At 44.1% G+C, this 72,089-nt stretch overlaps 2 protein-coding genes and 1 pseudogene across 2 annotated transcripts; all 3 read left to right on the top strand.

Annotated features, from left to right (window-relative positions):
• The first annotated feature begins 28,203 nt into the window (after positions 1 to 28,203).
• On the top strand, positions 28,204 to 29,975 carry LOC147433507 (F-box protein SKIP1-like; annotated as a pseudogene).
• Positions 29,976 to 32,049: 2,074 nt separating this feature from the next.
• On the top strand, positions 32,050 to 32,517 carry LOC147433506 (uncharacterized). The gene has a single exon (XM_086491311.1). The coding sequence runs from the start codon at positions 32,050 to 32,052 to the stop codon at positions 32,515 to 32,517; it is 468 nt and encodes a 155-aa protein (XP_086347437.1).
• A 1,625-nt stretch (positions 32,518 to 34,142) lies between these two features.
• LOC147433505 (uncharacterized) lies at positions 34,143 to 64,312 on the top strand. The gene is made up of 7 exons (XM_086489730.1): positions 34,143 to 34,562; positions 34,676 to 34,792; positions 34,925 to 35,189; positions 35,345 to 35,499; positions 62,800 to 62,966; positions 63,068 to 63,152; positions 63,852 to 64,312. Exons 1-7 carry the CDS (start codon positions 34,353 to 34,355, stop codon positions 63,963 to 63,965), a joined length of 1,113 nt encoding a protein of 370 aa, XP_086345856.1. The 5' UTR covers positions 34,143 to 34,352; the 3' UTR covers positions 63,966 to 64,312.
• Positions 64,313 to 72,089: the final 7,777 nt, after the last annotated feature.

Here is a 72,089-nt window from a genome sequence, read left to right as displayed (position 1 = left end):
ATGGTCAAAATAGGGGTGCATAGAAGAAGAGAGAGGGGGCAGGCCAACCAGGTTTGCAAGACAAAGATAGTGAGAGAGGAAGGGTTGTGTGCATGAAGATGTAGATAGGAAGGCAAAAGGGGGGTTGGGTCCGCACATTTAAGGGAGGCAAAGGGCAGCAATGGCCACCAATGAATGCTCAGTAAAGGGGATAATGGCGACATGAGGACCATTTTTTGTTTCAAATTTTGAGACTTTGAAAGAATCTTGGAAGGAAATTAATGGGATTGTAGTAACGTAGACCGAGTAGGATGGAGTAGGATGGTAGGTCGTGCCAATCTGTGAAAATGTGTTGATTAAGTAGAATCTAAGAAGATGCTATCATGGGTTTTGCGATGAAAAAAGGGAGAGAGCCATGTGGAGAGAGAGAGAGAGAGAGTGAGTGAGTCATACTTTTGCTAGTACTTCGAGACTTATGACCCAAGGAAATCCAGATGTTGCAAAGTTTGATGCATTATGCACATTGTTGTTGCAGGAGTCACTTTCAAGAAAAAACGGGGCTAAATGTGCAGTTGAACAAGCTGTTATCACTACTCAAAGAAAAGGTGATAACAATGATGTAGCCACTTCTCATGGTTCTTCAACGAGTGGACAATCACCTATTCCTAATGCTTGTCATTTTTTAACTTGTCATTATTTTCTATGGTTGAATCATTCCTGCAAAAGATTTTCAAAACACTACAAATTTTGGATGTTGTCAATTTTTGGACATAGTGGATTCAAAATTTCATCGTTTTTCTTTTGGTGGGCCTTTGAAGACCTTCCACAAATAGGCTTGGTAAGTTGGTGGGGGACCTTGGGCCATGTGGCTTAAAGGCTTAGTTTCCTATGGCTTTGAAGCTTTGGGTGGCCGACGAAGGATTTGTGGTCTACTTTGTTAAAATTAGAGTGTTAAAGAAGCAATTTGTGGATGTTGAGCATTGTTGACAGTGTGCTGCCAAGCAAAGTAACAACAAGAGAGATAAAGTGAGTCATAACGAGTGGTACTTGGGCTCTCAACCTGAGGCCGCGAAGTCAAAAGTGTAGGACAGGAGAAGGTCGTTTTCACCTTGTGTTGTATGCATGGGCAGGTTCCCACACAAATTGCCAGCCAAGCTCTTTTGTTGAAGGAAGATCTCCCCAAGTGTGATCAATTGGCCATCCCAACTCCCTCTTGAAAAAGATGTCTTGAATACAAGACTTGGAGGTGAAACTTTGAGGTCTCTCAAGATTGATTTGTTGGTTCTTCAAAGTCTCTCAAGATTGATTTGTTGGTTCTTACTCTGGGTGCAAGAGATTGCGAGTTCATTTTTTGCCATATTAGATCTTTGAGGTCTCTTGAAATTGTTTAGATCTTCTCTTCTGTTCTTAAGTCACAATCAACTAGACCACTTTGAAGCTTCAAACCTTGACAAGCTTGAAGAATTTGTTCTCTTCCTCTTGCTTTCTCTCAAACACATCTTCTTCCCCTTTCTCTCTTTAAAACACATCTTCTTCAATTTCTGCCGCTTCTTTCTCTTCTTCAATTTTTGTCGCTTCTCTTCTTCTTCACAAGTTCAACAAATATTAGTAGATATGACAAACAAATTGCCATACCAATTTCAATAAGTGCAATTTGAAGAAAATTTCATCGATTGTAGATTCGATTAGTGCTAATCTGAATGCAATTTTTCAAAATCCAAAATTGTAATTAAGTTTTGCCTTCCATAATCTGTATTTATAATTGTTGATTGCTTAACCTGATTGGTCTTATAAGCTTTGATACCATTTTTGCCATATTGGAGGAAAGAAACACCACTAAACTGGAACCAAGAAGACTCTACATGCAAACAAGCATCAACTTCAAGCTTACCAAATTAGATGTAGACATGCCATAAGCAAACTTACACACACACACACGATCAATCAACTATGATAGTATACTAGGATAGTTATTATGTGCAAGATGCTAACAAGGTGCATAGCTTAGACACATATAAATAGAGTGAGAAGAAGAATTTATTAGGATTAGGGTTGCAAGGATGCACGCACAGCTTGGAGAAGATGAAGAAATTTGACACACAACAAAGAATATATTGCTTAGTGTGCAAATAGAAAGATAAAATAGTCCTAGAGTGATGGGCGTATATACAATGCATGGGGGGAAAAACCTTCGAGTGAGGGAAAAAGTGCCTTGGTTGTCCTAAGTGTGTTCACACACATCACTACCACATATATGGTAATAAATCCCCCCTAGCAATGATGCAATGAACAAGAGCAAGCGAATAGAGTATAGGGAAGTGCCACACCCTAAGGACGTGATCAATCCACAAAGGAAAACAAGTCCAAAGCTTTGCAAAAAGATTTGAACTTCTCACAAGGCAATACCTTCGTGAATATATCTGCGAGATTGTCCTATGTCGACACACAAGCCAAGCCGATCTCTCCTATTGTGAGTCTTTCATTGGCATAGTGATAATGCACCTCAATGTTCTTTGTGCAAGCATGAAAAAGTGGGATCCTCACAACTACAAATGCACTGTGACTATCGATGTAGATGATGTTGGTCATGTCGTGTCCAACATCCAAATGAGTCATAAGACATTTGAGCCATACACACTCAACTATAGTTGTGAAGACTTCCTTATACATAGCCTCACAATTTGAAGTGGCCCTAATAGTTTGTTTCTTGCTCAAACATGATATACATGAACTGCCAAGCACAAAATAGAAACCACTTGTGGACACTCGTGTCATGACAATCAGCCCAATTTCAATCTGACAGAACATGCAAATGTGGTGGCAATGATCCCAACAAAAATCAAGATGTACATTGCCACTCAAGTAGTGGAAGATCCTATTGATAGCTTGCCAATGCTTAGACCCTAAGTTATGCATAAATTTGCTACCCTGTGAGACTGCAAATTGATTATCCTATTTAGTATTGCATACATGAATAAGACATCCACTAATAAAAAGTGACATCCTCCAGCTATCTAGGATCATGAAGACACAATTTCAAACCTATTTCCATTAGAGTAGCGATAGGTTTGTATTCCTCAAGTCAAAACTTACATAGTAATGTCTCTATATATCTTGCTTGATACAAAGCAATACCTCCATCACACTGCTTAAATTGTAAGTTGAAGTAATGATGCAAAATACCCAATTCTTTCTTATTGAAAGTAGCATGCAATTAAACTTGAATTCAACAATGTGTTTCTCCTTCAGATCAGTAATCAATAAATCATGTACACATAAAATGACAATGAGACATGCATCACCTTCACATTTGACAAACAAAGTGCTTTTGGTTGGATTGTTATGAAAGCCTTGTTTAACCAAATGAGTGACAACTTTCTCATTCCAAGCACGAGGAGATTGCTTCAACCCATATAAAGATTTATCGCATTTGCACGCTTTCATTTTTTGTCTTTCTTGGTAAAATCGTGAGGCCTCGTTATATATACTTCTGCAAACATATCACCATTCATAAAAGCAGTAACAATGTTTGATTGATATGCATTCCATCCAACCAGGTTGCACATAGATGGATGTATGTACAATGCACGGGGGGAAAACCTCTTAGTGAGGGAAAGAGTGCCCTGATGGTCCTAAGTGTGTTCACACATCTCACTACCACATACATGGTAACAAAATTTCCACAAGAATGGCTTCATACTATCCCCCAAAGTGCACGCCACAAGTCTCTATGCACTTGGGTATTTGAGGGGATGGCAAAAAAGTGAGTTCTTTGGAGCGAGTTTGGAGCTCCAAATCTACCACCAAATACACACCGGCTTCTAGCTCCTCCTGTGCGTCTCCACCAAATTCTAGCCCCTCCCTCCTCTTGCCATCAATACTAGCCAAACTTCTTTGCAACCACCCTAACCACCACTACAAGACAAACCACCACCACCATTTGTGCAACACCCCCACCCTGGCCTCCTTTGCAATCACTCCATCTCATCCCACCCACCCTTTTTCATCCAACCAAGTGAACATGAGATTCTTGCACCCCCTCTTTATCGATGACTCTTTGCACCACCATTTGTACCACACCCCACCCTCACCTTCTTTGCCATCACTCCACCTTATCCCCCCATATTTTTCCCTTTAATCAACATAACAAAAATTGCCTCCATTCCCTCCTTACGTATCACTATCTACACCATTATTTGCATTGCAACCCCACAAGAAGCCCACCCTTGCCTCCTTTTCCATCACTCCACCTTATCCCACCACCACCCTTACCTTCTTGCCATCATTCCACCTTATTCCCCCACCCTTTGTCATCAAGTCAAGTTAATGTAATCTGCATCCATCCATTTCTATATATCACTATTTGCATCTCCATCTTCCAAGCCACTCATGGTCTAGCTTGGTTCCAGCTATCCTTCACCAACACATAGTGTACTATCTCTTGATCTCTCGCCCCTCCTTCTCTCTCACACTTTATTGTCTCTCTGTAAATAGTAGGTGATGTGCAAATTAGAGCACCAAATTCACTAGCACACCTTCAAACATACGATAGACTTCATAAATTAACCTTTGTTTTATAGCACAATTGACTATTGAAAAGGAGAATTTGATTTTGGTCACAAATAACGATAGACTATAATAAAGGGAAAATTGATTTGGTCAATTTACTTGAGCATAGAGGTGTAAGGTTGCATTAAAATGGCTTTACTAAATAGTGAATATGGCTAAGAGGAGACAACAAATGCCTTTCTGACAAAGGGGACTTATATGGCCCGCACACATATGTGCTTGGCTCGACCATTCTAGGTATTCCATTGTGCACATGGTGGTGAGTAGTAGGCCCAACTCTTCACTCGAGAGGTTAGGCTAGTGAATGAACATGTTGTGGTTTATGTCCATCCCAAGCATCCTTAAATAGATGTAGTACGTATGTTTGAAGGGCACAAAAGTCGTACCTTCCCCTACCCTATTCTAGCACTCCATGTATGTGCAGGTAGGATTCCTTGTTATGGAGACTCTATACTTCTCATTGTGTAGCTTTGAGTCCCCTGTATCCAGTATGAATGATTCATGCATGCCCTTCTTTACCACATCCACTTCCAATACCTCCATTTGCATTGGAATTGCAAAGTCGATATGCTTATTTACTTTGATGGAGACTTGTGTGTATTTTGCCTTGCCTAAGTGCTCCCTCCATGCTTTCTTCCTTCAATAACAAGTGCAAGCCTGACAGTTTTAATGTGCACACCTCCTCATAGTCGAGTTTGTCCTTTTAGCAATGGGCCACTCCAAGGGTGGGTGTGAAGGATGCATCACAAATTGTTTAAAGATAGACCAAACATGGCCCACGTTGAATTGCAAAACCAAAGCCCAATAAACTTGGTGTTGGTACTCGTACTTTTTTGTTGGCAATTTTTTTTTGTATCTTTCCTTTGGACCAATCATCCCATGACAGGTTACCCTCAATGAAGGCATTGTGCATCCAATTGCCCACATGGCATCTGCTATCTCCACCTCCTCAACTTTTTGCGATGCTCCGTCTTCTTGCTCTTTCAAAGCATCCTCATCTATATCCCCAAAGTTGAATCTCCTTGCTCGATGTTTTTGAGAAGCATTTGTGATGACAAATTATGGCTTGTGTGAGTTGTTAGCGTCAACCTCCACTACATGTGTGTCCTTCCTTGTTTTGTTGACTATAATGTTATCACCAAAGAAAGCATGCTCCCGGTGTATATTGGTGCCAATCAATGCTTCATCTACCTCCTTGCTATGTGTTGGACTAGAGCATGATCGGGATGATACTCTCTCCTTTAGCCTACTCAAGCTTGAACTTGAGCTAATGTATTTTCCTTCTATGAATGCCATTTTCTTCAAATGTTGGAGCAAGTTTTGCTCACATCGGAGATCATGGCTTCATAAAACAAGTTTTCTGGGCATTGCCCTTCCTCCCCTTGCAAGCCAGGATGCATTCTTGCATTTAGCAATATTAGTCCTAGGGAATTTGAAACGATCATCTACTTTTTGTAGATATGAATGAGCAATGAATGAGTGCTATACAAAGCATAAGTTGATGCTATAATGTGGCAACATTCAACCTTTCTTGACTATCTATCTTCGTCAATGGGGGTGTCGTAGATGTCACCAACTTAACCCCCCAAAAATTCATTAAAGATAAGATTGCACCATGCACTTCACCATTTTTCCATCATGCTAGTATAAATTGATAGACCTTAAACTTTATTCGATGTTTCCACACATTTTTTTGGTGCTCATCTTGGAGGGTTGCGATCACATACCTTTGGGTGTGGATTTGAAGACTTTGCTCCTAGTGAAAGAGGCACAATCGCTTTTGGCCCTCTAGGATATTGTCAGGACAACCATTGTATTTTGTATTACCCTTTAGTTTGCCTATACCTCATCTACCGTGAATCCTATGAACTTGAGTTTGCCATTGCTACAATAATCATTTTACAATTTCTTCAAAATAATGTTTGCATTGTGGTGTCCTCCTCTTTCATTTCACATATGGCAGTTGTCATCAAGTCTTTCACACTGGAACATGTTGTTGGAATTTGGGCAGTATCATCACATTGACTTCAAGCCAACAACCTCTGTGTTTAGTAGGACATACATTAGGTCATGGATCATGTGGGCTACCATTGTGGTCCACCCCTTAGTTCTATCGATGTGGCCAAAATAGACCCAAGAATGGTGAAAGGTCACCTGCACCTATCCTCGTTATTTTGTTGATTAAATCTAGACTAGAACCCAATCCTATAGTAGGCATCTTAAATAGAAAATGCCATTTTGCCTACCCAAGAAACCCGCTAGCATGAATGAAGGGGAAAGTGAATCTTCACTTGATATCAATCACCAAAGATTCCTCCCTTGAAGTTCTTGAGCCAAGTCTTTAACTCGCAGGAGTAAACAAACATGCAATGGGGCTACATTCTCCATGCCAACAAAAACGTCAAAGAATTCATTACAAAAATACCTTCCCCTTCGAAGAAGGGGATACAATCTGTTGCTGAAGAACTACCAAGTACACCTCCCCTAATGGACTAGAACTTGAGCCTTAAATTGTTTGATTGTTGTTGAGGTTAGTTGTTTCACAACTTCTATTTGGATCTTCTGTGGTCCACCTCTTCCACTTGCAACCTCCATAGTTGGTCCTTGAAACGATCCCAAGTGACCTCAAGTGCTAATCTCAAAACCTTTGCATGTAATTGGGCAAACCAATATACCATGCCTCGAGGTCTCAAGGAAACCTTGGAGAAGGGTAGAGCAAGGAGAGGGCTATGACGGAGAGTAGGAGGCGGTGAGGGTAAGGGGAAATAGGAAGGGCAACAAAAGAGGGGGAGGGGAAGGGGGGGTGAGGTTGCCGAGGGGGAGGCTCCCATAGGAGAAAGGGAGAGGGACGCAAAGGTGAGCGAGTAAGGGGGGCATTATGTATAGGAGGGGGTGTGGGGGAGGGGGGATGGGCAACCTGGGTGGATTTATTTATTTTTTTAAAAAAAAATCTTTTTCTATTTGATATATAAACAATGAGCCTTTTTTTCAATGAGAGAGAGAGAGAGAGATGGTTTTTTTTTTCTGTTTTGCAACACAAAACGAGGGGGGATTTTGGAGGGGTGGGAGTGAGGAGAGGGAGCGAGGGAGAGCGAGAGACTAAAGGGTAGCGGCAAGTTTGTCTAGGCCATGTGGTTGGGGCGGGGGGGGTGGGTCGGTTTGAGAGCCCCCCCCCCCCCCCTTGTGTGCGAGGTATGTGAGCTCCCTTAGATGAGGGGAAGGGGTAAACTTTTGTTTCCAAAAAAAAAATAAAAAAATTTCCTTGATGGTTAGGAGAGGGCGAAGAGTAGACGGTGAGAGGGTGAGCCAGGGTACAGCACATGTGTGTGTGTTTTTTTAATAGCAACAGTTTGAAATGAAATGTTCACTTCTTTTTTCCCCTGTTGTGAAGATGTGAATGTACATTAAAAAAAAGTTGAAGCTATGTACATGAGGAAGAGAATGAATTTTTTTGTTGTTGCTCCTAAACTAGGGTTATGTAAGTCAACGACAAGGTTAGTAATGAGGAATTTTTTGGTCTCCTAATTTTAAATCGTCTCGTTGTGTTCTAGCTCGAATTTACTTAAGTGCGCTAGAAATGGCCTCAAAATTTGCACGTGGAAACCCAGTCAAACTATCCCTAAAGGGCAAAGTCATAGGAAATGGGGAAGATATCGTCATTGGAACTAAAGAAGTGTTGCATGGATCACCAATGTCCCATGGAACTGTTGGGTGGTCTGTGATTGAGGTCTTGTTCAACAATGCTAGCATTTTGCACCCTCCATCGATAGATGACGACTTGATCACTCTAAAAGATGCAATTGGCACTGTTATTGCCTGGCCCTTCAAAGCTTTGGTAAGCATATATGTAGGGGGTTGTTGATATAATGCAAATATTATATGTATGGCCTTAATAGCTCCTTGTTTGACCATTTTTTGGTATACATGAAGCTGTCAACAGACACATGAAGAAGCAAGAGGAAGCTTGGAAGCAAGTCTATAGCCACACATGGTAGGGAAGCTGCTAAGAGGAAATCTTCCACAATGACATTGTTTTGTGATAGCTTGTGTGCATGGTTACTATAATCATTAAATCAGCATCTCCCAATGTTAGTAGAGTGAGTGAGGAGGCAAATCAACTATGGACACCACGAATGCTGCATTCGTGAGCAAGAAAGGCAATATCACAACCACCCCCACACAAAAACAAACTGTTGAGCACGTTGTTGAGGTGAAAGAGCGAAAACAATCCTCGGAGAAAATCAAGTAGGTAATCTTGCTTTGTGATACCCATGCTTTTTTCTAAGAGTGCGATGCCCTCTGAAACACCATCCAAGGTTGTACATATGATACACTTACCATCTCAAAAATGGAAGAGTGACCCTGTGAAGAGTGAAGTGTTTGAGAGCAAGCAATAGGGACACGGCAAGGCAAAGGAAAACATCTTAGATTAAATTCCAAAAGCTCCAAAGTAGAGCACACACTCAACCAGATGCAAAAGGAAAGGAAGAAGTGAAGGAGATGAAAGCTCCACACTCTAAGGGTACCATCACTACTTGTGAGGATGTGGAGCTAGAGTGGAATACTACTACAAGTCAGATCGAGGGTAAGGGAGATGAATTCAAGGAGGAGACAAAAGAAAACGATGAAATGACAAACCTTGAGCTCCATAGCAACTCTGAGAAAACCATGGTCAAGATTGATTTGTTTGAAGAATCGATGAAAAGAGTTAGAGTAAGTGCCTCTCCCTTGATTCAAATGCAGTCTAATCAAATCACGGCATGTTGTGTTGTATTTTAGGACTGTAGTGCATCACCTATGCCAAATGATCCCTCACCAATGAATTAAACCCGTCACTAATCGTTTCAACATTCCAAAGGACGTGCTCGATCAACATGGGTATGTGACTTTGAAGTCTTCTTGTGCCCGAACACACCCACACAAGACAAGGATGTAGAAAAGAGTTAGAGTATGTGCCTCTCCTTTGATTCAAATGCAGTCTAATCAAATCATGGCATGTTGTGTTGTATTTTAGGATCGTAGTGCACGGGGGGGGGGGGTTTGCACTATGTAGTCATGCTAATGTATGACGTGAGTTCAAAAGGAGGGGTTTTAAAATGCAAAAATTTTAAGAAATGTAACAGAGATACATTAAAATAAGGGGTTTTTATATTCATTTTTTGGAGAAAAATCCTAAAATAAAGAGTCATTTTATTCATTCAGACATGTTAAAAGAGGGATTTTTTTAATACCCCACGAACGCACTTTATATAGGGGGTACTGAACGATGAACCCCCTGAGGTAGTGCATCACCTATGACCGCATTGCCCCTACGCCAAATGATTCCTCACCCAGGAATTAGATCCGTCACTAATCGTTTCAACATTCTAAAGGACGTGCTCGATCAACATGGGTACGTGACTTGGAAGTCTTCTTGTGCCCGAACACACCCACACAAGACAAGGATGTAGAAACAATTTCAAAGTGGGACCCAATTTGGGCTCGCATCAATGAAGAGTTTGAAGAGGGAGTTTGTTGAGTCATGTTGGGACAACCTTTTAGGGGAGATATTTTTCACTTGGGATGGCAACCACTAGCTTTGTGCTTGGATGGAGAAAACTTCTGAAGGTATATGTAGTTTCAAACGTAATCAACTTTAGATTGATGTGTCACCTCTCATAATGAAACGACGCCCTACAATGCATAGCCAAGGCCCAAAATACCACTATAGGGTGCACTAGTATGTGACCCGCACGTTGTTGTGGCCAAGAAAAGCACGGCAATTGATCTCTCTCTCTCTCTCTCTCTCTCTCACACACACACACACACACACACACACACAATGGAATTGTAGTCATTGGGATGACTCTAAGAAGATGACAATGCATATGTATTCCTTCTCTCTATCTTTCTCTCTCTCATATTAGATCTTGAGATCAAGACTCATCGAGTAGATCTTTGATATATCTTTTATCACCTTCTTTCCTCCCATTTCTCAATTCTTTTGAGTCGAAGACTTGATCAACAGCTCTCTCTCTCTCTCACACACACACACACACACACACACACATAATAAACACATGGAGTGCTTTCAGCCAACCTGTTGTGATCGACTCATCCTTCACACGACTTCTAACAAACTTGACTTGTCCATATCTCCCTGCTCGTCAACCAATGACAATGTACCAGATTTCTAACAACTCGCTATTGTTGTGCCATGCTATCAAAACCATGGCTTGCCAACAGACGGGCTTCTCATGACTCTCAGTTGGTGAGAGCAAGATAGGTTTTGATGCTTCGGATTCATTTTGGTGGGCTACCAGCTTGCCAAGGAAAGGATCTCTCTCTCTCTCTCTCTCTCTCTCTCTCTCTCTCTCTCTCTCTCTCTCTCTCTCTCTCTCTCACACACACACACACACACACACACACACACACTATGATAGTGACACACACACACAGTGCGTCCATAGACGCGCAATCTATCAGGTGCACAATTTTGGCTACTACATGTAGCCTGCATGTTGTTAAAAAAGGTTGGATTTGCATAATCTATGGGGTCTCTCTCTCTCTCTCTCGCACACACACACGCACACACACACATAGATTGACAACAGCTTGTCAGGTGCAAGTCGTTGGCAAGGGTTGATTTGCGTAGAATCTGGACTACTTCATGCAATTTTTGAAGGCTGGGACTCAACGTCTCAATTTTGGCATTCATCCAATAGGTCATGCAAGTCAACCAGAAGGTGACATGTGAACGCCCTCTCCTTTCTTTATTTTTGGCCAAGAAGGCCATAGGGAAGTGGTAGAGCAAAACGTGCAATTCTTTCACCATCAAATGGTCACCCTCACATTAACTTTTCTAGGTGACATTTCAAGTCATTTCATGCCTTACTATATTCATTTGAATATTTTCATTATGAAAATGAGCATGTGTGTGTGTACGCGTGCATCTCTCTCTCTCTCTCTCTCTCTCTCTCTCTCCATTAAAGTGTTCGAGAAATATCATTTTTTCAGACATATAAAACTTTTTTTCTTGAATTTACTAAGAGAAATTTTTTAAAAATTAAATTTATTTTTTGGGTTTTTATATTATTTTTTTCTATTTTGGGACAAAAATTCTCATTTTCCCCTTACAATTCTTTCACAATCAAATGGTCACTCTCACATTAACTTTTCTAGGTGACATTTCAAGTCATTTCATGCTTTATTATATTCATTTGAATATTTTTATTATGAAAATGAGCATGTGTGCGTGTACGCGTGCATCTCTCTCTCTCTCTCTCTCTCTCTCTCTCTCTCTCTCCATTAAAGTGTTCGAGAAATATCATTTTTTCAGACATATAAAACTCCTTTTCTTGAATTTACTAAGAGGAATTTTTTAAAAATTAGATTTATTTTTCGAGTTTTTATATTATTTTTCTCTATTTTGGGGCAAAAATTCGCCTTTTCCCCTTACTCTCAATTGGCATTTTTGAAATTGAAAACGGCAGAATATTAAGCTGGGACATATTTTTCATGAACACAAGGTCCATTAACATGTCAAATGTGTTCTAATAATCATTTATTAGAGGAAAAAATGATGCCTTCTTGAGGCCATCGTGAAATCTTCACCTTGTTTTGAAGGTCCATCATAAATAGTATAGGTAATGAACTATTGAATAATAGCAAAAGACTATTGTGTACTCGAGTGCTCGGAGAAAAACCTAGGTTTATTGCAATCCCACCTACAAATTTCTCAACTATATCTAATGCACCTTGGAGGCCCCTACCACATGACATAAGGAAAGGGCTTGGGGAGGTGGAGACTAAGGCAAAGAAAGAAAGAGAACTAATTAGGTGCTAAGAGTCCTCTCATCCTCTCTCTCTCTCTCTCTCTCTCTCTCTCTCTCTCTCTCTCTCTCTCTGACATACACACTCACATGGACTGTAGTATCAAACGGTGCTCTCTCACTCACTCACACATGCATTCTGTGTGTGTGTGTGTGTGTGTGTGTGTGTGTGTGTATAAATCACATGGACCATTTTCTATTTCTCAGCACAAGTCTTGAGTTCAACTCTTCTCATCGGCTAGATCTTTAAGGTCTTGGGATAGTTTCCTATGATGTTAAAACTCTCTTCTTCTTCTTCTTCTCTCTCTCTCTCTCTCTCTCTCTCTCTCTCTCTCTCTCTCACACACACACACACACACATACACAAAGGCAAGTGTGCACACAATGTGTCCAAGACATCCACAATAACCATTTGATCCCCATGGTGGCATTTTTGAGCTCGTTGCACTTCATTAATGCAACGCAAATATGGATGGCCTCCCTGCAATGCTCCAATACCTCAGTGAATGACACGTCTACTCTATCTCTTATACACACATAGGCAACAGGTCTCTCTCTCTCTCTCTCTCTCTCTCTCTCTCTCTCACACACACACACACACACACACACACACATACAAAACACCGATGCACGCATGCACTTGGTAAGCTTTGAGCATCAAGGTCAAAGATCATTTACTGAATGGAAGGTCCGTGCAAGCCTGTTGAGAGAGGTTCATTGGGTGACACGTAGAGGGGAGTTCTATCTCTCATACACACATAGGAAATGGGTCTCTCTCTCTCTCTCTCTCTCTCTCTCACACACACACACACACACACATACAAAACACAGATACACACATGTAATTGTTGAGCTTTGAGCATCGAAGTCAAAGATCATTTATCACATGAAAGGTTCGTGCAAGCCTCTTGAGAGAGGTTCATTGGGTGACACATAGAGGGGAGTTCTTTTTGGCCTTCAAAATGCAAAGTAGAGCTATTCTTCAAAGAAAGGCTTTCAAAAACAAAAGTAGTCACCCTTAAAGAGAGGTTCATTGGGTGACACATAGAGGGGAGTTTTTTTTGCCTTCTAAATGCAAAGTAGAGCTATTCTTCAAAGAAAGGCTTTCAAAAACAAAAGTAGTCACCCTTTACATTTGGGGGATGAAGTGAAACTCCAAGAATTGTATATATTATAAGTATTGTTTTGACTTTACATTACCAAGATTGGGTCCTAGTCTTTTGACTTTATATTACCAGCATTCAATCAGAAAGTCTTATCATTTTCTATCATCTAAGTACTTACCCTTCACTTTTTCATTTCAAATGAAATGTTGCCAAAGGTTTTCTTTGAAATGAATGAGAGTGTGACACGTGGAGACCCTCTCTTTCCTTGAAAATTTTAAGCTCCATTATATATAGTATAGATGTTGAGCTATTCAAGGTCTCAAAAAGCAATGTCGTTGAGATTCTCATAGTTGAGTATTGTTTTGACTTTACATTACCAAGATTGGGTCCTAGTCTTTTGACTTTATATTACCAGCATTCAATCAGAAAGTCTTATCATTTTCTATCATCTAAGTACTTACCCTTCACTTTTTCATTTCAAATGAAATGTTGCCAAAGGTTTTCTTTGAAATGAACGAGAGTGTGACACGTGGAGACCCTCTCTTTCCTTGAAAATTTTAAGCTCCATTATATATAGTATAGATGTTGAGCTATTCAAGGTCTCAAAAAGCAATGTCGTTGAGATTCTCATAGTGGTGGCTCACATAAACATGTGACATATAATACGTTGTAGAGGACAAAGCACATTAGTTGTATGTTGTGCATATTAACTTATCATGTGGATCATTTTGTGCCAGTTAAATAAGAAATGGTTTGTGGGTTCATCGTACATTGAAATGATTTGTATGGTGTGAGCAATGAGACTTGTTGAGCCTCAACACTAAGTAACACCTATGCAAAGTAATGGGATTGACGGTCAGGGTTGGGGGCGGGATTTCGAGGCACACTAAACCTGGCAAGTGCAAAAAACGAGGCGTGCTGTCGAAAAAATGGGACACGCTAAATTTAGCCAGCGCAAAAAACGAGGCGCATCGACGTGATTTGAACCTGTGACCTCGGGGGTCCGCATTTAGGGTCAAACAGGTTAACCACCTCACTCGCACGCTCATTGTGTATCCCAAACCGTTTTGACGTTGTAATCTTGTGAGTTTGGGGTGCATTGGCCACGTTGTCCAGGTTTAGCGCATGTCCAGGTTTAGTTTTTGAGTAGTCCAGGTTTAGTTTTTGAGCAGACATCTATGACTGCGATCTTCTCGATCTCCGTGCGTGAACTTCCGCGTCATCGATCCCATTACTTGGCATCGCATTAAATATAGGTGTTACTTAGTCCTTAGGCTTGTTGAGAAAGACACACTACTACAACACTTAGAGAATGAAGTGCACGGCTGGTTGGACAAAGAGCTTGATGATGAAATGAATTAGCGAGGAAATAAATGCTAATGGAACAAAGTGCCGCTTGTTGTCCAATCTCAACCTCTCTTTTTGGTAAGTATTATTATCAATGTTGGGCCTTCTTTGCACTCAAAGAATGACATCTGAGTTCCTATATTTTCCATTGCTGAATGGAAGCAAAGTAGAGGCGAAGTGTGTGAGCAATAATGCAAAAATGAGATGAGATGACAAAAGAGTAGTTTGAGTCAAAATTCAAAAGGGCGTTCTACAATGTTGACGAAAGGCATGCAAAATGACAAAGCAAGAATCCAATATCATAGACCTTGATATTGGCGAGGAGTGTTGGAGGTGAGAGACATTCTGAAGCATGCCAAACTAGATTGATTACATTTTTAACATAATTTTGTTGCTCATAGTGTTGATGAGGGTGAATTGGGAAAAAATTTGTACAGCTTGGCTTGTGCAGATCTAGCAGCAGTCAAAGAATAAGAGTGTTGCAGACACTTAGTATCCCCAACAGTGCCCCACTGAAGCTTAAAACTATACATCCTCTTGCTCAACACATGAAGATGTGCTAGCTACTTGCTCAACCATTTCTTAGTTTGTCATTGCTATGTAGTGGACACTCAAAAGTTCTGTGCATGGCTCAAATGCGAGACACCGTGGAGCAGATTGAAACATGAGACACTGTGTGGGATTTTTTTATATAGAAAAGACCTATAAGACCTCCCTTCGAACAGAATTTGAGAGCATGCTGGTGCAATGGAATAAAGATTGTGGGGGGCAGCTTTTTGAGGCACTCGATACATTGAAGGGTGGTAGAGCCACTAGCAAGTAGCGACCAAAGGACAAAATATCAAGAGCGGCAAAGAGGTGCATATATAGGTATAACCACCTAAACTAGAATTCTAGAAGTGCACTCGCATTAACGATATATGTAATACATTATCAAAAGATGTCTTCGTTTATGGACGCAAAACCAAGGACATTGTGTATGGAGGGAGTGGAAAAACTTGAAGCACATTAACTGCATGTTCATCCCTCGAGAGTCAAATTAAGTCCATGTGGGAGCGTGAAGTCTACAACCACTACTAGTTGTTCTTAGACTCCCCCTCAAAGTCCTTTCAACTATTGGTGTTGCCTCTGCTATGGGAGCTTCAAAGTCGATGATCACTATGCAAGAATAATGTAACTGCCATGGATGGTGCTCAAACGGTAGCAACAATGTGTTGCCTCCACTATGGGAGCTTCAAAGCCGATGATCGCTATGCGAGACTGATGCAAGTGCCATGGATGGTGCTCAAATGGTAGCCGCAATGTCTTGCACGGCAACATTTGACCATCAAATTGGAGGTAAGAGTTTAAGGCCTTTGTCATCTTGGAATTGGATTTAGCTACATTTGTTAGCGACATCTAATGTACACTTTATCTACAAACAAACATTGAGTTCACCTTTGATGACATTAGAAAAGGCAACAAATGCATGGATTTTTGCTAAATAAGGTCACACCTCAATTCCATGATTACCACTCATTTTGGATTGTTGGTTATGCAATATGTATCTTGCTAATTAATATTGTTGCTATATCTTGCATAAAGGATGGTAGAGTACTTCCACATGGATACGTTCACAGCATGCTAGTGACCAAACTTGGCAAGGCTAGGCAATTGTCTTCCCCACAAGAGCTATGAGTTGAAGCATAAGCAGACAATCAAGGGTAGGCAAACTGCATTGTTTGCCGGCATGATATTTGCTTACCTCCCTTTTGGAAAACCTCTGCATGTGATGCATGCAATGAGTGTTCCCAAGTGAAACCAAGTGGAATGGGATAAAAATGTTTGGCTTGACCAATTCAACCAGACTTGCTAGACAACCTTACAGATGCCATCGCTCTAGGTCCTTTCCTTGATGCCATCCCGACATCTCTCTTGTAGTATGACCATGGGCCAAAACCCCACACGCCCCACCCAACCAGGATGGGACCATGATGCCTTGATAGCACCATTCTACTCTATTTTGCTCAAGTAGTCTATAATAAAATAAGAAATAACCATTTTTCATGCTCTAAGTATATGTTAAAATGTACAGGCAATATTGCATTATTTTGTCTTATTTGCAACATTTGGTGCCGCATTTGATGTCACACATATTTTGCATCATTTTTGTGTTTGAATCTTTTGATTATACTGGATGTCATTGGTGTTCTTCTAAATCTTTGGCTCCTAGTGAATTTGTGGGACATTGCACTATTGCCAACAACCATGCTAGGCCATGTGTTTTGATTTTTTTTTAGTGTACTTTTTGAACATTTCCATGTAGCACAATGGTCATCTATGCAACACCAAAACTTTGTGTAGTTGTCGAATTATTGGCAGGGCAATACGAGAAAGAGGGGTTTGGGCAATTGAAATTTGAGTTTGTGTTGGATTAAGAACAATACACTAGACACTTACACAGGGCGGCAAGAGGAAACAACCAACAACCATTGTTCATGAATGCTTACACACACCTACTTGTAGTGAAGCTAATTACCCAACCATCAAAGACTCTTCTAGTGGACAACAAAGAGAGCAAGATCGCACTGAATACCCCAAACACATGCATTGTGGTTCTATCATTCACTAGAGAAGAGAGCGAATCTTTGCTCATGGATTGCATGCTACCATATCGTTTGTGCCTATGAAAGTCTTCCTTGGGTTTGCAAGACTTTGTGCAAAAGTTTCCTTGCTAATGGGGGGCAGTGAATTGGAAGATAATGGTTGTAATGAGATCACGGTCCTGCAAAATTTTCTTTAAAGAAGATAAATGCTTAGATTGTGTCTCTGAATGAGAGTTTCACAACACCACTCAAAAAAATTATGTATTAACTAGTGTAGTTGTCATGAGGATTTGCAATATGAAGTAGCAGATAAACACTAAAGAGAGTGAGAAGCAATGGAGTTAGAGCAAGTGAAAGAAAAGAAAAGGGTTTCATTAGATATCATATATCTCTTGGTACTCAATGTGCACATTGAATGAGAACATGTGGAAAGGTGTAGCAAGAGCATGACATGTGCCATCTTAGAGGAGAGTGTGCATAGAGCGACATAACATCGCATCTTAGGAGGGTGACCATGACAGGAGAAAAGTGTAACAATCGAGTGAAGCTCAAAATTCATACTCAAAAGTCTATTCAATCTACAGATTCAGACTAAGCAGTCTGCAGACTTCAAACACAACAGACTGTCGAATTCAGACGCAACAGCCTGACTGTAATGCAGAATTAGATGCAAAAATGAAATGATTCACATGCACGCACAAAAGTTAGAGATGGAGAGGATAGCTTTGACACAATGTTTGTGGGTACAAAAGAGTTGTACCTCTTTTGGTTTTTTTGATAGATATAGTGTAGGATTATACAACCTCCCAATAAGGGTGCGAATATACAACCACCCAATAAGGGTGGGGATGGGCACATGACCCTTTATCCCAACAACCTCCCACCTAAAGGCAACGTTCCTGAAGTGGATAAAAGAATCAGCTATGTACAAAGTTGAAAACACCTATATCTATATAAGGCCCATCATCTTCCGGCAATGAGCAAACTTCTCAATCGGAAAACCCTTCGTGAGAAGGTCTGCAGGATTATTATCCGTATGTACCTTGACGAGATCAATGCTCTTGTTGGATAAAGTGATACTTCACATGTATGTGCTTCATCTTTGCATGAAAGAAAAGATTTTGTCACAATGGAGAATTAGAATCTCTAAAATGCCAAGCTCTCCCACCAAGGGTGAAAGCCATGAAGCCTCCTTGCATGCTTTTGTAGGTCTGCAGGATTATTATCCATATGTACCTTGACGAGATCAATACTCTTCTTGGATAAAGTGATATTTCACATGTATGTGCTTCATCTTTGCATGAAAGACAAGATTTTGTCACAATGGATAATCAAAATCTCTAAACTGCCAAGCTCTTCCACCAAGGGTGAAAGCCATGAAGCCTCCTTGCATGCTTTTGTAGCAGCAACATACTCTGCATCTGTTGTAGACAATGCAACACACTTTTGTAGCCTAGATATCCAAGACACTAATCCCCTTGTGAACGTAACAACATACCCTGAACTAGACTTCCTGCAATCTGCATGACTAGCATAGTCTGCATTCGTAAAGCCTGCCACCACAGATGCCTTCTGCTTGCCAAAGTAGATCCTTTGTGCCCTTGAGGTACCTCATAATGCCCTTCACTGATTTCCAATGCTTTTTTTTTTAGATTTTCCATGTACTTGCTAACCACTCCCACAACAAATGCAATATCGAGTCGTGTAGCCACCATAGCATACATCAAACTACCAACTGAAGCATACAGAATCTTGGCCATTTCAACATTTTCATCATCATATATAGGGCTATCCACTGCTCTAAGTTTCACATAAGAGGAAATGGTACACCAATTGCTTCCCCCCATCCATATGGAAACGCTCCAAAATCTTGGATACATCTTCCTATTGCGACAGATAAAGGAGACCTTTTGACCTGTCCCTGAATATACACATTCTAAGAATATGATTGGCCTCATGGAGATCCTTCATACCAAATCTATTGTGTAGGCTTTGCCTCAACATGTCCAATGCATGAACATTCTGGCACGTAATCATAATATCATCCACATAGAAAACCAAGACAATTAGATTGCCATCTGTTGCCCTCTTGTTGTACAAGCAGTGATCAATCTGACTCCGGTTGAACCCTTGAGATTGTAGGAATGTATCAAATTTTTTATACCATTCTCGAGGTGCCTGTTTCAGCCCATACAAACTTCTTTTGAGTGTACATACCATATTTTCCTTCCCTTTTATGACAAAACCTTCAAGTTGCTGCATATAGATTTCCTCATGCAAATCACCATGTAAACATGCGATTTTTACATCCATTTGTATGAGTTCCCAATCCCCTGATGCAACCAAGCCCAAAACAATCCACAAAGTAGTCATCATAACTACGAGAGAAAGGTCCCATCAAAATCAATTATGTGTTCCTCCTTGTACCCTTTGCCTTGTACTTTATCAAGGAACTAGAAATGAATTTCTTTTTGTAAACCCATTTGCATGGTAAAACTTTCTGTGTTTTTGGCAAATGCACCAAATCCCAAGTATTGTTCTTCTCCAGAGATTCCATTGAGAGCATGGCCCTATACCATTTCTCGCTGTCAGGACTAGCCAATGCTTCCTTGAAGCAAGACGATTCACCACAATCTGTCAACATGACATAATCAGCACCATGAACAAATCTATCTGGCTGCCTTGATGGTCGGGTTGACATTCGAACCAAAGGCTCCATATTTCCAACTTGTTGTCCACCCTGCAAACCTACATCGTGCTATCTTGACATTTCAAACTGACCAAAGTCAGATTGACCTGCTGATTTAGGTTGTCCAAAGTTTGATTGTCCTACATGCAAGTCTGCCAGTTTTGATTGTCCTAATTTGTGTTGCTCTATCTGTGGACTATGATGGGCAATTTCTGGCTGAGCATTTTCATCACCATTCCTTGCACTTTTGGGAACATCATTAGTAATTTGTTGCTGACCATTGGGCATACACTGCTGTCTAAAAGGTATATCTTCTCGAAAAACAAGTCTTCTGACTTTTTCAGTCCTTTGAGGTTGTTTGTGCATGTGATCCTCTCAGAAGATTACATTATGGCTGCGGATAATTATCCTTTTTTTGGGATCCCATAATCTAAAGCCCATTTCACCATCGTCACCGTATCCTAGGAATACGCACTTATAGGACTTTGGCTCTGACTTGTTGCGGTCTTCCTTTCGAATGTGCACAAAAGCTTTGCAACCAAACACTCTCAAATGAGCGTATGTATGTGGCTTGCCCAACCACGCTTCCCGGGGAACTCCCCCACCCAAAGACCTATGTTTCGTTTGATTAATAAATGTACGGATTTCATAACAGCCTCTGCCCAAAAACCACGGGATAACGCAGCATGCGACATCATGCATCAAACTTTTTCTTGAATAGTTCTATTCACCCGCTTTGGGATGGATTATGAAATGCAGTCAGCCCCCTCTTTATCCCATTACTGTCACAGAAGTCACGGAAAGACTTTGACACATACTCACCCCCATTGTTAAAGCCCACACACTTTACCTTACTATGATGACCTGATTTTTAGCAAGTGCCACAAATTGTTTGAACTTATCCAAGGCCTCATCCATATGTTGGATTGGAGATACCCACACCTTGCGGGTAGCATCATCCACAAAGGTAACAAAGTATTGCTTTCCCCCTAGAGATGGTCATGACATCTGACATACATCGGAATCTACCAATTCCAAGAGAGAAGCTTTCAATGAAAGAGATATCTTGTGGGGAATTTGAGCATGCTTGCCATAGATACAATGATCACAATGGTCAAAATTAGCATACGTCAAACATGGTAAATACCCCAAACGAGAAATCACCTTGATTCGGATTTGACTAATGTGTCACAACCTAGCATGCCACAAGGAAACACTTGGCTGCTCGGTTATGGCAACTACATGGTTTTGCACACTAGATGCATGAAGTGGATACAGATTGTCACTTTTAGGACCTCTAGCAATGATCTTGGATCCCTTGCTGATTTTCCACTTGATATCCCCAAAGGTACTGTGATAGCCATCAGCATCTAGCTACCATGTGCTTATCAGTCTCTTCTTGAGCTCAGGTCCATGCCTCACATGATGCAATGTAAAATTTGAAATTTCAATTGCACTTGCCGATTCCCTCAATATCACATGCATGGTTGTCCCCCAAATGAACAACACCCTGTCTGCAAGCTCTATAGCTAGAGAACCATTCTCGATGTGGTGTCACGTGGAATGAAGCACCTGAATCCAAAATCTAGGTGTGCATGTCATCATCAAAATTAGCAATTAAAGATTGTGCACTAAAAGAAGAAGCAAAGAGAATATCATTTCCATTGTCCACATGACTGACTACATTGATTTCCTCTATCTTGATCGTGATCTTCTTTTCAGGTTGACCATCCTCTTTGTCATACCTCATATCATCAGACTTTTTACCCTTGCCTTTCTCTTTCTTCCACTTAAAGCAATCATGCTTAAAGTGTCCTTTATTGCCACAATGATGGCACTCAACATATTTCCCATGAGATTTTTTGATGCCTCTGTGTTTCGATCTCACCCTTTATTGAGATCTACCTCTGGTATGCAATGCATTGGAAGACTTATTAGCTACAATTTCATTCTAGTCAGCTCTTCCATTAGCAAAGAACTCTCCACATCAAAATACATTGGCATAGCATTGGAGTCGCTCATGGTTGTCCTGAATGTATCCCAACTTTCAGGTAAGGTGCATACTAGGAAAATAGCATTGCAGTTGCTCATGGCTATCCTGATTGGTTGCTCATGGCTGTCATGAATGTACCCCAACTTTCAGGTAAAGTGCTTAGTAGGAAAATGGCTTTGAATTCATCATCAATGTTGAAATTCAGATAAATTAGCTGGATGAAAACCAAGTTGAACTCATAAAGATGTACAGTCATGGTTCTACCTTCCTTCATCCAAAGTTCCATCAACTTCTTCAACCAGTAAACCTTACTAGCAACATTTTTCTGAGCATACAACTCCTCAAGTCTAGTCCACATAGCATAGGCAAAATTCAACTTCTCTATGTTGAATAACAAAGTGTTGAAAACTGAAAGCTCTATTGTAGATCCTGCAAGCTCATCTAGATCTTCCCAATCTGATTGCTCTATGTTTGCTGGTCGTACCCCCTTTGTCTTGATAGGCTTCAACTGTTTCTTTTGCACCAAGAAATTGTAGCATTGTTTCTACCATATGGCAAAATTGTGTGGACCCTCAAGCTTCTTGATGTGCAAAAGGTTGTTGCTGTCACACTGTTGCTTGCCATGACTTCAGCCAAAAAAAGAAAATTGAAGCCTCTCTTGATCAAAATCTCCAACGCTAATAGCCACTGACAAAGAAGCAAAAGGTCGGTGCACAGACTGGTTTGAGCCACACTCTCAAAACTCAAACTGCAGATTCAAACTCAGAAGTCTATCCAATCTATAGATTCAGACTCAATAGTCTGTAGAATTTAGATTATCCAGTAATATGATTATCCAGTAATTTAGATTATCCAGTAATATGATTTAACTTTTGCAATCTCATTTAACTACAGTGATTTGTATTCAACTTCATCAATTTGGATTTAGAGTTTTTGCACTTCTGGCACACTCTGGGAAACCCTTGCTCGTTGCCTAACTCAAAACTGAGTTACCAAGACAGATCTGAGAGCTCGAAGCTCATAAGCACACTCTCTCTCTCTCTCCACATGTTTTCTCTCCACCTTGAAGACCAAGATGACCTTCCGCTGAATTTTGCACAGTGCTGCAGTGACAAACAATGTCTGCACACTTTGATGTCGAACCAAAACTTTGCTGTCAAAACACAGTTCTGATGTTGATCCACGCTCACCATACCAGCTTGTGTAACCACAGCTCTGATAACAGTTTGTAAGGATCAAGTGAAACTCAAAATGCAGATTTAGACTCAGAACTCTGTTCAATTTGCAGATTTAGACTCAACAGTCTGTAGAATTCGAACACAGTATATCGAATTCAGACACAATAGACTGTCTGTACTGCAGAATCAGGCGCAACAATGAAGTGATTCAGATGCATGCACATAAGTTAGAGATGGAGAGGATAGCTTTGACACAGTGTTTGTGGGTACAAAAGAGTTCTACCTCTTTAGGTTTTTCTGATAGATATAATATAGGATTATACAACCACCCGATAAGGGTGCGAATATACAACCGCCCAATAAGGATGCGGATGGGCACGTGGCCCTTTATCCCAACACAAAGTTAGGGAGGTGTAGAGAAAACATGGCAGAGGCATCTTAGAGGAGAGTGTGCACGCACCAACATAGGAGGGATCTCAGGAGGGTCGAGCAAAGTTAGGGATGAGTAGCTAGAGGAGAGAAAGGGGCCTCTTAGAGGTGACTGTGCATGGAGCAACAAAGCAGGGAATCTTTGGAGGGTGTTGACATTACGTAGCAGAGTTAGGGAGGGGTAGCAAAAAGACAACATGGAAGCTTAGAGGAGAGTGTGCACTGAGCAATGGAGCATGGCATCTTAGGAGCAGAGTTGGGGAGGTGTAGTGAGAGCAAGGCATCTTAGGAGGACAAAGTGGAGTTAGGGAGGGGTAGCAAGAGCAAGGTAGGGGCATCTGAGAATTCTCAGAGTGTGCATAGAGTGATAAATAAAAGCATCTTTGGAGGGTGATCGATGATAGAGTTAGGATAGGGAAGAATCTTAGAGCAGTGTGTTCATGGAGCAATGATTCAAGGCATTTTAGGCGGGTGATTGATGACACGAAGCATAGTTAGGGAGGGGTGGCACGAAGAGAAGATGAGGCCGTAGAGGAGTGTGGGCATGGATTGATAAAGTAGGGCATCTTACGAGCAAAGTTATGGAGGGCTACTAGCAAGAGCAAGGTAGGGAAATTTCTTAGAGGAGAGTGTGCATGGAGCAAGATAGCACGGCATCTTAGGACGGTCACCAATGACGCATTGTGGGGTTATGGAGAGGTTGCGTGAGCAAGATAGGGGGAATCTCTAAATAGATAGTGCATGGAGGGACATATCAAAGCATCTTAGGAGGGTGGCTGATGGCACGTAGCAAAGTTAGGAAGTGGTAATGAGAACAGGGGAGGGGGCATCTTAGAGAAGAGTGTGCAAAGAGCGACGGAGTAGGGCAAGGGGCATCTTAAAGAAGAGTTGCACAAAGCAGAGTTAGGGAGTGGTGGAGGTTGTGGTGGTTGACAGGGTAACTGGCCAGAGGGGGAGGGCAACACTGGAAGTAGGTGGCCTCTAGGTGGTGGAGTGGCAAAAATAAAAAAACTCACTCCAAACTCCATATTTGATATTAAATGATAAACTTGTGGCAATTTTAAGCACCTCTTTACAAACATGTCATTCTTATCCACATATTTACAAGAGGTACTTTCTCACGAGCATTATTTCTAACTACCTTATTCAAAGGTAGACTATTTATAAACTAAATTATTGGGTGGCACCCATGATATCAACTATTAAAAAAAGTGAGCCTGCTCAGGCAATCTTTTTTAGCTTCAATCTACAATTCAGCCATCCACACAATAGTTAAATCACTAACCACAAGAAGAACAACCAAGCTAATACAAATCTAGCTATTCCAAATTTTATGATGATGCCAAACCACGCCATCACACGATGATTTTTGAAGCGTGCCAAATCAATCACTTGCAAGGATGGACAAAATCAAAATAGGCTCAAATTAATAATTAGATTTAAATGGTGGCATATGATTTGATTATCTTTTGAAAAGAAAACAAGGAAGACATTTTTCTACAATCTTATTCAATTTCTTTTGAGATTAAGTGTTTAAAAAATTTACTTCTCTTCCATTTCATTTGGTCATGGATTGTGTGTTTCCTTTTGTGTGGGTGTGTGTAAGAGAGTGAGAGAACAAAGTTTACTTGAATTCATATTTATAGCATTTTATTCTTTTGCTTGCTTAATGTGAAAGGCAACCCATTTTAATTTGTTACAATTTAATTTTTTACCTTTTTCAATGTAAAAGGCAAGCCATTTTAAAGCCTGTCCCTTATGCATGAGTGGTATTAGTGAGATTAGTTTAATTATCCGAAGAAGTGTTATTTGTGAGTTTAGTGGTACGAAGGAGACAACCTTCCAATAAAATCGCAATGCTCTTAATATTACGAATTGGTTTGTATTAAGAGGGTCGGAAGGAAACTAACGGATGAGAAATGCCTTTTTACATTGTTTTGGCAAGTAAGCAAAAAACATTTGCCTTTTCCTCCACATGACTCCTAATGGTGAGAACACATGCAATCTTCTTTACACCTTCATACCACTTATACAATATCATAGGGGGACATATCATAGGGGGACTTGGCTCTTAGAGTTCCAAGCGAGCCTTCACTTTGTTACTCCTAAATTTTGCTTGAAACCTAGCTAGATGTTTGAATTTAAATAAGGCGTCTTGAGATAGACGATGGCACGACCTTTCAAGCCCCGGAGAGAGAGAGAGAGAGAGAGAGAGAGAGAGAGAGAGTGAGAGAGAGTAGATTAAAGAGGAAGGAAATTAAAATGTACCTTTAAAAATTTGAAAGGTATTCCATTGGAAACTCCTTCGACATACACCCTCCCTGTTTCCTCCTACATCTTCTGCTTGTTGTCGCCCTCCCTTGCTCTGCTCCTTAGTGGTGCCTTGTATCCACCACCCCTCTACTTCCCCTTGCACCCACCCTCCCTTTGCGTCATGTCGACGATTGGTAACCATCCATGCCTGCAGCGGAGAGAGAGAAGTGATATGTTATATTAACATCTTCAAAAGGCCAAAATGACCTATGAGACCAAAAAGTTACAACCCGATGAATCTGATACAATGTCTAAGTACCAAAATAAAAAAGGTACTAGAAAAAGGGGTATTATAGAATCCTAAGTTGCTAGATGTGAACTAAGCAGCTAGCTTGAACGATGTAGGATATGAGTAGGGGGGTGAAAGTAGTGAATGAGGGCTAATACAACACAATGTGGGAGCTGATACAAAGGTTGGTACAAGATGAGCAAGGTGTACAATCCTCAAAAGAGCTAAATCACAGGAGATCCATCTTCAGTCGTTGGCGGATCTCATCAATCTCCTCCATGGTCAGTAGCCGCACGTGGTACAAAGGTTGGTACAAGATGAGCAAGGTGTACAATCCTCAAAAGAGCTAAATCACAGGAGATCCATCTTCAGTCGTTGGCGGATCTCATCAATCTCCTCCATGGTCAGTAGCCGCACGTGGTGCATGTCGGGCCAAAGTGATCCAAATCATCTGATGTAGCCTCCGTTGATGCTGTGTAGTCCTCTGCACTCATGGGCATTCTCCGAATCCTTTGATGCAGCCTCCACCGCATGGGCGTCTCGATCTTCCTAGCTCGGTCGCTCGATCGATTAGCATGCCTCTAGTGTGCGGAGAATGTGAGCTTTGCTGTGGTAGCTGCTCCTCCGGCTGCCCAATGTCCGCTCTAAAGATGTGTGTGTATGTGTGTGTGTGTGTGTGTGTGTGTGTGTGTGAGAGAGAGAGAGAGAGAGAGAGAGAGAGAGAGAGAGAGAGCACCCCACCCCATTGTTGCCTGCACCCTTGCCTCATGTCGTGTCCTTGCATGCTCCACCAGTTGCTTGCACCCTTGCCGCCCTTCGTGCCCTTGCATGCTCCACCCGTTGCTTGCACCCTTGCCGCCCTTCGTGTCCTTGCATGCTCCACCCGTTGCTTGCACCCTTGCCTCCCTTCGTGTCCATGCAGGAGCTTGAGCGAGAGGACGGGCGAGCATAGGTATCTATACTACAATAAAAGGGGGAGGGATTCAGGCCCCTCCCTTGAAAACGTGACAATCACTCCTTCATTCGGCTTCCCCTCACGCGGTGTGCTCTGTAGCCATTGGCAGTTCATGTGAGAGTCTTCGACTCTTCATGCAACTCTGTGTGTGTGTGTGTGAGAGAGAGAGAGAGAGAGAGTGAGAGAGTGCACGAAGAGACAAACAATCCCCTCACAAGGCCTTGCCAGCTACCGTCGTCTGATTGCGACCCCACATTCACTACTTCAATTTATTTTCTTTTAAAAGCCAAGCATTGGAGCGGTGGACACGACACTAAGTGACACATAGCATTAAAGGGGGGGGGGGGGGTAAGGGGATCGACGGCGCGGAAGTGGATGCGGGGAGCCCGAGGCAGATTAAACCCGGACGCACAGCAAGTCAACGCGAAAAATAACCCGGGCAGCGACTCGATTTGAACCCAGGGCCTCGTCGCCCAGATTGTGACGCATGGGGTAACCATCCCACCCGCGTGCACATGTTGTACCCATGGCCCAGGTTTTTGGGGTTTTATATTTAAAACATAGGCGTTGCCCGGGTTTAATCTGTGGCCGGGTTTAGTTTTTAAGTGCCCATCTACGACTACAACCTCTCCGATTTTCGTGCGCACACTTCTCTGCCCTCGATCCCCTTACCCACCCCCACCCCCCCTCATTAATACTATGTGTTATTTAGTCCTGAGGGGTGGATACTGCAGGGTAGGTATACGAGCAGCTCTGCCTGTGTGCTTTGAGCATTGGCTGCCCATCTCAACCAGGTCGCCTAGGTGTGCCCATCAGCCTTAATGGCCTCAATGGATCCCTTCGGAGTCCCGATGTCTGTCAAAGGCTTAGGTATAGCCAACGGTTCTCTCCCCCTCACACTCTAGGTCTGCCATGCTTGGTGCTTACTGAAGTTCCCGATCCCATTCCCACACATGGACATTGTTGGGCTTACACAAGGAAGGCTTACATGGAGAGAGATCTAGGAGAACCTCTTCAACTATGAGTGTGCGCAGAGGTGCAACTGGAAGTAGAGCAGTAGAATTGGAAAAAGTGACAAGAACATCAAACTCAGGTGATGAAGCAAATGTCTTGAGTGAAGCTATGAGGAAAGGCTGGGAGAGGTTTTATACGCACGAGCTTGCTTGCAAATGCAGTGAGGGGGAGTCGAGTTGAGGGCGTAATTTGTGCAGCTCTGAGGTGCAAAATACCAGCATCAGCCCGCCCTCTCTCTCTCTCTCTCTGCGCATGCCCATGAGCACATTCTTGGCGATTCCCAACCTGTCAACCCTCAACCCTCTCGGCATGTCCCTACTCCAACAATACCGTGCATAAGCAATTTCTCTCTCTCTCTCTCTCTCTCTCTCTCTCTCCCCCCCCCCCCCCCCCCCCACATGCCTGTGAGCAGTTGGAGGCTGGAGAGTCCCATGGCTGGCGGCGACTGCCCATGAATGTGCATGCCATGCCTCTTTTTTTTAGAGTTGAGAAGGCGGAGCATGCGCACGCCGTTCCTGCATGCTGTAAATCAAGTACCTGCTTTCACAGGTTTTTCGGCTGGAGGTTTTATGGCCGTTTTTGCTGCAGACCAAGTGCTAGGCTGGAGGCTGGAGAGTCCCATGGCTGGCGGGACTGCCCATGAATGTGCATGCCACGCCTCTTTTTTTTTATATAGTTGAGAAGGCGGAGCATGCGCACGCCGTTCCTGCATGCTGTAAACCAGGTACCTGCTTTCACAGGTTTTTCGGCTGGAGGTTTTATGGCCGTTGTTGCTGCAGACTAGGTGCCGGGGAGGCTGGAGAGTCCCATGGTTGGCGGCGACTACCCATGAATGTGCATGCCACGCCTCTTTTTTTTTTTGAGTTGAGAAGGCAGAGCATGTGCACGCCGTTCCTGCATGCTGTAAACCAAGTACCTGCTTTCACAGGTTTTTCGGCTGGAGGTTTTATGGCCGTTGTTGCTGCAGACCAGGTCCCGGGCTGAGGGCAGGAGAGAGAGAGAGAGAGAGAGAGATTATGGCGGGCAGCTTCGCTGGATCCGGGTCGCTGGGAGCGTGTTCACATCATGGAGCCGAGCTTTTGCAATTGCTTTGAGACCACCAGCCGGTCTTCGAGGCTAAAGTAGACTATAGGCTCATCTTGCTGTTAGTGGAGGCTCTCTGCTCAAGCTCTCAACCAAGCACTTCTCCAATTTGGCTCTCTCCTACCTTGCCTCATGTAGTCTATCGACTGGACTCATATTAGTTTCATCTTCTCACGGGGTCGTAGATCTATCTATTTGTCAGCTTGCAAAGTCTTGCCCTCAGATTGAGCACCTTGACGTTAGTGAAGGCCAAAGTCACTTCATTAATGGAGCTGCAAGTAGGTCAAAATTGCAAGTCCTTGACAATTTTGAAAAGAAACAGGTTAATCGGCAATAATCCTGCGAGAAAAAGTCGGTTACCGCTAGAGTACTCCAGAACGTCTTTGCCAGCAAATGCAAACACAGTAGCTCAAGTGATCTCTGCATTGATGACAAACTTGAAGCACTTGGAGCTAAGGCATTCAAAGATCTCGAACCAAGATCTGTTTTCTTTGCTTGATGGTTGCAGTAACTTGGAGTGCCTCGACATTACAAAATGCCTGAATTTGACAAGGAGGGCCAAAGAGGAAGCCGAAGCAAGGTTACCTAATGAAATGTTCCATTATGACAAGACGCCGACTTTAAGAAATGTGGATGTAGATAGGTATGGTCATTGGCAATTATACAACGAGCGCTTTCAGAGTGGCTTTTTCTAGTTTTGACAAATAGGTTTAGATAGATATATACAATAATGATGCAAGAAGGAATGGAGGAGCTTGAAGGTAGCATGTTTCCATCTTTAACTATAGCATGTGGAGTATACATTGATTTATTAGGAGCATCTTTTCGCCATATACGTGACATAACTAGCATCAAAGTACCGTTTTACAATTTTTGGTAACAATTTAGGCTGATTGGGTGAACTATTAGTGTTTTCTTTGTAAAAAGAGAGAGAGAGAGAGAGAGAGAGAGAGAGAGAGGGGCTGTGATGAAACATTGCGCTAAGGTTTGAGCATCTCTGTGACATAGCACCTGGAAGCTGAGCTCACCATTGAGAGAGAGAGAGAGAGAGAGAGAGAGAGAGAGAGAGAGGTGGGCTATGATGAAACGTTGCGCTAAGGTTTGAGCGTCTTTGCAACATAGCACCTGGAAGTTGAGCTCACCATTGAGAGAGAGAGAGAGAGAGAGAGGTTTCGCACAGGCATCGTTCCATCTCCGCTTGCACACGTCAGCAAACGAAGCTCCCCAAGACCCAACTCTACCGAAATCGATAGAGTGGACAAACCCTGACTTCTACCCCCGCCTCCCGGTTCGTGAAGAGTTCATGTGTGTTGGCAATTAATAACTACGCGTCAAATCTGCTTATGAGCAGTTGGGGTTCTACCCCAGCCGTGCGAACGCGCCCTTAAAAGCGCTACATTGCCTTTTAGCTTCATGTGACTTTTTTTGGCCTGCCCAAAGGGCAAAGGCTATAGAGATCACTTCTCTTTTTGCTTACTAAAATATAGAAAAAGTTGAGTTCTATTTTCAAGCATTTTTTCGTGGGCCAAAAATGCTTATTGGTTGAAATAAGATAGTGGGCACTCATTTAAATGAAGAGTTTATAAATGTAATGATCATGTCTTGAGTTTTGAAATATGAAGTGAAAAGGATTTTGGACTCATTTGATTTATAATGCATAGTTTTATTTTTAAAATAAACAGTTTTTTGACTGGTTGGGGCCTTGGAGTCACGAGGGGAGAGCCCTAAAAAGAATTGAGTATTTAATAAAGCCATTTGGGATAATGAGTGCAAATTCAAAAAGTTGATTTCATTCAGCATTGAAGTGAGAAGCTTCCATCACGCCCAAACCTCTGCATCCCTCCCCGGCCTCATCGTCTTCCTGCGTGGAGTTTTAACTCACTAAATACTGCATCACACCTCCTGTGTTGAGTACACGCTCGAGCTTAGCTTCGCCATCCCTGTTTTCTCACTGCCTATTGTGGACTGTCTCCTTCTACTTCTCCTCATCCAGGAACTGCAAAATGAGGAAGACAAGCTCCCGACTCAATGAAAACATGGCTTCTGCAGAGTTGGTTGATCAGAAGAAAACGAGGATAAATGTCCACAACAAACAGAGCTTCCCTCTTCTGCTCAAGATCCCTCCACCTTGTCTTTGCTTCCCTCTTCTGCTCGAGATCCCTCCACATCGTCGTCCTTGCACCTGATCAGAGATAGAGAGAGAGAGAGAGTCAAGTCGTTCTTAGCCGCCAGTGAGGAGAGAGATAGAGAGAGAGAGAGAGAGAGAGAGAGAGAGAGAGAGAGAGAGAGAGAGAGAGAGAGAGTCTCTCCCTATATCTCAGTCTGCGTACTGCCCTGCGTGATAGTGCCTTGTTGCTGCATCACGTACAGCTGGACTAGGTTGGGCCAGGTAGAGCTGCCCTGCTTTGTGAGGGATTTGAAGAGAACTATGAGGGCGATGGGGCAACAGTGAGAAGGAATAGCACCCAGCGATGGGGAAGGAGATGACACCATGTTGAAAGTGTGTGTGAGCGCATGTGTGTGTGGCGGGCGTCCCACGGGTGGCCTTCTGGACGTCCTCTGCGGATGTCTATCATGTGATCTGGCATATGTATGGGCTGATCTCTCAAGGAATGCCAACCTTGAAAGGTAAAGCAAGATTTTATTACACTGGGTATATTCTGCATAATTAATTCTGATTAAAATTGTCATATATAACCTGCAGCTGCCAACGCTGTATTTGAGGACAATAATACTGAAATGGTTTCCTGCATCCCGGGCCTGCCACCAATGGATCTCAACGACCTGCCCATTATCGTGAGAAGCGACCCTGTTGATTTCATCTATCATTTCTTATCCCGCCAGCTACAACCCATGCTATGGGCGGCCGCTGTCCTCCTCAATACTTTCTCTGAGCTAGAGCCCGACTGCCTTCACGCCCTTGTCGCCAACTTCCCCGTCCGCACTTACGCCATCGGCCCCCTGCTCCCCCCCTCAGCCACTGCCGTCAACGGAATTAGCCCCCGGTCGGACGGCCCCGCTATCGGCGCTCTCCTCAATAACGACAAGCCAGTGATTGTACAGGACAAACCACCCCTCTGTACTACCGTAACTGCAACCAAAAACCATGTTCCAGCAAGGAGCAGTACTGCTCTTAAAGCTAAAGAAAAAGCTAGCTTCACTGCCGCTAAAAAGGCTGCTACATTTAGCATCTTCAGTGAGGACGTCAGCTGCCTCCAGTGGTTGGATATTAATTAGTGGCGCTATGCAATACCAGTGGGCAGGATGTCCGGAGTAGCAGGAGAGACGGTGGGAGCACATACATATACATGCAGTTTGGAAGGGATAAGTGACGATGGTGCCTGGTCGTTCTTGATTCTATGGCAACCTCCTGTTGTGCAAGTGTGGAGATTCCCTCTTTCTTGCTGGGATTCTAGCCAGCTCAATGGATATGTCTCAAACTATTGCTACTCTGACTGCAGTGCCATACACAATCTTCGCCCCACCGAGAGAGAGAGAGAGAGAGAGAGAGAGAGAGAGAGAGAGAGAGAGAGAGAGAGAGAGAGAGAGAGAGAGAGAGAGAGGCGGCCCGAGTGGTGGTCGTTGACTGTCGGCGGCGTCAACGGAGCTCGTCGACAGTGGTGGACAAACGTAAGCGAGAGAGAGAGAGAGAGAGAGAGAGAGAGAGAGAGAGAGAGAGAGAGAGAGAGAGAGAGAAGGCATGGCAAAAGGGACAGAGAACCGTTAGATAGAGATTGCAAGTGGGAGTGAGGGCAAAGTTGGTGAGAGAAAGTGAAGGGAAAGAATAAAGCAGTTTGCCTATTTAATATGCTAACTTTTTTCCAAAAATTTATGTAACCTATGTATCTATGTATGAGAAACTTTAGAGTAATTCTTTAAATTTTGAAGTTTTTTAGTTTTCAAAGATAAATAACAAAATTTGTAGTGCTCTTCACGTGCCAACCCCTCTAACAACTACCACTATCCCTTCCTACTCTTTTTTTTCCTGCTAGGTCACTCTCTTCGTCGCTTTTCGTCTCCCACATTCACATAACATGCCTTCCTACTCTTTAGAGATGAAAATATTCCAATTTTGAGATGTAAATGCATTTTTGAAATGTTAATTTCTTGATTTTGAGATGTAAAGGTATTTTTGAGATTTAATTAGCCCAAACTTGGCAATAAAGCCATTGTTATTGCAATTTTTGTAACGTTTGTTCCTTTTTTTATTTTTTAAAGATTGCAATGGTCCCCTTCTCTTCTCAAGGGAGGGCCTTGTGATTTTATCACTTGTTATTTTTTTGAATTCCAAAGTTCAATGATAGATTACTTTAGCGATTTCAATAATTAATAGACTTGGTTTTGATCTCTCTCTCTCTCTCTCTCACACACTCACACACACACACAAACACAGAGTGGTTTCATGTGATGCATTGCAGGGAGTGGTGCCAACACGGTGGAGGTGTAGCGTGCACGCACACACACACACACACACACAAATTCACATTGCACTCTTCTATGACCAAGACTCTGAAGCTTATTGCTCCCTTATTGCTTTTAAAGCTTACATTACTCCACATGCAGTTTTCTTAACGGGTATGGTGCTCTCTCTCTCTCTCTCTCTCTCTCTCTCACACACACACACACACACACACACACACAATGTTTACATAAATAGTTTTGGCATGGCTATGCTAAAAAAATTCACATAGCATCGTTGGAGGCGGGGCCGCCGTCGAAGGTGGCGCCGTTGTACTAGTGTACATAAGAGGGAGAGGTCGGCAAGCCACCGCCCGCGAGAGAGAGAGAGAGAGAGAGAGAGAGAGAGAGAGAGAGAGATAACCACGTGCCAAAACTTTGCTTCGCCGCCACTTGCTACCCCTCCTTTCAATTTTACAAAATCATCGCCTGCACATTTCCCATTTTCAGCACTTTTCGAAAATCGTCCAGACCGAACTGGCTCATAGAAAAACGATTCAAGTAAACTTTTGACGATCATGTTGAGGCGCGCTGGGACTAGGGTAGAAGTGGCGGGTTGTAAACACAGAACGAAAGAGAAGAGGATGATGATGCCCTGGTAGGCGTATTTCAGTATGGATACCACCCACATTGCCGATGAAGGATCCTCTGTACAACTTACGGCCCCCTCTCTCAATGATCATCCGCTCCTCAATTCTGAAGCCATGGCACGCATGCAGGCTCCTCCCAACAGCAATGAAGCAGATATATGTGCATTGCAACAAATTGACGATGTTGATAGTCAAGGACTGATTCGCTTGTATAAGCTTCAAGGACTGGCTAAAGTATCCTTTGCAAGTTTGCCATCTGAAGATCTGCTGTGAATTTTTGTTTTGTTACAGAAATTTATGACCTCTTTTTGGGTCTCCTGTTGCTTGTTGTACTTTACTCATAGCAGAAACCTTCCTTGTCCAGCTCCAAAAAAAGGAGGAGATGGTTATGTGAACAGCTTGGCCTCATCGCTAGGTGCCAGCGTGAAAGCAATTTCCTTAATTTGTCCAAAGAAGAAATGCAGGTTAAGTTGTTTGCATTTTGGACAGTGTATGCCAATTCCCACAGCCTGCTTGCAGTTTCGTAATTCAGTATTTGAATCTCAATCCTCATCTTAAGTTGTTCACACACTGAGTTGAATATTACGATCTCCTAGGCTATCAAAAGGCATAATGAGATTTTAGCCATGAAGAAAGAAGCTCACTTTAGAAACATGTTCAGCTCTTACATTACGGGCATTATTGGAGATGAGGGGATTATGAAAGAGATGAATGAGCTGGTTGCGAAACATGATCACATGCTCGCTAACAAGAGGATGAGCCTACATCACCGCTGGCATGAACAAGTATTTAGAAACGTAAATGAGCAGGTGGAGAGCAAATTGAAATTGCTTACACCAGACCAAATTAAGGACAAAATAAGTAAGTCATTTCGGGTCATAGGAGCAGTTTGCTTGCAAACTTGTTGTATGAAGGCAGCTAGAGCATTACATTTTAGAGAAGCCATCTTTCAGATCAGACATAATTTATCTACATGACAATGTCAAAGGTGAGGTGATGCTTTTTCTTGTGAGCAGGGTATTTCCATTATCAGTATATCAATGCCTCAAATCAGAGACTTTTATTCCTTGACGTCATTGACAACACTTTTTACAATCCCTTTGAGAGCTTGAGATATTCGATCAAGTACAATTCAAATTTCTGTGATCCTCTCAAACATGATTTAGAAAAGGTGCGTTTTTTTGTCTATTGTACACTCAATTTGAAGTGCATCATGCCATGGTCAAAATCTTAGATTTTTGGATGCTAGGGCATCAGAAAGTCTTGGATTTTCTATTCTTTCTGCACATTTTGTGGACATTGCCTCTCTATTTTGTTAAGAGTTCTCATATGTTTTGTTCGAATCTTTAGATGTAATTGTCAACCCTTTGAAGCCATACCTGTTCAGCATTGAGTTGCTCCGTGTTTTTTGAGTGTTGGTGAATATGAGGACCCCTCTTGGAGCGTGCTTTGGCAAAGTTAACTCTTACTCATTCGGAAATGCTGTTCATTCCAGGCACTTCCTACATCTCTTGTAGACCCGTCCTTACATATTGAGGGATGTTGTCTTGTAGCATTGACATTCTCCTCTCTATTTAACCAACAGAAGGTGATGTTGAGTTTTCTCCATGTAGTTCAATTGTGCATTGGAACATGGTCATCAATACTGTGCACAACAAGGATTAGGGAGAGATCTATGATAGACAAATTATGGATGGGCAGAATGAGCCCACTCACAAGCTCTAGGTGCTTTTCAATGCAAGCTTTTGTATCTGATGCTTTTCAGGGCTTGCCTTTAAATAAGTGCCTTGGGGGAGCCCTCTAGCAGATCTAGCGTTTGCACATTGCAGAGCAGGCTCTCCCCCTGATAGTTGTACCTTTGTCAGAGCAAGATAATAGAAAGACCAAAAGGGGCACCAGAGTTTTGAGACCAGTGCATTTGGGAGTGGAACTTCGTCACTCCGTGTCTACGGTGTGGATTCTCTCTCTCTCTCTCTCTCTCTCTCTCTCTCTCTCTCCCCCTCCAGTTGTATTTGAAGTGCTAAATTCTGTTCTAGTTCTGTTCTTTTAGTTGGCACATGGTGCCTGTTGGTTACAAACATCGAGTCAACTGCTAGGTGGCCAGTAAAAAGCACCACCGAAAAAGAGTCCAATGAAGTTGGTGTCAAAAGCTCGCAGGGCAATCACCAGCAAATCGGGGGCAGCAAAGAAATAGGGAAAACAAAAAGAAGAGAAAAAACAGGATGCATCCAGGCACTCATGTACACACCCATAACTACGATCATACTCACACACACGCCCACCCCGGAAGCAGAAGCAAACAAAAGACAAGGAGAGAACAACCTCACATCATCACATGAAGCACTCACACTCACGCACACACCCACAGACAGCCACACATGGACCCAACCCTGAAGTACGGAGAAGTCGACCAACTAAGCAAAAACAAACAACCAAGTATGTCTGCACGATTTCGAAAAAATCGTGAATTATATAGAGTCTCTCAAGATGCGAGCTGAAAGGGGCTGTGTGCCGTCAAGGAAAGGGGCGCAGGCAGGAGGCGCCAGCTAAAGGCGAGCATCAAACAAAGGCGAGGCAGAACATGAAGAGCTCGACCAGATGTGAAGGGGCAAGACAGACGCAGTTTTTTAATATACATAAGGCTTCAAATTTGGAACACCGAGCAGCTCCAGTTGGGATGGCTAGAGCAATGATTAGTTTACTCCGTCGCCGCCCGAGCTCAACTCCTTATAATGATAGGAGCTTTTGCTCCAAATTGGATCTGCAGAAGATACTGGGCAATATAATAACGATGCCACCAATAAAAAACAGTAGCAAAAAAAAAGGGGGGGCGTGGTTTGAAGAAGGCATAAGCAAAGAGCACCAACAGTGGCAGCAGCAAGAGAAGCATCACACCTAGGGGTGAGGGCAAGGCCGTGACCCCTAAAGCGGCAACTGAGCACTGCAAGCAGCGCTGAACATCAGCATCGTTGTCGGCAAGCTGGAACAGCGGCGAGGGTTAGGGGCAGAATTGCGAGGACAGTAAGTCATGCTGTGGCAAGACGTCGCGCAACAGATCAGGTGTCGTGCGTGTTAGTAATCTAGGGATTATAGACTAGAGATGTCATTCATCACTAATCATTAATCACATTAAAAGGTACTATGTACACAATAGAGAAGTAAATGTTTTTTTTTTTTTTTCGAGAAAAAGATCCTTCTATTAGTTAATGAAAACTGCCCATAGGGCTACATCCACCTCTGCAGGAGAGGGCTACAACAAGCATGATGGGGAGACTCTCCCAATGAAAAAACCATAGTTACAGGGGACGGGGGGGGGACGGGCCCTAGGGCCGGGGGACGGCCGTAACCGGGCCGGTAACGGCTGGGAACGCCGAGGGACGGACAGAAAACGGGCCGGACGGGCGGGTCGCAGGGGGGACGGACCGGACGGGGACGGCAGGGGTCGGATTCAAAAAAATGGCCGTTTTTGACCGTTTGCAACGGCTCTGTGCAGCCCCAACTACCATATTTTTTAAGCCTTGGCCCTTGGGAGGCTATAAAAGGCTCCCTTGGGCCTCTTAATACTCATAGTCTCAATGCTCAATGCTCATTCCATTTCCCTCAAGCTCAAGGCTCAAGCTCAAGGCTCAAGCTCATTCCATTTCCCTCAAGCTCAAGGCTCAAGTTTGAACTTTGAAGCTCTCCTCTCCCTCTTCTACCCACTTTGAAGCTCTCCTTTACTCTCTCTCCACACAAGCTCTCCTCTAATCCTTCTAACTTCTAAGCTCTACTCTCTCGAGTCTCTCCACCATCATGTCATCTCAAGCCAACTCCACTTCTCAAGCTCCTTCTTCTCGAAGGAGGCCCGCCGTGCAAACGTGGTCGTGGTGGGATGAAGTCGACTTTAGCTCGCGTGGCAAAGGTGGCGGTGCAAGACCATGGACGTGCAAGCTATGTCCATACAAGAGATCGGGTGGTTCAAACAAAGTGCGAGCCCATCTTCTTCATGAACCCGGTCACGAGGTGAAGTTTTGCCCTCATGTAGCTCCCGAGAAGAGGTTGGATCTTCTTGAGAAACTCACGGTGTATGAGGTTGCGGAAGCGGCCAAGAGGGGCCGTTTTGTTGCCGTTGATCCCTCCGCCACGGCGACACCGCGAGAGCAAAGGGAAGCCAACCTTGACGACATCTCTCGAACCTTCAAGAGCCATGGATCTACACCGTCCTCTTCCCGTCCGCATCGCCAAACCACTCTCAACGAAAATTGGAATCCTAAATTGAAGGAAGAGGTGGATAGGTCGGTTGCCCGATTCTTCTTCCACGACCACATTGCCTTCCATGCTTCGCGGTGAGTTTCCCTTGGCATATACACATTGCAATCTTCCATTTTGTATTCATAATGGGTTATAATTTCTCGACTCTCCATACTAACGCAACATGCTCTATTTTGTGTGGATAGGTCTCCATACTTTCGAACCATGGTTACGAAAATAGGGGAATATGGCTCCTCTTATGTGCCACCTTCATCGGAGAGGCTTCGCACCACCCTCCTTGACAAAGAGAAGCTTGCCGTGGAGCAAGCGGCCCAAGCAACAAAGGATTTGTGGGAGACCAATGGCGTCTCTCTTCTTGTAGATGGATGGAGCGACACCCGCAAGCGGTCCATCCACGGGGTGGTGGCCTACTCTCGGGGGGAGATGTACTTTGTGGAGTCACATGATGCATCTGATAGTGGCAAGGCCGCCGAGATGCTTGCTGCGGAGTGGACAAGCACCATAGAGATCACCGGCCCGGAGAATGTCCTTTGTATGGTTGCAGATGGAGAGGCGTCAAAAAAGGGCAGCCGGAGCTATCATTGAGGGCATGTATCCCAGCATCCATGTCACATTTTGCATGGCGCATTGCCTCAATAACCTCCTCAAGGACATAGAGAACTTGTCATGGATTTCACCCACCATTGGTGACGCCTCTCAAATTGTCTCCTTTGTGCTCAACCATCAAAAAGTGCGCCATGAATTCTCAAAGAGGAGCCACTTGTCTTTGCTCAAATATTCAGAGACAAGATTTGCATTCAATTGGCTTATGCTAGGCCGCTTGTCTACATGTGGCGGAGCCTTAAGGGGCCTCTTTCTCAGTGATGAGTTCCAGGCCATGCCGGAGTCTACATCAGCAGTAGGATTGAAATGTCGAGAATGGGCCGACGACGCCGCTTGGTGGGAGGAGGTGAAGACTCTTGACGCCATGGTCAAGCCTATTCTACACCTACTTTGAGTGGTGGATGGCTTGCAGCCATGCATTGGCAAAGTCTACGAAGCCATGGATCGGATGATAGAGGCACTTGAGAAGCTTGTGCCTGACCCTGTTCAATATGCGGAGATTCATGGCTTGTGTGAGTCGAGGTGGAATGGATACTACTCTCCACTTCATGCGGCAGCTTATGTGCTTGACCCTGAGTTTCAAGGAAGGCGTCAAGAGACCGACAAGGAGGTGAGCAAAGGATGGCGGCTTGCATTGGAGCGCCTTGAGCCTAGCAGTGACATTAGGCGCAAGATTAGAGACGAGCTACTCAACTACAGGCAAAAGAAGGGCTCCTATGGATGTGTAGATGCACAGCTTGATCGCAACAAGATTGGCTCGGTTTTGTGGTGGGAGGACTATGGAGGAGATGGCCCACATTTGCAGCGCTTGGCTGTTCGTGTCCTTAGCCAAGCATGTACCACTAGTTGCTTGGAGCAACTATGGAGTGTGTACAACCACATTGCCTCTAAGAAGAGGAATCACCTTGGGGTTCAGAGGGCCAATGATTTGGTGTTTGTGAGCGCTAACTTGCGCATGCTTGCCAAGAGCGTCACACACAAGGCAGATCCTTTCACTGAGTGGGAGATGGCACAAGAGAATCCATCTATGGCCGATACTCTTTTGGAGGAGCTAGAGGAGGATTTCGAGCCTCAATGCGAGCCTCCCGAGCCGGAGCCCTCATATGTTGCTGACGACCTCGACTACGACGACGATGTGGAGATTTAGCAGGCAAGCACTTCTTGAGTTTGATGATCATTGATCACTCCACTCTCGAGTCTAGACTCTCGAGTCGACGACTCTACCTACTACATAGCCCTTTGTACTTTTTGTTATCCTTGAGGCCTCAGGCTTGTCCTAAGTCCTTTAGGCTTTTTGACTCTTGAGCCCTTGTGGCATGCACTTCTCATTTTGTATCGATCGATCATCGATGTTTTATTAGCACATTTCAGCCTATATGACTCGTCTTCTTTGGTCTATTTAGTGTAAATTTATGGTCAAAGTGATGCTCTATGTGTGTGGCATGTGTGTAGGTCAAAAAATGCCAAAAAAACTCTCTTTTTTTTTTGCCGTTCCCGACCCCCGTCCCCGTTTCCTGACTTTTGCCGTCCCGTTCCCGACCCCGACCCGCCGTCCCATGTAACTATGGAAAAAACAGCATATATACAATGAGGCTAAATCAAGAGATGGGGGGAGGGAAGAGCCACACAGGTGGACAGTAGTGCCATCTGAGCACCCCCTGGACAATGGTGAAGAAAGGCCCAGGGCGCCAGAGTCGAAGGAAAGCCTCGCGGCGCTCCCGCTTGCGGTTGGAGCTGCCCTGTAGTCCCTCAAGCTGTCCTCTGAGAGTATGGATCAGCTCTAGCCAAAAGTCACGAACAGTCTCTGCTGTTGGCACAGGGCGAGCCTCAAAGATGCGGAAACAGCGGGCCCGCCAGATGAACCAGAGAGCTAGGCCGTTGATGAGCTCCCAACACTCCTCTCTCTCACTGCACCACTCCTTTGGAGTAAGATCTGTAGCAGGCTGGAGTGTAGGTCGCCCCCTCTGCATCACTATCATTCTGCTGGTGGAAGATAGCTCAAACTGAAGTGCCAGGCCCGTGAGGGTGGACCAAGCCGCTGCCCCCCAAGTGTACTGTCGAGCTGTGGAGAGGGCAGGCATCAGTCCAAGAACTCGTAGCCACACCTGCTGGGCCGAGGGACAGTCCCAAAGACAGTGACGTTGACTCTCCACCAACTGGTCACAGGCTGCACATGCGGCCGAGAGACCACTATGCACAAGCCAACTCCCTACTGCTGTGGCTCTGTGTGCGACCAGCCACTAGAACAAAGTGACGCGCCTCGGCTGTCTGGAGTCCCACAGCCTCTGCCAAAAAGCTGCCAAGAACTCGACTGTGAGGCCCTCCTCCTGCCAATGACGTGCTGCAGCGGGGCGGGCCTCTCTCTGTGCTGCAAGTATATGACGTCCAAGCCGAACAGTGTACTGAAAGAAGGGGACTCCTGGGCGGTCTGCAGAAGAGAAGGGGTCCCTCCATAGCCACTCACCAGGATCCCACTATACTCGTGCCAATGGACAACACTCTCAAGCCCATAGCCTCTAGTGTCCTGTCTCAAGAGCTGCTGGGTCAGGGTCTATGACGCAAGTCCTCCCACAGATGCCCACAACTCGGATACTATAGAAACAGAACTCTGCTACTTGCGAGGCCTCTACTGCAACTCGTTGTAAACGTCCCCCACCCTGAAGCTCGAAGAACAGGGCTGGGATAGTCTCTGAGCAAGCCGTGACTGAAATGAGAACCTCCAGTCGTGTGAAGGCTCCCATCCACCGGGGTGCTACTGGCTCGAGAGGCGTGAGCCACTCAGCTGGAACTGACTCTGAGATGTCTTGACACATGCTCTGCACCCCTCTCATGCCCTGTAGCTGGACAGCCTGCACCTCCTCTTACAAACCTGTGAACTCTAGCCAGTCACCTAGAGAGCGCGCTGGACCTGCTGCCATGGGACCCCAAGAAACATGAGGCCGACTCCCAACCAAGTGGCCTCTCTGAGTGCTAACCATGGGGTTCCAGACGAGGGGTTGCCGTAGGCGCTCCTCCGTGCACGTCGGCTGTCTCTGCTCTAGGCCACGCCGTAAGAGCTCCCAAGATCGAAGCAGACTCACAGCGAATCGGTTCTCCAGTCTCCTGCTCAAACCAACTCGGCGCAACTCTGTAAAGATCCATCTGGTCGAAGGTTGCCAAGGGCCTCTTGACTGAGGCACCCTGGCACGAAGCCTCTGCAGCAAGAACTCCTTCCAGGGCTCCTCGCCTGGAAGAAGTCCTCTGACGACGAACTTCCCAAGAAGGGCTCTGCTTTGCTGTGCTGGATCAATGATCCCAAGCCCTCCCTGAGAACAAGGAAGTGTGATGACCGACCAAGCCACCTTGGCTCGGGCAATCTGAGTGTCGCGACCTGACCAAAGGAAGTTCCTGATCAGCCTCTCTACCTGGCTGATACAAGAACTCGAGAAGATCCAGCAAGAAGTGATGTACCACATAGTCACCAACAACACTTGATTGGCAACTACTACTCTACCAGCCAGCGAAAGTCGTGCTGAGCTCCAATGTAACAGCTTTCTCCTGATGGACAGGAGAAGAGGAGCAATCTGTTGCTCGGGGGACAAGTCCAAACCAACCTGACAACCCAAGTACCGAATTGCAATCCCTGGGGAATCCACCTGAAACCCTCTCCTGGCATCCAATCTGGCACAGGAGCATTGCCAACCGAGAAAGCCACTGTCTTTCTCCAGTTGATCAGTGCGCTCGATGCACAGCAGAAGGTCTCCAAAGCCTGCTCACATCTGTGTAAGTTGGCCTCCTGGCCCTCTTAAGTACAAGGCTGAGTCGTCGACAAACTCAGCGTCCAGAAGCTCATCTCCTCGTATAGGGAGTGCTAAGCCCCTCAGACCAACCTGCTGTGACACCAAAAATCTGCTCATCGCCTCCGCATAGAACAGAAAGAGAAAGGGGGCAAGAGGACAACCCTGTCTGATCGATCGTGTGAGCATGAAGCGCTCACCTCTACCTCCTGCCAAAAGCACCTGACTGTGAGCCTGTCTGTACAAAGCTGACACCCCTCTGATCCAAGAATCTGAGAAGCCCATCCTGCGTAACGTGCCCTCTAGAAAGTCCCAGTCAACTCTGTCGTATGCCTTCTCAAAATCGAGAAGAAGAATCACAAGGTCCTCCCCACGGAGGCGTGCTAGGGCAGAAGCCTCCCAGAAAGTGAAGATGTTGTCAAGGATACTGCGTTCCTTGACAAAACCTGTCTGAGTCCCATGTATAAGGCTCTTCAAAAGTGGCTGAATCCTCAAACTCAGAGCCTTGAAAAGAATTTTGTAGGCTGAGTTGAGGATGGTGATGGGGCGCCACTGTCGAATCTCATCCAAGGAGCCACCCTCCTTTGGAATGAGGTAAATCAGGCCCTCACTCATGCTATCCGGCATCACTCCTGTGTGCAGAATGTACTGGAAGGCACTACAAAGATCTAGGCCAAGCTGGTCCCAATACTCCAAGACGAAGCTAGGAGTCAGCCCATCCTCACCTGGACAACTACCACGAGGGAGGGCCCTAAGAGCCGTGTGCAACTCCTCAAGCTGAAGAGGTATCTCTAGCCTCTGGCGCATCTCCTCAGTCACTAGACAAGGCATCTGTGCCCTAACTTGCTCCCTGCATGCATCCTGTCTCTCTGACTGGGGCTTAGCCGACAGTAACTCACAGTAAAAGTCAGTAGCAACTGCATGCATATCCTCGGGCTCACAAACAACTGACCCATCGGGTCTCCTCAACTGATTGACCTTGGCATGCGAGTGCCGAGGTCCCACTGTCTCAAAAAAAGCACCTGTCACTCTGTCACCCACCTGAGTCCACTGAGATGCCTATCTGTGAAAGGCAAACTCATGGCGCCTCTCCTCTGTGCAAGCAAGCTCCTATCGAGCCTGCTGTAACTGCTCCTCCAACCATGGACTGTCTGGATGCTGCTCCTGCATCCTCTGTAGTGAAGCAATGCCTCGTCTGAGACGCTGCTGCTCCTCTCTCGTTGCAGCCCGTCGAGCCAGAGACTCCTGGAGAAAAAAGTGGCTAAGCTGAGCTAGGCCTAAGGCCACTCTGTCTGTAGGAAGAGCCTGGCTGTCCATGCCCTCTGTCCAAAGAGCCTCTACCCTCTCTTTGAGTGCTGAGTCCAACAAGACCCGCTCTGGGATGCGAAGCATCGTGCTCCCACTCCTCTGCCGGTCTGCCACTGTGAAGGATCACTGGTGCATGGTCCGAGAAGGATGTCCCTGCCAGGATGCCCACTGATCCCCCCAAGTCACTGAAGTGGTCACTAGTGTAGAAGCGATCTATCCGCGATAGATTCACTCCTCCCACTTTGCGGTCCGATCTAGAGAAGGCAAGACTCTCTGGAGGCCTCACAAAGCCAGAATGCTGCCATGTATCCGAGACCCTCAAAGTCATACACAACCTCTCCCAAGCTGCTAACTCGACTCCATGCACAGTAGCATGGCTGCCTCTGATCTTGTCAGAAGGGTCCTCCAACATGTTGAAGTCCCCTCCTACACACCAATGTCAACCTGTGGCAAAGACTCAACAATCTCTGATCAAAACTCTGCACGAGCACTCGCCACATTGGGCGCATAGATGTTCAGGAAGCCCACAAGGCCACCCCGAACCTGCATAGTAATCCACTGAGCCCTGCCTGGCACAATAATCCCTCTGCCCACAATGGCCTGCTGCAACGAGTCCGCAATAGTCATACATACCCCACCCTCGATGCCTCCAAGTCCAAAAGCAGCTGACCAAAAGGTATCATAACGTCCACGCAAAATCTGACCACATCGCCGAATGCGGCTCTCAGACAAATGGTGCTCCTGAAGCATAAGGAGATCAATCTCTCCTCCCACAAGGCAACGCTGAAGCTCCTGACGCAATCGGCCTGCTGTCATTGAAACTGGGGCCCACCTAGTCCCTGCATGTTCCACGAGACGATCCTCATGGGGAGCGAGAGAGAACAGATGCTGCCGCAGCAGCAAGACGGGCTATCTTCGAGGCTGGCGTGGATGGGGAGTAATCTGCATCCGAGCGTTCTCTAGATAGGCGAGACTGCAGTGAGTGCGTGGCCCAAGCCCAAGCAGAGCGAGCCGTGCGTAAAGGAACCTCCTCTCTCCAGGAGTCCTCATGAATGTATAAATAGCAAGGTAAACACTGCGTATCAACAAAAAAGTACACCACAATGTGCCTACATCCTGCTGAGTCTGGGGGTGTCACGACTCACTGCAAACTTGGCCAGTGGCCACAAAGTCTGCAGCAAATCTGTAACTCCAAGTTCTCCCATGTGATGAGAGAACTCGAGAACCTGTGTATGCAACCATCCAACCACTGAGTCAAGGGACCACTCTGTCTGGGTCCTACCACAGAGGGGGAAGGAGAAACCAACTGCTAAGTCCAAGGCCTCTGTCCCCCTAGCGGCGAGGAACAAAGCGTGGACCCTGAAGCAGGTTGCCTCTTGGTTTGCTGCGGAATCGCTGAGAAAGCGAGTGAACCCGTAATCGAAGAAATCCCAGCGTCGGAGGTCAATGCTCGTTAGACCACGAGGGATAGCTGCAAGAGAAGATGTCTGAATCTGCAGAGGGGGCCGCAATGAGGGCTGACCCTCTCTCGCTAGGCGACTCGTGGCAAAGGCGCTGCCAAGAGATCTCCTAGCCGCCGGCGAGGGACCAGTCTCCTGAGTCGACTGTGGTACTGAAGCAGGAGGAGGGGGAGAAGGAGCTGGGGGGGGGGGGGGGGGGGGGGGGGGGGGGGGGGGGGAGGAGAAGAGAAGCGGGGTGGGGCGACAGAGACAGGGGGGCGAGAGCAGAGGGCGGGGGAGGGGATGAGGAGGAGGAGGGGAAATCTGAAGGTGGGGCGGCTGGCGAGGGTGAAGCGGAGGTGGAGGCTGGCGTAGGGGGCTCCTCTTGCTCAAGAGGACCAAAGCGGTTCCCCGTGGGAACCCACTGCTGCTGAGTAGGCACCTGAGGGCCACTCTGAGTGCCAGGCTGTCGCTGTGGCCCCTGGCATCGACGGCCACGGGCCTGCTGCCACCTCTCCTCCGCTGGAGCCCCAGGCTCGGAGGGTGGCTCTGACTCTGTGCGCTGTGCCGTTGGCTGTGGCTGCGGTCCAGCCTTGGCAGGCTGGGGCTGAGGCTGAGGCTGAGGCTGAGGTGCAGGTCGTGGCCTCCTCCGTGGACAGGCCTTCGCTAGGTGGCCCATCTGTTTGCAAATGAAGCACTGGTTCGGGAGACCCGAGTACTCCACACTTTGTCTAAACCAACCCCCACTCACCCGAGGCAGAAGGATGACCTTTGGGAGCGTGTGGGTATCTTTGACCAAAACTCGAACTGAAGGGATGCCAGCCGCCTTGGCAGCTACCGATGCCGTCGTACGAGGTGTCTCCAGGACAGTCCCGATGACGGAGCCAATCCTGGAGAGAAGTGGAAGGTACTCCCTCCGTAAACCTGGAAAGCAGACTGAGATGGGGATGTCTGCCTCCTCTACTAGCACATCCGAAGTCGGGTCAAAACCATGTCGCCACTGTCGAAAGTGGGCGCGTGATGCTCGGATGGCCAGTGGACTCATAGCTATAACCTTGGAGGCCATCTCGGAAGTCTCGAACTCGATCTGGTAGTACCCCCGTCCGAGAATCTGGACATCCAAGATCTTGACCACCTTTGCGAGAAGGCGGGCCTGGAGAAGGTCTCGCAGCTCTCCTTTGCTAGGACGGGTGCCGAGAACCTTGCAGATGACAGAAGTCGCCTGCAAGCGCTCTACCTCTGCGGCAAGGCTCGCTTGCTCTGTCGGCGAAAGAGCAAGTCGAATGGTGGGCTCAGCGGGGTCGGGCAAGGGGGCTTCAGGCGAGTCCCTCTGTGGCGGAGCTAGAGCCTCCAAGTCAACTGGGCGACTGGTTGGGAGATTTTTAGGCGACAACCCTGAAACGGGAAAATGCTTATAAATGTGCCAAGTGGCACCTTCTGGTGCACTTTCCTCATGCAAGAGAAGGGGGTGCTGATTTTAGAGAGGAGAAGGGCTCATTTTCAGTCTGTCACAGGTTAAGAGCTATGGAGTGCTTGCTTTCCCTCCTATGTACAGTGCGGTGCCAGAAGTGATGCCCTGCACGCTACGCACTGCCCTCTCTCTCCTCTATGGTAGTATGTTATGCCCCTCTAGTGGGCTTTTCATTTGACCAATGTACAATTGTGTGGGTTCATGCGCGATTGCCGAGGCAAGAGCCTCTTGCACAGGTACTGGATTAGCTAGCGGCTAATCCCCCGCAGGTACAGGTGAATTCGGAGAGGTTTCACGCCAGAAATCTCGTCCGATTCAAAGGGCAAGTAGCCCTACAGGTGCGGGAGCTCGAGGACTTGCTACGGATGCGACCGGCACGCGAAATGGAGCCCGAAACAGTAAATTACAGCCTGCTGTGTATTTTTGCGGATTTAGGGTTTTGGCCCTAAACCGTCCCTAATACCCCTAGGAGGTTCGGGGACGCGAGGGGACCGCTGTACAGGTGATCTGGCGCATTTTCGGGGCTGGAAACAAAGAATTTAGCGTGCTGCAGATTCTCGCCAGGTTTTGCAAAGTGCCCGTATGCGTCGGGAAAGTCAGTCAATGCGTGGGAATACTGACTGCGAAGGGTCCTAGTACAGTTATGTTGCCGAAATCGGGCCGGAACAGTTGAAATTCAGCCAAGTGTGTGCGGGGCAGCTTGTAGGGAACCACAACGTTTATTCCCTCTGTTGAACAATAAAGAAATACCGAAAGGGGCGCCTAAGTTAGGGGCCAATCTGGTGTCGGTCTACTCATACAGGTGCAATCTAGCAGCCTGTATCCCTCTCCCCTTTGTTGTGTCTTGAAAGTACAGGTAAAGTGGACGACAAATAAAATGGGTGAAGCTAAAACAAGGTTTGAAGTAAAGTCTACTGCCCTTTTTGAAAGTTAACCCCCCCCCCCCCCCCCCCCCCCCCCTCCTTGCATTATTTGCGCTAAGGGTTTGTGCATGCCTAGAGAATATAGAGCCCTCCATCATTCTAAGGCCAAGTACATATGCTTGATTCCCAACAATCCCCCCTTCAAGCTTATGAATTGGGCTTGTAAAAGTATGCTCCTGCAGAGAGTTACATATGTATTTGATACATCAGCAAGGGTCACATAACATGGTTCTCAATAGGATACAACATGCCATGGTTCTCAAAAGGATACAACATGATAGGTTCTAAATTATTGTCACTCTCATGGGGGGTAGTGCTCAATATGCCAATCCTAAGATGAAGAGTGATAAAGAATAAGCATACATGAAAGACCGTATAATTTAATGGAGTTTTAAAGGCTTAGAAAGCCCATTCTTCCTCTATATGAACGAGGCTTGCCTCTTGGGTACATGCATGACATGAATCTTCAGTTTGTTCAAGTTCTTCAACTTCTTCAATTTTCCTCAATGTAATTGTAAGTCCCACTCCAGTCTGTAGATCCAAGCAATGAAGAGATCCAAGATCCTCTTCCTAAGTCCATGTAGATGCTCCTGTGTAAGCAAGTGATCTGACGTGTCGAGGTCAAGTGGTAAGTGTCTGTCTACCAAAGATGGTGTCTTCTCTAGGAACGTCGGAATCCCATATGCCATGAGCATGGCCAATCTCGTGTGAACTCCTTTGATGAGTGCATAGGTGTGTCCATAGCAAACCACAAGTCACCACCCCCTCTGGAGTGCGCAACCGCCGAATGATGGCTGGAATGAATGGATCTCCCAAGGATCGTACGCCCGTAGATGATCAAGCCGATGTCAAAGATACCGTGTACTGTAGCAGTCTTTGAGAGACCGCATGGACCACCGCCGGATGGTGTCTTGGTAGGAGGTAACTTCATCCTCTGAAAAAAACACAAACCAAGAGGCTGCTGTCCACCCAAAAACACAACTCCGAGGTGATGAAAACCAGCGAATTTCAGCGTGCTCGTACGCTCCTGGCAAGGTCCGGAGCGGTGCAGAGGGTCTGGGGAGGGTGGTGAATCAAAGTAGCAACCCTGGGTGGGCTGGAAACAGAGAAAACAGCAGCGAATGCTGGCTGAAAACTGTAGTATATGAAGAGGATCTGGCACGGCAAGGCACTGGATGCCAAGCCGGTTTGGTGTAGGCATGACCAAGTAGGTGAGAAACCCAGCGCTCCCCCTCATCTGCAAAAACAGCCCTGCTGTCCAAAAAACGCAAGTGTCTTCCTCTGCTTGTGGTGCAAAATCGCTTATGTTCCTGCCCCGCACTTGCTGAAAACGCTGGTGTTTCCTTACTGGACAGGTCCACCATAAAACGCAGGTGTTGCTGAAAACGCAAGTTGAGGGAGGGGGTTTTCCGCGACGAAAAGACATGTAGAGGCCAGCGCTTGCTGCATGGAGATGATCGCCATCGTGAATGGCAGAAAATGCAGATGGCTGAACATTTCTCGCGATGGATGTTGTCCAAGTGTTGGCGCTATCCCTTTTCTGCTTGGATTGCTGGCTGATCTGGTCCCTAGGAGGAGAAGAACCTAATGCTGATGTTGATGCGCCTGGTTTCTAGACCATGGAAAGCTCGCTGCTGATACCATGTGAGAGTGCACGAGAAAAGACATGTAGAGGCCAGCGCTTGCTGCATGGAGATGATCGCCATCGTGAATGGCAGAAAATGCAGATGGCTGAACATTTCTCGCGAAGGATGTTGTCCGAGTGTTGGCGCTATCCCTTTTCTGCTTGGATCGCTGGCTGATCTGGTCCCTAGGAGGAGAAGAACCTGATGCTGATGTTGATGCGCCTGGTTTCTAGACCATGGAAAGCTCGCTGCTGATACCATGTGAGTGCACGAGTGCGGAAGCGTGAGAGAAAAGGGAAGAGAGAGAGACAGAGAACACAAAACGCTAGATGTGGAAGAGGGGGCGATCAGCCCCCTTGACTACCAAAGCATGAGACCGTACAATGCCAGATGATATATGTGAAGTGGGTACCCCCCTGCCCCCATATATATATGAGTGCCCAAGGGAGTCCATACTGGGCGGGCGACCTCCCCAAACCTACCCGGCCGGACAAAAGTGCAACATATATATGGGTGGCCAGCTTGGAGACATACAAGCCGTACAAATATGCGGTAGACCTATGTGAAGCAACATAGTGGTGTAAATCTAACAACCACATACCCAATCTGTCTCATACAAATTGGAATTATTGATGCACCAAATTTATATGCTTCACATAATGCTGTACACTTACACAGATGCACATATGCACAAAACATAAAAACATCCATATACAACCTCCGTAGACCGTAGTCTACTTTATTTAGATGCTCCCTAATGCTCCCTTGATCGCACTTTGCGTCATTCACATATACAAATAAACACTCGCCAGACCACAACTTGCATCATTTAGAGGTTCCGAGTACAACTAAACGCTCCCCGTACCGTAGTCTGCTTGTTCAAAGGTTGTAAACAACACTGAAACTTGCATTGCAATTAAAAATCAAATAAATTCAATCGGATCCAAACAATTTGTAAACAAGATTCTCAAAGTGTTCCACAAAAGAAAGTGTATAAATATAAAGCAAAACAAAAATCATTTGGGGTTGGTTTCTGTAAGTCGGACGTGAAGGACGACTGCCTTGCCAACCTTGTTTAAGGTGATGATTTTCTTACGGATTTGAATGGCAGCATTGTTTTGGTCGTGCCAAGGCATTCCCAAAAGAGCATCGTAATGTCCCAATTTCATGACGTGAAAATAAGCGGGACAATTGTAGTGGTATCTCTTGTTGTCTCAATGCCTCCAGCAAACTGGTTGTACTCGAAGTCCATGATCATGAGAAATTTTGGATGGATGAAATTTTTGGTCGCTTCGGGATCAGTGCTTTGTGGCCACGAATCTTTCCATAAGATTTGCAAAATTTCTTGCAACCATCGGGTACAATAATTGCACAATTGTATGGAACAAAGTCCCAATGTGGTTGTGGCTTTCTTGACGAGAGGTTGCTCAAGAGGTTTATCTTCTTTGGTGGGGACAAAAATAGGAAGTATGTCCCGCTTGTAGACATTTGACACAACTGCCTTCTTGTTGAAGAGTATCTCATTGGCAAGTAGTCACGCGAGGTCGTGCAAGCGAAGTAGAAGTGTTGCGAGGATCTCGAGAATTAGAACGTTGTGGTCGATGATTGTGTATAGGTGTCGGTTGGTCTTCAGTTTTAAATTCTAGTCTTCCCTTCATTAGTTTGTAACCAACCGCAGGTTGTCACAACGTGATGAAGTGGCGTGCCCAACTTGAAGAGAAATGGCCGGGTGGAGGAACTGAAACCCAAAGAATTGAACCCAAAAAGTGTGGCTGAGGGGCCTAAAGAGAAGGGGTTAGGGTTTTTATTAAAAACCTAACCCTACCCAACTTCTGCTGCCTCGATCGAGGGGTCCAAAACCCAAAAATATCAAAAGCTTGAACTTTGGGCTGATTTTTGTAAACTGTGCTGATAGTGATGACATGCAAGCTGTACGGATTTCCACATTTTGGCAGATTTTAGCAGAGTTTGCGTGGGTTGCTGGGTGCAAGTGCTTTTGGGTGTGAATGCTTTTGGACTTGATGCTTCTGGGCATCCCTTATAAGTGTAAACGTGCCTAGAGGGCCACTTCTCGGAGAGCATCTGGAAGAGAGTCTCGGAGAGAGTTTCTTGGGAGTTGTACTTAGCAAAGAGAAATAGTAAAGGAATATCGAAAGGGGCACCAATCTTTGGGGCCAGTGCATCTAGGCGCGGAACCCCGCTGTGCCATGTTGACTCTCCCGTTCTCTCTCTCTAGTCAAGTTCAGTGATTTTGTAGTTTCTGTTCGTGTGTAGCTATTGATTTCTCGCTTGGAGTAAGAGTGGTATCAAAGCTTAGAACAATTCTTCTTCTATGGAGGATCGGATCCCTTCTGCAGCACACTTGGGTTCACGCAAAGAATTCGGCATAGACTACACCCCTACGATTGTAGGTCACAAGGGAGATGAAGAAAAGACGAAAACCAGTGCGGGAATTGAAGAAACCAATGGAGATTCTGGCAAATTTCCGGCGGGAAATCTCGAACAGGAATGAATATAAATGTCAATTGCAAGTTGTCACATGTGTGAAAACATTGATGGAGTTCCCAAGACCGGACATATGTGAAACACCCGAAGAATTACCCGATTGATGAGATTCCCTCGAGATGGCAAGAGGCCGTCGATTCTTCTCTCAAGGCGGTAAGAAAGTTGAAAGAAAAGTCGAGTGTAAAAAAGTGAAAACTATACTCATAGAAAGTGTTGGATAGAGCTGTTAAAAAGAAGATGAACCAGTTAAGGAAAGGCTTAAAGCACTCTCGCAAGAAGAGGAAATCAGCAGATTTTTTCGATTATTTGGGTCGGAAGGCGACTATCAAGGTGGTAAGCAAATCCAAGAAGCACGTTCGTTGCGAGGATGACCCATATTTTTCTTCGTTTTTAGAGAGTTCCGACAGTTCGTCGTCCTCTAGTTCCAAAGAGGATGAGAGGCGGAAGAAGCGGAGAAAAAGCAAGAAAAGTAAGAAAAGCAGATTTTTGAAAAAGTCTAGAAGGAATGGAAGGCCATCTAGCTGTTGAGAGGAGGATTACTCGTCTCTCTTCTGACAGTGAGCAAATGGACACGAAGACAAAGGAGTTCAAGGATAGGGGTCAAGCAGTGAGGCTCGACACGTTTTTAGGCTACCAAGGCACCCATCAGCCCTTGAGTTCATACAGTAGTTTGACCTCCCCTTCTTGAGAGGTCGATTCTTAAAACCCTTCCAAGGTGCGAAGGGCGGCATCTTACTTGAAGCGAATGGACAAATATGGCGGTCTCCTGTGTTGTTACGTTGAGAAGCACCTAAGAAGTGGGTAGAATTTAAGAGAATTTTTACTTCTCCCTGAATAACGGAAGGATATGAAGAAGATGTCATCACGGCTTGGCATCATGTGAGAATGACTAAGAAAGATATGTTGGATGACTACTGCCAAAGGTTTTGGGATACCTATTTGCCAGTGTCCTCGTTTCAGAGGGTCACTTTGAGGGACCAGATTGAGCGGTTTGTTGTGGTTCGCCAAAAGAGATTTGACGGTATTGTTTGCAACGGAAGTCTAACTCTATTCAGAGACTTATAAGACATGCTGAGCAAGGTTTTCGTATGCATGTCGGCTGGTGGATGCTTAGGATGAGTGCTCAGTGCCTACTCAAGTTCTACTGGATGAGAGAGAGAGAGAGAGAGAGAGAGAGAGAGAGAGAGAGAGAGAGAGAGAGAGAGAGAGAGATTGAGTGAAGGTTCTGTGAGTGAAAGAGAGAGAAAGGAGACTAACATCAGATGGGGTCTTAAATCCCCCTCCAAGCTATTGCTAGAGAGGTATTTGCTTTAGATTGCACAAATGTTGATACAAATGGATCTAGATGGTGAGATGCTGATGGGATATGGCAGTAGATGATTGGGTCTGCGAGACGAAGGACTGAAAACTGAAGATGCTGGGCTGATCTGACTTGGACATGCAAACTGACGACGAGGCTAGGCTGAAATCTGAAAACGTTGTGCTGATTCTGCTGCTGAAGTTTGCGATGGGCAGATGGCTGAAAAACATTGAAGATGCTTGTGCTGCGGGTACTGGATGTCTGGAGAGGGGACCCCCCAAGGTCTCCTATATAGGTGCGAAAGTCTTGGTTGAGAAGTGCTAGATTGAGTCCCTATATAGTGATGCTAATATGTCACTTATTTATAAGTTGATGAACTACTAATAAGAGGTGCTTCATATACACTTATTACCTAGGCTTGGTACTAACGGTGTTGTATGGGAACACTCCCCAGTGCCTCCACCTAGCAAACATTGGTTGTGCTCAATTGCAATCAGAGGGTATGCAGCTACTCTTAAGTGGCTCGACATGCACGTCCTGTGTACAGGCTCAAGGGTGCCATAACACTTCCTAGGTTGTCTTAAACCCTAGAAATGGGAGTTACAACTCGTCCACATGCACACAGGTTAGATGTGCACGTGAAACATGTGTTAAATGACTCCCCCAAGAGGAATGGAAGCTTCTGTGTGTCACAAAGTGATGACGTGGCTGTCCGAGAGGAAACCCTGACTGCTGCTGAAAACCCTAAATCTGCAAATCCTAACCCTAAAATTAAAAAAAACCCTAACCCTAACCCTAACCCTAACCCTAACCCTAAAACGTGCAAACCCTAAAACTTGCCAAAATTCCTAACCCTAACCTTAGGACAACAAGCTGAACCCGGAAAGAGCGCTGACATTATGATGTGGCACCATACATTGCTTTCCGGATTTTGCGGCGTTGATTAAGGGCTGCGGCAAAACTGCTTTTCTCTACGCGATTGGAGAGAGAGAGAGAGAGAGAGAGAGAGAGAGAGAGAGAGAGAGAGAGAGAGAGAGAGAGAGAGAGAGAGAGAGAGAGAATACTTTTTGCTTTATTGACAAAAGCTCAAGAGAGCTTGTGTGAGAGAGAGAGAGACTTTGCTTTTGATCTAAAGCTTTTGGGGCTCTGCTTTTGGCATCCCTTGTAAACATTAAATAAGTGGTTTGGGCTCCCACTCTGCAGAGCATCTGGACGGAGAGTCTGAGAGTGAGACCCGAACCACTCTTGTACTTTGAACACTGATTAATACATAAAGAAATACCGAAAGGTGCGCCAGTCTTTGGGGCCATTATCTCTAGGCACGAAACTCCGCTGGGCCAGTGCAAATCTATTGTGAATTGTGAATTGTTTTGAAGTAGTTATTTGGTGCTGTCATGATTGATTCTTGACTTGGAGTGTCCAAGTCTGTTACAGTGGTATCAGAGCACAGCCGATTTCTCTTCTATGGGAAATCCAATCCCCAAATTTTTTTTCCCTGCGACACCTATGCCTTCACGCAAGGATCAGTCGGCTCTCTCTGCATCCGGAGATGCGGACGGGATCACAACGAAGATTCCGACAGAGAGTATGGCCCGCCTCGGCCTACTCAGGCGGAGCAATGAGAGATGAAGCGTCGTCAATTGATCGGCGATGCAATAAAGATGATGCTCAGTTTTGCGAAGGACCCGAAATTGGCAAAATATATGAGCGAGACTTCTTTTCAGGAAGTGCACGAGTAGTGGCAGAAAACCACAACACCACCCCTGAAACCCGCTCTGAAGAAACCTTCTCATCACAAACAGTATTCAGAGAAGGAATTACAAGAAGTGGTTGATGCACGGATTGCTCAGCTCTTTGACGCGCAAAAGGAAGCCAAAACGCACGGCAAAAAGTAGAAGAAAGGCACTGACTTCCCGGGCAATCCTTACTGTAGTGGTTAGACTTCGGACAGTGTCGGCAAGGAGGAGACCCTTCAGGTGAAGGACACTTACTTTGGTAATGCCCATATTCTCCGCATCTGTAGCATAAGATGGGCCTATTAGACGGACGAAACGGGGGACGAGGTGGTCTCTGCTCTTGTTGCTGCATGGAGTTGGAGGCTGAGGTGTAGAAGCTTTGAGGGGGTGAAGGAGCATGGGTGTCATGGGGACGTGGCAACTGTTAACTATGTCACGAGGACGGGGCAACTGCTAAGTTTAGTTGTTGGTTTCTTTCCAAGGGGTTTTGTTTTATTTTTGAGACCCTCTTCTTGAAGTAGCAAACGGTCGGACATTGCATGGCCAATGTGAACGGTAGTTTCACCCGCAGATGGGTAGTGGTCGGCACTGGAATTCGTATGGTAAGAGGATGTCTAGGCTCAGAGCAAGATCATATAGGTCCCCCGGTCGCACTTAGCAAGTTGGTGGATACTAGGAAGTGAACTCAATAAAGGCCTAAAGTCAAGGTGTGACTACCAACAGAAAGTATCCGACAGTTGGGCCACATTGCACTTTTGGATGTGGTCCCAATGAGGATAGATGGTCAGATGACCACAGGGAGCCCAACGGAATCATTTCCTAAAATTTAGGGAAATGCTATTTTGGGCCGTGAAGTGTGTTTGCGTCATTAGCTCCGGTATGACTAGGGGAACATTTTACAACTCTGCCGCAAAGTCAACTGACGCGTCGGTTGAGATATTTTTAAGCGGCAAACCCGAAACGGACAAATGCTTGTAAATGCGCCAAGTGTCAGTTTTTCATGGACTTGCCTCCTACAGGAAAAAATGTGCTGAATTTCAAGCTGGGAGAGGGCTTCATTTGCATCGTGTCACAGGTTAAGAGCTATGGAGTGCTTTCTTTCCCTCTTATGTACAATGTGGTGCTAGGAGTGATGCCTTGCTCTCTCTTTCCCCTATGTGCAGTTATGTGATGCCCCACAAGAGGGCTCCTCATTTGGCTGATGTACAGCTGTGTGGGTTCATGCTTTTGTGTTGAGGCAAGAGCCTCCTTGAGCAGGAACAAGGGTAGCTGACTGCTACTCCAAAGCAGGCACCGGTGAGGGTCATAACCTCACCGTACAGGTGTAAAATCAGCGCTGTGCATGCGCTTTAAATTGATTGTTTTTCAGCCATACGGATGCCAGGACCATTGGGAATCATGCCCCACTGGCAGAGGACAGCTAGGGGACTGTTTGGGGCTGAAAACAGGGCAAAAACCAGTAAATACAGCGTGCTGAATTTACTGTTTTTGGGCAGGAATCAGAGGGTATACACCAGTAGAAGAGAGTTCTAGCAGGGGAATTGATTTCGTGCAAGTTTTGGGGCTGTTATGCTACCGAAATTTGTCAAAATCAGGTAGTATCTTGCAGGATACAGGTGAAAGATTCCCGGGACTCTTCTTTGTAATTTACCCTCCTAAAGAATAAAGAAATACCGAAAGGGGTGCCAATTTTGGGGCTTATAGGTTGTCGGCATCTTTTCGGGGCATTCTAGCTTCAGAGCCGTGTGTGTATTCAAGTGTTAATTCCCGTAGCAGGTTTCCTTTGCACGTTCTCTGTGTGTGTCTAAAGTAAAGAATTTCGGGTGAAAGCCAACGCCTACCGCCCTACGGGCCGGTTTCAATGGGTATAAAATTTTTGAGACGGAAACATACTTGACATACCTTGGACAATAGGGGTATTGAGCAAAGGTGGCAGGTAATTTTGATGGCCATAGGGGGAAACCAGATTGGATGTTGGAGCCAGCCCTTGTTGGAGAGAAGGACCTAGACTCTGTTGTATTTGCCGCAATCCCTTGATATAGTAGCAATCCTTGTCTTCATGCCCAGATTTTTCGCAGAAATGGCAATAAGCACGAAGAGGACAGTCCTGTGGAGGGTATCCTGGAGAGCGACACGAGCTGCACCATACCATAGCCTTAATCTCCTGCTGAGACCTAAACTCTTCTAGCTCTCTCTTGATTTGATCCAAAGCGTTGTGATGTGGGGGCTTCTCCTGTCTGAGAGAGATTGATTTTTCCTCTTGAAGAGCTTGCTGTAACTCTAGGGCTTCCAGTTCCTTGCGTAAAGAAGTTAATGGATCAGAAGGACTTTCCGAAAACACTGAGGGGGTCTCTACCTGAGCGGAGTTGGTGAACAGCTTCCTAGCTCCCTCTATCCTAGTAGCAGCCGCGACAAACTCCTCTAGAGTGGCGTCAGGTCGGAGACTCTCTCGGAGTTTTTGCTGGGAAGTTTTAGGAAGAGCCTTCTCCACCCACTTCTTAACCATAAATTCCCCTTGTTGTTGAGGAAGCTTGGCAACCGAAGACTTGGTTTTAGTCATGAGTTCTGCAAAAGTCTCCTTTGACTGGAGCACCATGTTGGCCAACTCATCCAAAACCTTTTCCTGGTAGTCACCTGGCCTAAATGCTGCACAGGACTGTTGTCTCAAAGCTGCCCAAGTTGCGAAATGATTCTCTGCAAACTGACTGTACCATTTATCTGCTAAGCCATCCAAGGTAGATGGAAAGAGTACCAAATAAGCATCTTCTCTATAAAGACCACGAGCTCTACAGAGAGATACAAACCTCCTTGGATGGTCGTCTGCATCTTCTGAAGAGAGTCCCTTGAAGGTAGGAAACTTGATGTTTACCTTGGCCAAAACACTGGTCAATGCCTCCATGGCCGCTTGCTCAGGAGCCCGTTGCTCAATAGCTTGCTGTAACAAAATGGGAGAGAGCTTTACTGGGGAAGGTGACCTGGAAGATATAGAACCGGATGGAGGGATGGATGATGCCGTATGTGGAGGTATGGGTGATGAGGTTGGTGGACTTCTACTTCTACTAGGTACCAAGGGTTGACGTCTTCTATTGTAGTACTTCAGAGGACTCAGTAGTGTGCTTTGATGCTCTAATGACCGCCTTGTATGTGTCATGCAGTGACCACAAAGCCAACCAAACTTTGGGCAAGAAGACCTTTAACTGGTTTAGAACCAGGGCAAGTGACTAGACCACCTAGCTGGACCAGGGACGAGGAAGGCTAGACAAGGGACGAGGACTTGGATGGACGAGGGCGAGAGAAGACAAGACCAGAGGGCGAGAGACTAGATCAGCTAGAGTAAGTTGTCCAGGAGGACCAGACCAGCAGGCTGCACAGGGCAAGGCAAAGTAGGCGAAGCTAGGTAAAACCCAGCTAGCTCCTTGATTTGCACCTCAATAGAGAGTGAGACTTCAGTTGAGGTCCCACCGGGCATGCCAAAAATGAGAGCACCTGTAGTGCGGATAGTGTGTCGTGCTCTCTATAGTGGGTGCTCCTTAGTGCAATGTGCGTGACATCTCACTTAAACAAATTGAAAACAAAGGATAACCGCTGATCAACACAAAGACACAACAGCAGACAAAAACACAGAATATATGGACTCGACTATCTCAAAGAACCGATACAGACTCTGGCGTGGCAACACACTCAGCTCCATCCCAGAACTCACGGGTACAATGGGGGTGTCGAGGCTCAGATGTGCAGACGTGCTGTGTGTCTAGACTCGCTACTCTAGACGATGACGCTGGACCATATATGAAGACGATAATCCAATGACCCAACAACTACTACTCGTATGTACAACCATAAAGAGCCACCAACGGCTCATAAATGTCAGCATCTAAGTCTATCTCCATTGAGTGGTGGTGGTGACTTGGCCACTATGTCCACTAGACCATCGTATCCTTGCCACGTGTCACTGCCCAGCTAGTCCGTCGAGTGTGAACAAGACCAGACCAAAGACCAACTGTAAAGACCAAACTGTACTAACTGTGTGTCCTGTGAAAGTGACACTGTAGCCTGCTACAGTTCCATTGCGTTTTTTAGTTGTTTTAGTTTCTATGGTTTGGCCATTGGCCTTTGTAATTGCCTACGGGCGTCTTATGCAACAATATTCACTTCCTGTTGGGGTTTCTTAGATGTTGCCTTCGGGCTTGCTTTGTCAACAGTTTTGTACTTGCCCTCAGAATTGGCAGTTAGGCGTTCTGATGGACTTTCAAGTAATAATAATCAGCTCCTATCCTTGTAAAGAGAGAGAGTTTTGACAATATTTAAGTAAAAGTGGATACCTAGAAACAATAGTGAAATTGACAAGAGGTATAAGGCTTAAGCTAGGCACAAATTGATCCTTGACTCAAGTGAAGCAAGGTTGCAATTCAAACGCATATTTATCAATCTTCCCATGCCATACGATAAATACCGTACAGATATTCAGTACTTCACTGACTGGTTGTTATTTATACGCACTCACAAATACACGTATGCATGCATGTATCTAGGGTTGTGTACATATGATGTATACATGCATGCGTGTGTATAGTATATACATGCATTTATATGTATGCAAGCATACATAAGTAGACATCTCCGTCTATTTGTATTTGATGCCCAATAAATTTTTGTACTAGTAGTGATTACCCATAATGCACAATGTTTTTATCGTTTTCTTTCTTCCGTACTTATCGTACCTGTCCACCTTGAAGCTGAGTGCAAGTGATGCCTAAATATTTTTCCGTACCGGTAGTGATTACCCATAATGCACAATCTTTTTATCGTTTTTTTCCTTCCGTACCTATCCACCTTGAAGCTGAGTGCAAGTGAAAATTTTTTCATGCCAACACGATTGACAACCAAACGCCACAATTGACAAAGCACCTATATCCATCTAAACATACTATAGGCGAGGCTGTGCAGGGGATTTTCAACGACCTAATCCACCTTGTGTGGGTATCACAGCTCTCCACACTTGCCTTCAATATCCATGAATATATGAAGGCAATATCCACAATCGACGACCAATGTTTATTATTCAGGAAATACGCACACTGCTAAACATAGCAATCACTACACTCAAACATGCACCAAAAATGTAAACAAGAAACTTTTAACTCTCACCTGCACATATCTTTGCTCAATTAGGAATGGGAGGTATCAAAAGAGCGTAAGATTGCGGCTTGCCAACTCAGTCATAAAGTCGCAAATCAATAATGATCCCGGAAACTCATGCAATGAACCAGAAAATCACCATGCAAAGCATAACAATGTGCATAATGATTGGCATAAGCATAAGCATAATGTGCTCTCATAAAGCCAAGCTAGCCGAGCTTGACCGACCCCCTTGCCTTACCCTCTCTACCATCCCCTCCCTTTGTTTCGCCCCTTCCACTCGCCCATCCTCTTCCCTCTCACCCTTCGTCCCCCTCCTCGATTGCACTTGCCCATGCTCACCATTGGCCGGTCTACTCGGTTGACAATTGATTAAATAAGCCAATTTTTGTCGTAGTCATCCAAGGTGACCAAACGGTCGTTGCTCACCAAGCCTGCTCACTGACAGCTTTCTTGCCTCGCCTGAGCAAGGCGACCATGTTGTCCACTGCTTTCAGAACTTAAAGCCAAATTTAGAAGAGAAATGACACGCTTCAAAGTAGCCCCAAGACTAGCTGTGCAGAGTGTAAGGTAGGAGTTTGATCAAAGTGCCTCTGCTGCTGTTGTCCTATTGCTTTGACCCAACTCAAGCACTGCGCACATGAGAAAGAAATCAGGGTCGAGATTTGTGCTCGGAGTTTGTAGAATTATGCTGCCATGCCCTTCTTGGGCACAAGGCCCCTTGCAAAAGCAAAAGTTTCGCTCACAGTAGGCTTGAATTTAGAGACAAAATCAGGCCCGCAGTGGCAAACTGTGTATACAGCCCTACTCTCACAAGCTTTGACACTGGTGAGAATCTTGCTGCCAGCTCAGCGTTTCCTAGATGCAGCAGCTTGTTGCTCTTTCTTGTGCGGACCCTCTCTAAGGGTGCACACATGCAGCTGAATGCTCACTGCGCAAGAATATTGGCATGGCAAGAGTCTCTACCCCACTGCAGCAAACATGTCAAAGTAGGGCTTTGGATGTTGTTTGCGGCTGCAGCCTGTCTTAACTAGCTGAGAAACAAAGGGGGAGAGAGCGAACTTGATGGAGATGACATAGATCGTGTGTGTGAAGAGGGCTTGGCGGTAGCGTCCTTAATTTCAGGCTCCTCAATCCTTGCTAGCAAACTGTCATGTGGGCACCCTTTCAGCAGTCCCACCTTCTCCCTACACACTTGCCCTCACCCTCATGCTCGCCCCTGCCAATCACCGCTCGCCCTAATGCTCTTTATTTTCGTCCATTTTTGAAACCTGTAATACCTACTCCAAGCTGGGAAAAAATTCCCGCATACTTACCGAAGCTTAGGACATACTCGCCTACTCCACCTTTACCACTACTTCAAGCTTCTCAAATTGCTCACCCTGAGTACGTTGCCCTGACACAAGTGCTGGTCTTGCTCGCCTAATCCCCTTGCCCAACCCGACTTGCTGGTGGTTGACAAGCTTGAAATCAAGCGGGATTTGGGATCCTGGCCACTAGAAAATGCATGGAAGTCGGGTTCTTTTGTGAACACTGCCCTTGCTTCAACCTTCTCCAGGTACTTCAGGTGTTGCAGTTGATCTTTCTATTCGTGCCAGTCATGTATTTCAGTTTGCAGAGTTTTGTTACTTCAGTATTTAGTTGCGAACTCACTCAGGGCAGTGAGTGGACCTGTGATGGGCACCATGTAGCCCCGCTACAGCACGTCCATTGGATGGTCTACAATGCTCATCTATTTGGACTAGGACTAGGCTCTAGTCTCTAGGACTAGTATACTTGGAATACTCCGCTAGCCGGATAACATCCATGATAGAGCAACAAGAACAAAATATCTCCATCAGATGAGATAGAATATGTGGACTCATCTTTGAGTCCAGTTGTACACAGTCTCCCTGCACACCTTCATGCACTGTTGAGCCTTTTCACCTTCATTGTATCCATGTTGGTCCTTGGTGAGGAGCTGAGAGCAGCCGGACACTTGCAGATGGTACATTGTGTGTTTATGGGTTCAGCTGAGCATTGAGTCTTTTATGGTTTGTGTCTGTTGTTTCCTTTTTGTCTATGGAGTTGTCTGTTCAGTTGTTGCTTATTCTGTGGGTCACTAGTTGATGTCGTCTTAGTCTTTTTGCATTCCTAGTTTGTGCGTGAGATGCCGTGCATACTGCACTGAGAGCTCTTAGCATATCTCACTCTCCCTTCTATGGTAAGAGTTTATCACTCTTGCTGTTTAGCAGCATGGAATTGTGTTTTTGTTTCCTTTTTATGTTTGTTTTGTCACATTCTGATTTATGCATGTTTTGTTACATGGAGTCTTATATCATAAGCAGGTACTTGAAATTTGGCTCAAGTTTTTCAAGCAATGAGCTAAGGAAAAACAGTTGGTTTATTTCTGCAGGCCAAGTCTGAGATGCTCGTTAAAGGTGAGCGTGCTTCGAGGGATGCAAGAACTAGGGAGACCTTGGATGCCAGTATGTGGCACCACCCAAAATTCAGAAGCACCATCTGGGGCCACTTAAATGCGGATGATGAAGATGGTTCTCAAGTGACTGTCAAGAACCTAGAGTAAGTGTATTGAATGGAGTCTCTAATTTTTTATAAAAGATTGACTTTACCATATATTTTTTGCAATAGCCTCTTATTCTACTCTACTTTGACACACGCAGGAAATGGCACTCTCATGATGTGCTGTACAATGGGAAGATTGATGTTTCAAAACCTTCTGATGAAGCTCCCTTACGAGGCAAACGCGTGAGTTACTTGCCTGCTCTATTATATTGATAACCACACACTATACGGAGAGTTTTGCTTTTTAACTAGAGATAGTGAGTATAAAAGTGCATTTTCAATTAATTACTACCAGTAAAGGTGGACTACACTGTATTCTTCAAAGCTCATTTTCGAGATATAGGACTTTGTGGGCACCACATGGGTTTCATATTTGTAGCACATCCAACTTCTAGAATTTTACTCTGGAGACAACTGTCCAAGAGGACTTTGTTGGCACTGCATGGGCATTTGTAGTACGTTAAATGGTACAGCCAATTTGTTGCTTGCCATCCGAACAATGTAGAATGGAGCAATGGAACTTACTGCTTAACTGGATTGAAAACTCTCCTTCCCAACTGGTGTAGAAACTGCAAGTTTGCCTGTCCGCTTTCATTTATTAAAATTATGATGTCCTCATATGGAGTATGTTAAAGATGCTTTCCAATGTTTGTGAGAAGCCAGCCACAATCTTAGGCCTTACTAAATGCATGACTTGAGCGGCGAGCATTGCATTTTTTTAATTCCAAACAAAGAACGGTTGAAGAGTGCTACCATATTGCAAAGTCGTTGCTTATTTGAGGAGTAGAGCACTCAATCTAGGCTATAACAATTTAAAGTTCAATGCAGATGTTTACAGAATTTCATTGCCATTAAACATTATTACCATGGTTTTGCTGGCAGATTGTTCCAAACCAGGGCAAAGGCTGGTCGTTTCGCGAAATGCATGAAGGTAAAGGAAGAGTCTATGGGCTACCATGCATGACTCAACCAAAGCTCCAGCTGTATTACACCTGAAGAAATGTATCGGCAGTGTGTGTGAAGAGTTTTAATGGGGAAGAGTGTTTAGTTTTGTTGCTACCCCCCATTTATTGTTTTGTTCTTTGAAAGAAGCAAAGCATGGGAAAAATGAAATCATTTGTAAAAAATTTGTAAAATCCAAGAATAAACATAACTTTCCACATCGATGTACAATAACAAGGGGAGAAATATGCAGCTTCTAAAGCTATTGACGGATAATATAACCATAGGTAACAGCAACAGGATGAAAATAATAAGAGTCGGATATGTGGTCCATAAGCTTTTCCTATGGCATAAATCATTGTAGAGAGCTCATTAGTCGAACTTTAAAGTCAAGAAACCGATTGCTACAGAAGGTCATAGTCCTCATATACTTCAGAAATCAGAATTTGCATTGTGATAGTTTGACGCCAAGCTAGCCAATATAGGAAAGGTATGGATGTGATGATGGACTGGCAATAAGACTCCTAGTCGGTACCCGAATGCCTGATCATGCCTTGTAGAGAATTAGAGTCAGGTACGATGTGATAAAAACAGGATGCACTTTCTTTCCTACCCATACACAGAGTGAGGAAGGAGGCTTTCACTCACAATGGTTAAAGGGAGGAATCATGGAGATAAAGCCTTTGATAAGATCACCCATCCCATTGAACAAACAATTTGGTGAGGGAGTGATCAATAGGCTTAATCTTACAACTTGCTTAGGAGTTTGCTGGCATAAGGAGAGCTCAACTTTCTTTGGCTAATTATGAGTCGGTTGAAAGATGGAACCTCATTTTTCCAATCCCTATAAAGTAGGACCCAGTAGAGCTGAAGGAATTTTTCATTTTTGACTTGTTGAGGTCCATTCCTTGATCCAGCATTTGGACATTTCCATAGGTCAAAGGCAAAAAATTGACACTTAAATATTATGGATTATGGGGTGGTATCTAATAGAGAATTGAAACTTGGTAGCGACTCTTTGCGACACTCATTGGTATGCTCTCTCTCGTCCCTACAACAAAATGTTGTAGCATTAGAGCAATTTCACAAGGGACAAGCCTCACTTCCTCATTTAGCTGTATATATTTGTATTCATATCTATTTATTTACCATATATGTATATCCATGTTAATAAATTAATGAATCAATAAACATATAAATAATTATATACATACATGCACGCATGCAAATAGATAGAGGAGGAGAGAGCTCGAGCTCTTCAAGCACACATCAAGACAATATACAACAAAGATTTTAGGCTTAAAGTAGATAAATGTAATTCTTTACTACCCAAAATAATGAGATAAATCTACAAATAATACAACATAAAGAAGTGGACATGTACAATGGTCACCATATCAGCAAAGTCCAGCTTAGTATTATTGGCAATGATTCTCGTATTCTGTACCTAAGCTCAATGTCAGCCGAGAACCAACTTTGACGAAGTACTATTACAGGCACCTCCATGTGCTTCATCCTTGCATGGAACATTGGGTTTTGTGCCAACTATATGCTACTAAGCTGGTCACAACAAATGACAATTGACCTTTGAAGCTGTATCCCCAACTCTTCAAAGTAGCATCTTCAACCAAGCTATAAACGTCCTTGTACTTGGTCCCCATACTTGATAGCGCAATTGTGGGTTCCTTCTTGCTACTTTATGTGATAGTAGCTCTCTCATTGAGATCATAAAACAGCTTGCAGATTTTCGATCAAATAGACTACCAGTCCAATCTACATATGCGTAACCATAGAGCTGCAACTTTGTGCTAGCATCATGAATGAGTCAAGGTAGTGACTCACATACTGCAATGTACACCTCGTTGCATCCAAGTGTGGCTTCTTGGGAAGGTGCATAAAGTGGCTCTTCAATTCAATCAAGTAACCCAAATCTAGTTGTGAGATTGTCAAGTACATCAAGCTATCTACAATCTTCATATACATTCTCAGAAGAACTTCACCTACATGAACTCTAGTAATAAAATTATGTGTGTAATCAACTATACATACTTTGACAACATACTTGATGTAAACCACCTCTATGATAGTCATATGCCCTCTTTTGAGCTTGTAATCTCAATGCTTAGAATATATCGTCGCTCAATCGATAGTTCGTAACAAAGTCTTTCTTTAGGAGAGTCTTTACATGATTTAGTTAAGTCTCTTGTTACTCCAACAGTCAACGTATCCACATAGATACAAACTAAAGCACTACTAGTCTCATTCTTTGACACATATAATAAGTGATCTGCATAAGATATACGTGCGTGCTTCAAATTCTTTCTTTAGTTTACATACATACTTGGGATGATGTATACATAATTTCTGTCATGGATGATGACATACATGGTGTAGAGAGAGTTTCCACGTTTGACAAGTTAGACTTATCCAACAAGATCATTCTTTGCATCAATATGCCAACTTCCCAAAGAAAACAACATCTCTTCTCATCGCCACTGAACAAACAGGGTTGTAATATTTGTACCCTTCTTGTTGAATGGAGTAACCAATAAACACACATGTTTCAGCCTCAGTATCCGGTTTAGTTCATACCTCATCTGGCACATGTACATTAAAGAATACAATCAAAAGCTTTTTGATGTGATGGATCATTTTTTTGCCACTGAACTTCTCCTTAAGTGTCATATTATGCACTATAAGAGTAGAGGTCATGTTTTCATGTAAACAATAGTAGAGATTGTCTCAACCTAATAACAATGAGGTATGCTCTTTTCATTTATCAATGCCCGTGCAACTTCTACGATATGTCTGTTTTTCAGCTCATTAAGACTAGTTTGATGTGGAGTATACCTGCATGAGAACTACCTTTAAATTCCATCCTTTTTTTAAAATCAACTATTCGCCCCTCCATTGGCCTCACGCACTATACATACTTTCTAGTTTTGTTTTCCTAAAATCGTGAAAGTGAGTAAACACCTCACTCTTCTTCTTCATAAAATATACCCATACTTTTGTTGTATGATCATAAATGACCCGCCATAAAACATCCATACATGTAGTCTTTGCCAGATCCCATGGATCAAAGTCGAATAGCTCCTGAACATTTTGGTTCACATACTTATCATGAAAAAGGATTCTTTGACTTTCTTTGCAACTTGAAAGCCTAACAGATTCTATGCATTTCAATTACTTTGAATATTGGCATTGTTATCAACCTGCATGCCCATTTCACCTATGCCAATGTCAATATGTGCAACAACTCCAAAACCTTGTGCAAACATGATCACTTTCAGCTTGTATGTGAACATTCTATCCACCTCCTTGTGTAATCAACCTTCTCTCTCCTTATATTTGTCTACCTATAGTTTGTCATGATTAAACCCGACCATAAAATATTTGCCTAGTAGACACCAAGTTCCGTGTAATGTTGGGTACATGAAGTACATGAACTATGTACTTCACTTTTCCATATGTCGTAGACAATGGTACATTCCCTATGCCCAAGAGGATGTGCAATATCATCCCCAGTTTCAACATATCCACAACTCTCTAAAGTTAGCAAGTCCTTAGACCATTCACCACAACTTTTCATGTGATTCGATGCATATGAATCCGCAAATTATAAATCATTGGCACATTTAGATACATCTACATATAGTATATCAATCATATGCTACATAACAAACAACTTCTCTAGTTCATCTATACCCCTGCCAGTAAAAGAATAATTGTTAAGCTTTCTGCTTTATGGATATTCACATTCAAAATTATCTTGTTGCTTCCACATGTTCAACATCCCATGCCATTATTATTTGCATCGTTTTCTTGACATTTTACATGATCTCTTGCGCTACCCTACCTTAGTTACGTCCTTTAACACCTATATTTTGTCTTTGAGGATCATATGTGTCTATTGATTTCTTGGGCTCCCCTACCTTAGTTATGTCCTTGACCACATGCAATCTACCTTTGATAATCATAGATCTATTGATTGGCTTGATTTTGACTACACCAATTGCATCCAAGTCCTTGGCCTACACCTTGTCCTCTACAACTAACTCTATTGTTACTTTAGACCTCTTCAAAAGGACTTTTGGTTTGTAAAGATGATTTTTCACCAATGTTATTCTCCTCAACAATTAGCATGGACATAAGATCTTTAATTTTAGAATGTGTTGCTGGGTATGAGTAGAGGTCTTGAATTGCTTGTACATTGGCCCTAGACCATGCAAGTACGCTTCCACCTTGTTATCATTGTCACCTATAACACCAATATTGAATTCCTTGGGTTTGTATTGGTCACATATAGCAAGACCACATTGTTCCACACTCTTGTGGGGAGCTTGCATCTCGTATGTGCCCAATCAATGGATTTTCAAATGGAAACTATGGTCCCTCTTCTTTATCACATATAGTTTCAATAGCTACCTAAAAGGAAATTGGTCATTTTGTTGTTCTTATTCAAATTCCTATGACCAATTGCTTGATTTTTTTATTGCCAAACATGTTTTAAAAATTTGAAAATATGTTAAAACCCAAATATATAGAAAACAACCCCCCAGTAATTGTCACAATTTACTCAATGTGCATTCACACTTACTTCTTCTCATTCAAAATAGGTTAACTGGGTACAACACCACAATATTCTTCTTCTTCTCTCTCTCTCTCTCTCTCTCTTCTTCTCTCCTATCTCACTCTCTCTCTCTCTCTCTCTTCTTCTTCTTCTCCTCTCCTATCTCACTCACTCACTCTCTCTCTCTCTCTCTCTCTCTCTCTCTCTCTCTCTCAAGAGAGAAGAAGAGTGAGAGAAGAAGAAGAAGAGAGAGAGAGAGAGAGAGAGAGAGAGAGAGAGAGAGAGAGAGAAAAGAGAGAGAGTGAGTGAGAGAAGAGAAGAAGAGATTTTTATGTTCTAGTACGTACATACACACACACACACACTCATACATATTTACTTACTGGTGTGAGATCACCGTCAACTTGCTACTTCTCTCAAACATTAGCTCCCTACCATAGGGAGATGCCATCTGAACCCACTCAACTTTTCCATAATTATTAGTGACTAATGAATATTGTGGTGTTGTACCCACTTAACCTATTTTGAATTCTCCCTTAGATTCCCTTTTTTGCTGGCACAACTTGCGGTCAATCACTTAGGTGGGAACTCTTGCTTAGTGGTTTTGGCTCTTTTTGACCATCTATTAGAGTAAATGACCCAATTTTCTTTACGAAAGACGTTTTGAGCCCTTTGATTGACACAAAAGGAATTTTTGGAATCGTGCATGATCAATGTTTGTTACAAAGGATCCTCCCACACTGGATACTTGCAGACCACAACTCTAAAATAATATTTTTTTCTATCCCTGAGCATATGGCATACACGTTGCTCCTCAAACTCTTTATCTAATTGCGTGAGTGCTTTTGAAGAGTCCTTAGTCTTGTTGCCTCTACTATGTGTTTATCATTCTCCTCTTTTTCTTCTCCGTGATCCAATATGGAAGAAAAAGAACTTGCTTGCAACACTAAGGCTACTTTACCTTAGGCTTGCTTGCAACAAGGCACTCCTTTGGCATGCTTTTACACACATACCTAAATGTACATAGAAAAGAAAATCTCTATGTAGTTATCACGTAATTTATTGCCTTTAATTGGTAATGGCTGAATAGGTCGAGAAATTCTTTAATCTATCGGAAGAAGTACCTTATTACTCAAAACATAGTACAAAGAGTAATTCTTCTTCAATAGTCTACATTTTACTATAAATATTGTTAATAATCCTACGACCTTTCTAAAAGGCTTTTTGTTTGTTTTGTAAGATTTTGGCATAAGATTTTCTTAAGGAGTTTTTTTGGGCAAATTTTTTGACTAGGAAAGAGCTTTGCTAGTTTTTTATTTATATAAGAAACCTATCTTTTTGACACTTTGTCAATATATTTTACATTTAAACTTACTTGCAATGCTACATGCTCTATATTGTTGAAATGGGAGCTCTCTCCTTGAAACACTATGTTTAATAATTGTGCACCTTTACAAGTAAAGAGTATTAAAGGTTTAGCGATTTCGTTTGCTAATGCAACTTAAGAAAATTTTAATGGCTATCTTTTGAAATAATGGCTACACTATTTGACAAAATTTCTTGATACTCAGTTGTATAGTATTGCTTGTATCCTCCTAATGCTTAAGGTTGTTTTTGTCACTAGTGGTTACTAGACTTGACGTAGTATTTTGATATATGGATGCAGTTTTATCACTATTGGTTACTTTCATTCTTATATCCTTCTGATACATGGATATACAAAAGAAAAATTGTTGTTGCACTTTACCTTGATCGGATGTCATCAATGCTTCAGATTGAAGCTTGATATTATGGTCTCCAAGTACCTAATTGATGTTGGTAAATGCATTGTCCATTTGTCATATCAAGAGGTTGGAATTGTTAGATCTATATGATCTCAGTAAGAATGGTTATTTCTCAAGCTTTTTGTGATGTATAGGAAGTTTGTGTCTACTTGTGTGCCATCTTTATAAATAGATTACTCTCTAAAGCAGGTGCTTTGAGCACATAATTATTTTATGGTAAGTTCGTCTATATACACCCAACTTATGCGGATACAAGCTATGTCTGTTGACTCATAAGCTGCTTTGATTGGGTAATGATGCTCGCGTGATTAATTCTTTGAAAGTAGGTTTGCACAGAACATGTTTGTTTAACTTGACCTATTATGATTTGGTTAAGAATGTCTATTTTGATTGTTGTTTGGCCAGATAATTATATGATATTGGGAGGCTCTTTAACTTATTTATGGATCGGTTGTGAATTACAAGGTTCATTTACGCTTAGAGTTAAGTAATTGAAGGTGTTGGTTGGCTTGCAAGTTTCACTTATATTTAGCAAGGCCTTTAAGGTCATTTGCCTTAGTTTGTGCTTGCCTTATGCATGTGTCCTATTCTCAAATTTGAGAGATCACTTCATTTTGAATAGAACGGTAAACTTTCTCTGCCTCCTTCATCCATAAAAGCAAGATTTCTCTCATTGTGTGTTTAATATGTAATATAGCCTTAACTATGTTTATATATCACCAATGTACATTCTATTGTGGCTGATTAACATCATTTCTTATTATATAGGTACTAATGACAAAGACATAGACACAAAAAATTGAAAGTTTTGCAACTTCAAGGATCCAATTTTCTTGAGTTCTAAATGGGCCCTGATGCACCAAGTTGCATAGCATGAAATGGATTTTATATTTACTTTTGCCTAGGTGGGCACTTCTTGGTGGCCAATCATTTATTCTACTAATCCCTTTTGGGATACCTTTCATTAAGCCATAATCTTGGTTTTTTCTAACATTTTAGCCTATCAACTCTATTGGGCAATAAGCAATTGCCATAAACAATGATTCCCTTGTAACCTTCTTATATATTTGGTGAACTTTTTTGGTAAGATAATCTTGTCCCTATATCTTTGCTTAATGATTTCAAACAAAATGGTTTAAAGTGGTTATTTTAGAGTTAATTAAACTTCTTTCTCATTGAAGGATCAAATTTGAAAAATAAGAGTCTTATGCATATCTTTAAATCTTCGAGGAGCAATGTAATGGTAAGGCATTCATACATAGTCTTATGCATATCTTTAAATCTTCAAAACCATAATAAGGCATTCACCTCAAGGGTAAACTTACCTTGTTAAATTTTGACCTTTCATGGCCAATGGTTATGTACACTTTTGGATACACTTGTCCAAGGAATGCACTTCAATTCTTGATTTCAACTCTGCTTTAAACATAAACTATGAGAAATAAGAGACTAGAAGATGTTAACGGTTGAAGCTTGATTTCTTTCCCACCACATGCTTGCTTGAAACCCCTCTCTTTATTTTTGTACTAGAGAAAAAAACAAAAATATTTATCATGTGATGGAGAGACTTTGATACACATTATATGGAGATATGCCAACTTGTTTTAGTGTGTGATGCTTTTACACATATGAAGGTATGCCAAATGATAGAAGAGTGGAAGGGAGGTTTTTTTGAGCCTTGATATAAATTTTTCAAAATATTGAGCATACGGCACTACCCTATGTTCCACATTTCACACCACACTTGGAAAACCACACCCTATGGCACCACCTATGTTCCACATTTCGCACCACACTTGGAAAACCACACCCTATGGCACC

The sequence above is a fragment of the Adiantum capillus-veneris genome, chromosome 19, assembly GCF_014529385.1.
Source record: "Adiantum capillus-veneris isolate H3 chromosome 19, ASM1452938v2, whole genome shotgun sequence".
Classification (NCBI taxonomy): Eukaryota; Viridiplantae; Streptophyta; class Polypodiopsida; order Polypodiales; family Pteridaceae; genus Adiantum; species Adiantum capillus-veneris.
The sequence above is the reverse complement of the archived record's forward strand: the minus strand, read 5'-3'. Positions and strand labels throughout refer to the sequence as shown.

Excerpts from the sequence above, each read along its gene's own strand:
- LOC147433506 (XM_086491311.1), top strand. The coding sequence starts at position 32,050 with ATGGATCTCAACGACCTGCCCATTATCGTGAGAAGCGACCCTGTTGAT.
- LOC147433505 (XM_086489730.1), top strand. The coding sequence starts at position 34,353 with ATGGATACCACCCACATTGCCGATGAAGGATCCTCTGTACAACTTACG. Across the intron at positions 35,500-62,799 it reads TCAAACATGATTTAGAAAAG|GCCAAGTCTGAGATGCTCGT; the intron begins GTGCGTTTTTTT and ends TTATTTCTGCAG. Across the intron at positions 63,153-63,851 it reads CTCCCTTACGAGGCAAACGC|ATTGTTCCAAACCAGGGCAA; the intron begins GTGAGTTACTTG and ends TTTTGCTGGCAG.